This window comes from Salvia splendens, chromosome 12 (genome assembly GCF_004379255.2).
Source record: "Salvia splendens isolate huo1 chromosome 12, SspV2, whole genome shotgun sequence".
In the NCBI taxonomy this organism is placed as follows: domain Eukaryota; kingdom Viridiplantae; phylum Streptophyta; class Magnoliopsida; order Lamiales; family Lamiaceae; genus Salvia; species Salvia splendens.
In genome coordinates, this window is record NC_056043.1 from 1,534,081 (window position 1) to 1,598,651 (window position 64,571).

General features: G+C 39.1%; 6 protein-coding genes across 9 annotated transcripts in view; 2 read left to right on the forward strand and 4 right to left on the reverse strand.

Annotated features, from left to right (window-relative positions):
* Nucleotides 1–1,481, reverse strand: part of LOC121757253 (homeobox-DDT domain protein RLT2-like) — a 9,405-nt gene extending 7,924 nt beyond the window's left edge. The window contains exons 1-2 of the mRNA XM_042152779.1: nucleotides 629–1,481; nucleotides 1–477 (exon numbers count right to left, since the gene is read on the reverse strand). The exon at nucleotides 1–477 is cut by the window's left edge and continues 15 nt beyond it. Coding sequence (XP_042008713.1) covers nucleotides 1–477; nucleotides 629–779 — 628 coding nt within the window. The 5' untranslated portion in view covers nucleotides 780–1,481. The remainder of the gene's footprint in view (nucleotides 478–628) is intronic.
* An 8,503-nt stretch (nucleotides 1,482–9,984) lies between these two features.
* On the forward strand, nucleotides 9,985–14,170 carry LOC121757269. 2 transcript variants are annotated; one of them, XM_042152796.1, is made up of 4 exons: nucleotides 9,985–11,897; nucleotides 12,286–12,395; nucleotides 12,898–13,001; nucleotides 13,568–14,170. In XM_042152796.1, exons 1-4 carry the CDS (start codon nucleotides 11,510–11,512, stop codon nucleotides 13,647–13,649), a joined length of 684 nt encoding a protein of 227 aa, XP_042008730.1. In that variant the 5' UTR covers nucleotides 9,985–11,509; the 3' UTR covers nucleotides 13,650–14,170. The 2 variants fall into 2 exon arrangements, with proteins under 2 accessions (XP_042008730.1, XP_042008731.1); XM_042152797.1 differs by having other exon boundaries at nucleotides 9,985–11,813.
* Nucleotides 14,171–23,264: 9,094 nt separating this feature from the next.
* Nucleotides 23,265–23,588, forward strand: LOC121759133 (glutaredoxin-C9-like). Its single transcript, XM_042154630.1, has one exon. It carries the CDS (start codon nucleotides 23,265–23,267, stop codon nucleotides 23,586–23,588), a length of 324 nt encoding a protein of 107 aa, XP_042010564.1.
* An 8,552-nt stretch (nucleotides 23,589–32,140) lies between these two features.
* LOC121759494 (prohibitin-1, mitochondrial-like) lies at nucleotides 32,141–35,381 on the reverse strand. Of its 2 annotated transcripts, none has more exons than XM_042155093.1 (6): nucleotides 35,253–35,381; nucleotides 34,089–34,273; nucleotides 33,716–33,832; nucleotides 33,059–33,229; nucleotides 32,735–32,947; nucleotides 32,141–32,593 (listed from the first exon to the last, which is right to left on the reverse strand). In XM_042155093.1, the coding sequence occupies exons 2-6, from the start codon at nucleotides 34,263–34,265 to the stop codon at nucleotides 32,399–32,401; spliced, it is 873 nt and encodes a 290-aa protein (XP_042011027.1). In that variant the 5' UTR covers nucleotides 34,266–34,273; nucleotides 35,253–35,381; the 3' UTR covers nucleotides 32,141–32,398. The 2 variants fall into 2 exon arrangements, with proteins under 2 accessions (XP_042011027.1, XP_042011026.1); XM_042155092.1 differs by having other exon boundaries at nucleotides 34,089–34,276; nucleotides 35,253–35,370.
* An 8,591-nt stretch (nucleotides 35,382–43,972) lies between these two features.
* LOC121759598 (proteasome subunit alpha type-6) lies at nucleotides 43,973–46,722 on the reverse strand. Of its 2 annotated transcripts, XM_042155249.1 has the most exons (10): nucleotides 46,614–46,722; nucleotides 46,369–46,495; nucleotides 46,126–46,220; nucleotides 45,956–46,037; nucleotides 45,488–45,584; nucleotides 45,194–45,252; nucleotides 45,016–45,098; nucleotides 44,721–44,816; nucleotides 44,342–44,401; nucleotides 43,973–44,263 (listed from the first exon to the last, which is right to left on the reverse strand). In XM_042155249.1, exons 2-10 carry the CDS (start codon nucleotides 46,442–46,444, stop codon nucleotides 44,171–44,173), a joined length of 741 nt encoding a protein of 246 aa, XP_042011183.1. In that variant the 5' UTR covers nucleotides 46,445–46,495; nucleotides 46,614–46,722; the 3' UTR covers nucleotides 43,973–44,170. The 2 variants fall into 2 exon arrangements, with proteins under 2 accessions (XP_042011183.1, XP_042011182.1); XM_042155248.1 differs by lacking the exon at nucleotides 46,614–46,722 and having other exon boundaries at nucleotides 46,369–46,595.
* A 5,516-nt stretch (nucleotides 46,723–52,238) lies between these two features.
* On the reverse strand, nucleotides 52,239–56,415 carry LOC121758986 (acyl-coenzyme A oxidase 3, peroxisomal-like). Its single transcript, XM_042154467.1, has 12 exons — nucleotides 55,847–56,415; nucleotides 54,982–55,099; nucleotides 54,788–54,895; nucleotides 54,534–54,706; nucleotides 54,340–54,439; nucleotides 54,016–54,090; nucleotides 53,803–53,933; nucleotides 53,471–53,726; nucleotides 53,220–53,366; nucleotides 52,975–53,079; nucleotides 52,787–52,888; nucleotides 52,239–52,695 (listed from the first exon to the last, which is right to left on the reverse strand). Exons 1-12 carry the CDS (start codon nucleotides 56,305–56,307, stop codon nucleotides 52,447–52,449), a joined length of 2,025 nt encoding a protein of 674 aa, XP_042010401.1. The 5' UTR covers nucleotides 56,308–56,415; the 3' UTR covers nucleotides 52,239–52,446.
* Nucleotides 56,416–64,571: the final 8,156 nt, after the last annotated feature.

A 64,571-nucleotide genomic window follows, 5' to 3' on the forward strand; every position in this document is an offset into this window, starting at 1 on the left:
AGGCGCCAGGCGGCAAAGGATCAAACTCCATCCCAAGAATTGGCCCGTCGTCCCTAAGTGGCTCCCCTAACTGTGCTTCCACAAACTTAATCGCTCTTTGCTCAGAGATCGCCAGCGGCGGTTCATAGTATCTCCTCATGGATGGCAAATCTGTCGACATCCTCGGGACAGCAGTCCCAGCCTTATGAGCCACTCGTTGCTGCTGCAGCTGCTGGTCAACATTCCCAAAAAGACTCAAACCCGAGCGAGGCTCATGTGCCACATCAGCGCTGCTGCTAACCACCTTCTCGTGCACAATCCCACTAGTGAACTCCGCAACTGCAGGTGTGGTTACGCTGCCCTTTTTCTGCCTCTTCTCCGCGGATGGCTTCCGGTCTTTCAACCTCCGGTGGCAGAACCACATTTGCAGCTGCCGATCAGTCAGCCCCAATTCGACCGAGAGCTCCGCCCGCAATGCTTCGGATGGATACGTCTCAACTACACACACGGATCACAAAGCCATTTCACACAATTCAGTCCACAAACACACACAAAAAGGCATCTTAACTACACATAGCAACTCCATTTTTGGAAATTAACACTTGAATTATACATATATACACATAGAGAGAATCAAAACAAAACTCACTAGCATATGTTTTTTCAAGAACTTCCAACTGAGAAGGAGTCTTCATTTTGCGCTTCACCTTCACCTCCCCCTCTCCCTCCGGCGAGTTCTTCTTCGCCGCCCCCACACTTTCCCCACCACCACCACCTCCGCTTCCCTCATCAACCTCCATTCCACCAGAAAACGCAAAATCAGAGCTCAAAAAAGATCAGCAACTAACAAATCCCCCTCCATTCAACTAAAAAAATTAGGGCTTGCAAAAATCAGCTCAGAAAAGGGGCATTTTGATAGAATTGGAATCGGAACTTGTGAAAATTGGAATTTCCCCCAATTTTTTTCTCTCTCTCTCTAGACAACCTATCGATTAATGGTAGACAGCAGAAAAAAAAACTCGAGTTTGATAAAGATGTGCGGTGACGATTTGGAGAATACCGATTAATAAAATACACCAATTAATTACTGCTGCTACTCATACGTATACAGTACTGAGCAACAAACAAAAAAAACTATAATAATTATTAAAGTTGCGATTTTTCTTGTTTGCTTTGGTCGTGGTGTAGGGATAAAGCAACAAAAAGAGTACGAGTTGGGAATTCAAAGAGGAAAATACAGGTGAAATAATAAACCCACGAACAATAATTCCCTTTCTCTTTCTAATTCTAATCCCACCCATCACAACTCTCTCTCTCTCTCTCTCTCTCTCTCTCTCTAGTTTGGAAAATTAAAATTCAGGTGATTTTATCGAATGTGATGCTGTAAAAAAATTAAATTGAAAAGTAGCTCGTGCTTGTGTGTGTGTGTGTTTTAGAGAGAGAGAGAGAGAAGGGATAATAAAGATTGTTGAATAAATAGTTGAAGTGAGAGGAGTTTGATTCACAAGTGGATTTTTGGATTTCTGGTTTTCTGGTTTTCTTCTCTCTGGATTTTCTCTCTTTCAGTACGGGTCAACTGTTTCGGTACGATGATTCGGGTCGGGTTGAAATGGTGACGCGGATTTTGGCGTTTGATTCCACGCGCTGGGGTTTTGTGGTGGTGAATTTGGTGTTTGGAATCCACGCGCTACTCCGGGAGGTGGAGGAGATTCTGAGTTGAATGTACTTTATTTAAGACATGAGAGAACGGTGGGGCCAGCTTATCCACAATTTATCGCTCTAAATTTTTGTGAGTCAATGAATATTGTGAAATAAAGAGATTAAGTTTATAGGTAAAATTAATTGAATGAGTGATATTTTAAATTTTGGAAATATGAATAAATATGTATTCAATTAATTTCGATATATATAATGATTGTGGTTTTTTTAATTTTTAAATTTAAGTTTAATAAAAATTTAACTAGCTTTTAATTTATTTAAAGTGAAAATAAATTAGATTTATTCAATAAAAATGCTTTGTGCGGACGGTTATAGTGTGAATGCGTATTGATGATAATAGTAACAATATCGTATTAAAAAAAGTAAACTAAAACGATAAATTTTGAGGTATTAAGAGGTAAAATGATAGAGTCGTAATTAATTTCGATACATATAATGATTGTTTTTTTATTTTTAAATTTAGGTTTAATAAAAAATTACTAACTAACTTTTAAAATATTTAAAGTTAAAATAAATTAGATTTAATTAATTAAAATGCTTTGCGTGGACGGTTACAGTGTGAATGCGTAGTATTATTGATGATAATAGTAATAATATCCTATTAATACAAGTAAACTAAAACGACAAATTTTGAGGTATTAAGAGGCAATAACTAATAAATGATATAGTAGTAGTAATTAATTTCAATACATATAGTGATTTTTTATTTTTATATTTAAATTTAAGTTTAATAAAAAAATTTAACTAACTTTTAATTTATTTAAAGTGAAAATAAATTAGATTTATTCAATAAAAATGCTTTGCGTGGATGGTTACAGTGTGAATACGTAGTATTATTGATGATAATAGTAATAATATCCTATTAAAAAAAGTAAACTAAAACGATAAATTTTGAGGTATTAAGAGGTACTAATAACTAATAAATGATATTACTCAATTCGTCCAATTGGAGTCATATTTAGTTATGACATCGGTTTTAAGAAATATAAAGAAAACTGGGTTGAATAAGTTAGTGGAATTTGGGTCTCACTTATAAAAAAAATGTGAGTGAAATAAGTTGGTGGAATGTGAGGTCTACTTACCATTTATGGTAAAAGTGAAGTATGACTCTTGTTGTGGGACGAACCGAAATGACAAAATATGACTTTTATTATAGGACGGAGGGAGTATATGACAAGGTTCCAGATTTTTTACTTAGCTGAGACTAAGGGCATCATCGACAATATTGTGAATCCATATACATTTTTAAATTAAAGAGATTAAAATTTTTGGGTCAAATTAATTGAATGAGTATTTCAAATTGCGAAAATACAAATGAATATGTATGATATGAGTATATCTACAAGATATTCTCATATCTCTATTATTTTATATATTATTGATTTAACATATCTTTCTTATTTCTTGATCACTAAGTTAGGTTATTAGGGAGTATTATAAATAGGAGTCTTTGTTATCTTTTAAATCATTCATTGAAGAAATACAATTTATCTTTTTTATCGTCTTTTATTTTAGTTATTTACTTTCTCTGCAAATTCATCTCGCCAACCCCTAATTGGCCGAGAAATCTAGGCTGCTCGACGGGGAGACCCCGCGAACGAACCTACCCCTTCGCCGGCAATCTCTCGTTGCCGGAACCGATACGAGTACCCTCGTATCATCTGGTGCTTTCATTGTGATCTCATCATCCGTATTTCCGCTATCATGCCATACACCTACACTGACTACGTCCATCGCCAGTTCAATAGACCGTTCCTCTCGCCACTTCCCATGCCGAGCCCCACATCGTGTTGGTACCTCCAGAGCCAGAACGTGCAATTAGGATACTCCTATCCAGACTCGCCATTGTTATATCCGCAGCCTCCCGATCAACCGAATTGGCAATGTCTCCCAACGACGAACGATGTCGGCCATATGGAGCCTCTCAACATGCCACGTGATCCAGTGACGCCGGAGTCTGAACCGAACCTAACGGTGGCTGCCTTGGCTTCACAGCTCGAGCGTTTAACTGCTACTATCAAGCAATTGACGTCTCGGATGGATGCAAACAAACGCTGCCTGGGCGATCCACACGCCGCGACACGACCTCCATCAGACCCTACAGCCAGTTTCATGTACACGGAGCCGGTATCATGTCCCCTACCACAGATGACAGCCGCCGCCCCAGCTGATCTCCATCACGATCCATCTAGAAGCTCGCTGCCTGTTGTCGTTGCTATCCCGCCTCCACCAGCCACAATATCTCTGTCGTGCGACTCCAATTTCGGGTATGACTCGATGGAATTAATTGTCGTTGATAATGATGAAGAGGAAGAAATTGTTATTCATTCTAGTGTTGATGTTAGTGGACCAATTTATGGTAGTAAAGATGGCATAGATGATCCATGTAAGGTTGTTTTTACTTGCCGAGAACATATACATGCGGTGGAGCATAACAGGTTGGATATTACAATGTTGAGCAACAAGATTGATTCTTTTTTGTTGAAAGATGACGAAGATGGTTCCATTAAGGATATGAAGAAGGTAATTGCAGGTGTATATGCGGTTTGGCATGTTGGTAATGTTACAAGTATTAATCATCGATCAACTTTCCTCGACGCTGATGCACGGTTGATTCCTCCGTGCAATGACGTGCAATGTTTGGGCATGCATGGATGCATTGACAAGCTCCCTAGTCACACGCACTATCTTCGGGTGAGGCATAAATCCAGTCAGCTAATGGATGACTTCTCAAATCTCGGCAGTACAAGAAGCATGGGAATAATATTGAAGTTGGCAAGAGTACTTGTATCCCTTCTTACAAAAGTTGCTCACCAACGAATTCACGGAAGATGTTCTCATGAGGGGAAGGAAGGAGATAAGTATTTTGTTGATGTTTTGCTTGATGTGCTGGGAAATGAGAGAGTTCGTGGGCGTATGTATACATTTGATCCAAGTGGGGATACCTCGCCAACGCTTTTGTTCGCCACACTCTTCGTTTTGTCGTGGTTTCCACTTTGAGGACAAGGTGAATTTTAACCGTGGGGGAGTTGATACGAGTATATCTACAAGATATTCTCATATCTCTATTATTTTATATATTATTGATTTAACATATCTTTCTTATTTCTTGATCAATAAGTTAGGTTATTAGGGAGTATTATAAATAGGAGCCTTTGTTATCTTTTAAATCATTCATTGAAGAAATACAATTTATCTTTTTTATCGTCTTTTATTTTAGTTATTTACTTTCTCTGCAAATTCATCTCGCCAACCCCCTAATTGGCCGAGAAATCTAGGCTGCTCGACAGGGAGACCCCGCGAACGAACCTACCCCTTCGCCAGCAATCTCTCGCTGCCGGAACCGATACGAGTACCCTCGTATCAATGTACTTCGTTTGAATCAATTTAGATACGTGCAACGATTGTGCTTTTTTCGTGCACATTTTAAAGTTTGAAATTATCAAAATAATTTAATTTAATTTATTTAAAGTTAAAGTATACTAGATTTATCTATTAAAATGATAGCAGTTACAATATGAATGCATAGTTTTATTGCTCATAATAACAATGTCCTATTGAAAATGTAAACTAAAACGACAAACAATGAGATATTACCAAGTAATACGTAATAACTAATATTGGACAAGGTTTCACGGTTATTACTTAACTGAGACCAAGGGCATTATCGACAACGTGTACGGTTTATTCAATAACTAATATTGGAATAAATTAGATTTATTCAATAAAAATGTTTTGCGTGGACGGTTACAGTGTGAATGCGGTATTATTGATGATAATATAATAATATCCTATTAAAAAATAAACTAAAAAGACAAATAATGAGGTAAGAGGGTAATAACTAATAAATGATAGTATTCGGCAAGGTTCAGGGTTTTTTACTTAGTTGAGACAAAGGTCATCATTAACAAGGTCATTAGTCTGTAAATATTTTTAAATTAAAGAGATTAAAATTTTTGGGTCAAATTAATTGAATGAGTATTTCAAATTGAGGAAATACAAATGAATATGTATTGACTTAAATTCGATACATATAATGATTGTGGTTTTTTATTTTTAAATTTAAGTTTAATAAAAAAATTTAACTAACTTTTAATTTATTTAAGGAGAAAATATATTGGATTTATTCAATAAAAATTCTTTGCGTGGACGGTTACAGTGTGAACGCGTAGTATTGTTGATGATAATAGTAATAATATCCTATTAAAAAACTAAACTAAAAAGACAAATAATGAGGTAAGAGGGTAATAACTAATAAATGATATTTGACAAGGTTCACGATTTTTTACTTAGTCTAGACAAAGGTCATCTTAAACAACGTTACGAGTATGTAAAAGAGATTAAATTTTTTGGGTCAAATTAATTGAATGAGTATTTCAAATTGAGGAAATACAAATGAATATGTATGAATTAAATTCGATACATACAATGATTGTGGTTTATTTTTATTTTTAAATTTAAGTTTAATAAAAAAAATAACTAACTTTTAATTTATTTAAGGGGAAAATATATTAGATTTATTCAATAAAAATTCTTTGCGCCAACTGTTACAGCGTGAATTCGTAGTATTATTGATGATAATATTAATAATATCCTATTAGAAAAAGTAAACTAAAACGACAAATGTTGAGGTATTAAGAGGCAATAACTAATAAATGATATTCGACAAGGTTCCAGATTTTTAACTTAGTTGAGATTAAGGGCATCATTGACAACGTTGTGAGTCCATATATTTTTTAAATTAAAGAGATTAAGATTTTTGGATCAAATTAATTGGATGAGTATTTCAAAGTGAGGAAATACAGATGAATATGTATTTCGTATTAATCAATTTAGATATGTGCGTTTTTTTCGTGCACATTTTGAAATTTGAAAATTAACAAAATAATTGAATTAAATTTTAATTTATTTAAAGTTAAAGTAGACTAGATTTATTTATTAAAGTGATCTTGTGTGGGCAGTTACCATGTGAGTGTTAAGGGCTTCCTCCCTCAACAGCCCCCGATCTCTCTCCCGGCGGCAAACAAACTTCCCGGCGTCCTGTTTCAGGGTCGGCGGCGACACGAACTGATTGTGTGCGAGAGGCTTCCCCGTCAGGCAATCAAATTCGTAGGTTATTTCACAAGATATCAACGAGATGTTGGGCAGTCAATATTTTCATTCATGATAGGTTATGATTTACGAACAAAATGGCCCTATTTATATTCCCGATGGTTCGACCTAATCCTAAACATCGGGAAAGAACCAACAAGAAAACCCGACGGAGCTTATAATTACGCTCGACTCAATTGCAAAAATAATTAATAAAATATTCCAAAATAAAAGACTAGTGTTCGACTCCTGCTTAAAATAAAATAAAGATATTTATGGAAGTAACTATTTGGCAACGAAGTTGCCGAATCTGCTCGGAGGCTTCGCGTTCCTTGTCGGCTTCGACTTCGCGATGCAAGCTTCCTCTCGAACTCCCTTTGTCCGCCTATCCTCGTCACTCTTTCTCCTCTGTTCCACTTTCGGTTCCTACTGTGCTTGTGGTTCAGTTGGGATCGTATCAGTGAGTGCATAGTTTTATTGATAATAATAATAACAATGTCCTATTGAAAAAAGTAAATTAAAAACGACAAACAATGAGATATTACGAGGCAATGCGTTATAACTAATATTGGACAAGGTTTTAGGTTTTTTACTTAATTGAGACCAAGGGCATTATCGACAACTTTGTGAATTCATTGAAATTAAACAGATTAAATTTATGGGTCAAAATCAATGAATGATTGGTATTGCTGTGAAAATGCAAATGAATATTTATTAAACATTTAGACACGTACAATAATTGTGCTTTTTTCGAGCACTTTATTAGTTTTCAAATTGAATAAAATAATTTAACTAACTTAATATATTTAAAGTTAAACTATACTAGATTTATCTATTAAAAAGGCATTGTGTGGGCATTTACAATGTGAATGCATAGTTTTATTATTATTAATAATAATAATAATAATAATAATAATAATCTATTCAAAAAAATTAAACTAAAGCGACGAACAATGAGATATTAAGAGGCGATAAGTAGTAAATGATATTGGATAAGGTTTCACGGATATTACTTGACTGAGACCAAGGGCATCATCAACAGTTATAAGTTCATGAATATTTTGAAATTAAAGAGATTAAATCTATGGGCCAAAATTAATTGAATGAGTGATATTCCAAATTGTGAAAATACAAATGAATATGAATGAATCAATTTAGACATGTACCACAATTGTGCTTTTTCCGTGCACTTTTTAAATTTAAATTTTATAAAATAATTCAGTTAATTTTTAATTTAAAGTATAGATTTATCTATTAAAAAGGCCTTGTGTGGACAGTTATAATGCGAATGCATAGTTTTATTGATAATAATAATAATAATGTCTTATTCAAAAAATGTAAACTAAAACGACAAACGATGAGATACTAAGAGGCAATAAGTAATAGTAGCCAGTGACGAAGCCACATTGGGGCCAGGGGTGCCCCTGGTCTCATCGCACCCCTAGCCCCCCATCAATTTTATTATTACCTATATATTATATATTCAATCAGCACTGTATATGTAATAAGCATGGCTCAGTTGGTTGGAGATGGTGTCTACATGCAGAAGTTTGAATCCTTGTGGCCACATATTGTGTTTCTCTTCCCTTTTTTTATGCTACATGTTTTTGTTCTCTTTTCTTACTACTTATATTCCAATTCTTTTAGCTTTTCTATTTGTTCCTCTTTTTCTTTCTATTTATACAAGATAATGTGTATATTTCAATTCTAATAGCTTTTCTATTTGTTCTTTTTTACATCAATAATTAGCTTAATTTTAATTTTTTGTCACTTCATAATTAAAAATTGTTTCCACCTATATTAAACTTAAATAAAAATTGAAAATATATTAAATATAAACTATTTCGAGCCTTCCGACGACACCAACATCGAATGAACCCTATAATTATTAATAGTGACTTGTGCCCCATCGAAATAATTCTGGCTTCGCCACTGGTATTAGCGGACAAGGTTTCACAGTTTTTACTTAATTGAGACCAAGGGCATCATTGACAACATTGCGAGTTCATGAATATTTTGAAAATAGAGAGATTAAATTTATGTGTAAAAATTAATTGAATGAGTGATATTCTAAATTGTGAAAATACAAATGAATATGAATTAATCAACACGTGCAATTATTGTGCTTTTTCTGTGCATTTTTTAAAATGTAAATTTAATAAAGTAATTTAATTAACTTTTAATTCATTTAAATTTAAAGTACACTACAAGCTTTTTCTATATTTCAGATCTCCTATTGCCCAGTGGAAAAACGCAACCACACATAATTGTTATCTCAAGTTCGACTCCATTCTCACTAGTGCATGATCTCCTTTTCTTTTCCCTTAATTAATTGTGTTCCTATTTTCTTAATTATTCTATTTATTTATATAATTATTTGAGTTCTTATTTTCTTTTCTAGATATTAGGGTGCTATTTTAATTGTTAGTATGATTTTTAATATTATTTTGTTTTTATTGTTGTATGTAATATCATTAGTCATTCAACACTTACCTTAATAATAATTTCTTACTACTTTTTTGTTGTTTTATTTTTAATGTCATTTTATTTTCATTGTTCAAAGTAATTATTTATCGTACAATTCGTATCCTAAATAAAAAATTTCAGATAGGCCCATGCCTAAGTGAGGGGGCTTGCACGTGAGGCACGAGACTCACAAGAGAGCTCAGTGTAAAGGGAAAAGTTGTGAGATATGCATATATGCTTTGTTTTTATTATTTTAGTTTTATTCTTTTATTATAGTAGTATATATTATGTTAACAATAACCAGGTTATATAATAGGAATAAACAATTTTTAATTATGTAATTATTATTTCAACTAGCATAAATTTTTAAAATTGGTAACAAAATCATAATTTTAATTTATTCACACAATAATTAATTACAATATAGTATAACGAATATATACTATGCCAAATTATATAAAATAAATAATGATTTTTGTTACTATGACAAACTATATAATTTAGGAAATAAATAATGAAAAGATATGAGAAGATAAGAGGTTTCGCTATTCATACATAAATAACAAAATCATGAAATTACACTCCACATAATGAAGAAATTCCACGATTTAATGTCACATTTCATGAATTTTGAGCTAAAATTTGTAAGCATACCTCTTACCTGAAAAGTATCAAATCTCCAGCCAACTCAATCGGGAACGGACAATGAAGCCCAACTCAATTGGCAAGACGAGAACATCTTCGCAGTACCCTGTTTCAATAACATCATTCATCAGCACAGACAACACCGAACATCAAAATCATGTTTCATTTCATCAAACAAAAAAGATGCATATGAATATCAAGACATGCTCTATCTCAGGCATCAATCTTAAATCCCTCTATCGAAATCCTACTAAATCTCGGGCCTGATGGAGATTGGCCATCGAAGGGGATCCATTCTTCCACGACGATGGTCTGATGCATGGCAGGTGGCATCAAGATCACTCCCAATCGCATTGTCGTTGGCATTTGTTTCAACTACAAACGCCTTGCTGATTTGGTAAACCAACACCTCATTGCTCACCATAGACTCTTCTATTCGTTAAAACCAATTCGACCACCATTTTTTCACTAGCTCTGACGAACTATGGTTTTTGATTGAAGCATCTTAAAAATTGTCCGGTTTCTAGCCTTCTGACTCAGATGCTCATCTTTAGCTCGACACGAAGATGCTGCAAGACCACTCTGAATCCCATTGTCGATGGCATTTGTTTCAACTACAAACCACTGCTGATTTGGTAAACCAACACTTAAATCCCGTTCAACTACCCTTTCGTCACTGGCTCTGTGTGATCAGATGAACTACGAATTTGATTCTCTCAATATTGACGCGCTGAGCATCTGAAAGCCTTTCCACATGCAGAACGCTGGATGACGAACCTCAAAGCTCAACACAAAAATGTGTCTTTTTCCCACTTTCTGACTCAGATGATCGATTTCAGCTCGAAACAAAGTAGCTGCAATGCCAAAATTGCCAAGCTATAGGTAACTCCAAGCCACATAAAGTTCTATCAGTCTTTCGCTGTATCATAGTACACGAAAACAGTATGTTCAGTTCACCACATTCCTCTCATCTTCTCCAAATCATCCAAATCAACAACCAAACCAGTGCCACAGAATCAGAGAATACAACAGGGTTATCATCTTGCATTAGCTCCAAACATCACATATCGAATTTAAGATAGTCGAAACAACAAATTAACATAAATCCTAATAATCACAATGCATCTTAGCAAGCTTTCTGTGCTTACTGTTTATGTTATTCAAAATATAATCAACAAGGAATCTCAATAAGATCACAAAATTTTGCTCAAAGTAATCAATGCAAATGTGTAATCGAAGTCTAAACACATTATTTTTTCAATTAAACCCTAACTTAATCAAACCGCACATTTTCTCATAAACCTAATCGTTGTTGCAGAGTAAAATCAAACGAAATCTCACCGGAATCTCGAATTCCCCAATTATGTTTTACAGAACAAGGCCCAATTACTCTTTACAGAACAAAGGCCCAATTATGCTTTATTCATTGCCCAACAAAGAAACCAATCTCTCTCACTCCCTCACTATTCACGCCTGAGAATTCGCCGGCGACGGCAGCAACAGCGGCGCCGAAGCATATTATGCTGTTTGTCTTCTCTTAGCCATGAACGATTGATGATTTACAATACTCTGCATCTGGACGCTATTTCTCACCTTAAATCAGAATAAAATGGATGCTAAAGCATTGGCGAAATCGAAAAGAGCTCATTCACTGCATCATAAGAAGAAGCATCATTCACAGCAAGGGTTAAAGGCGTCTTCACCTTCAGCTGGTTCAGATTTTAAGCAGGCTAGTGAACGACCTGCAAAATCCGAAGGTCAGCAAGCTAAGGAGAGAACTTCACAATTTCAAAGCTCGAGAGAAATTCCTTCGAATTGGAATCGCTATGGTGATGCTGATTTCGGTTTGGCATCTGAAAACGCTCGGGAAATCTCAAGTCAGCTGACTGAGTTTGTGATGCCGAAAAGTAAAGGTGCAGACTATGCTCACATGATTTCAGAGGCTCAATTGGATTATTCTTCAGATCTTGTGCCTTTGTTCGATGATTTTATCGGCGGTATATCATTGATGCTTGAATTTATTTTGGCAATTAGGCTTAGTGATTGAATTTAGTATGGTAAAAGTTCATCTGTTTGTTGTGTATTGGCTGTTTAGACTGATAACTGTGAAGTTTAATTGCATTCATAACCATATTTTGAATTGAAACTTCATACTTTAATCCCAAGGAAGCTTGGTAGCATCAATGTGGCAAGGAACCAGGGCTTTAGGCTATCTTTTCAAGGAAGAATTTCGTAGTACAATGCTGTGTCGTGTGTACGTTTCTAGAACGAGGCATCGTTGTGGACATAACTGTGTTTCATGAGTCTAGTGATAAACACTATAGCATCACAGATATGACTACTTTTTGAAGATATTAGCAGGTGATTGATAAAAACATATTTAAGACTTTATGCAGGACTTTGGTTCGATGCTTGCTGCCAAGGGGCAAAGCATGCTCTCGTGGATTGCTGATGATAGTTTCGAGTTTGAAGGCAATGCAAGCATCACTCCGCAGGTGATTTTCTTTTGACTCGAACTGGTGAGCTAGTAGGTTAATAGATGAGAGCATCGTTTCTTATATGGAGTAACCGTCAAATTTGTTCTTTTGCACCAGTTCAAGGCAGGATCGTAGAATTAAATCAACTAGCTGACACACAATATGAATTCTCATATGTAATCCATAGCAATAGTAGTTTTATAGTCGCCTTTGTCATGACCCCTTAAGATCTATCGCTTAGAAGCGTGTTTTTTTTCTTGTTTGTTCAAGAACACTTATTGGTTTAAGACTGATGAGAACATATCGGATTTGAGTAAACTATTCAGTATGTATGACATACTATATCTACCAAAAATAATGAATATCCCCTAATCCAGTTATCAGCCCGTGAAGATTCCCATTTGGCTATGAGAACATTTGATCTCAGTCTTCCATACAGATCATTTGTTTCTTTTCTTTGGTTGCTATACTTGTGGTGCTTTCATTGTATAGTTTTCTTACTGTTGTCTTAACTATGCAGGCACCGTTTCTTTCCCTTAATCTAGATGCCCTTGCCGAACAACTTGCAAAACAAAGCTGTCGGAGAGGTTATATCTACAATCAGACCTTTTACCCCTGGATCTGGTATCATGATTTCGTTTTTTTTTCCGTTCTCTGCTCATTCTTTGTTCCCCTTGTTTGCACATTTCGAAAATGCTACGATTGTATCATGAATGAGTTGCATGTGCGCAGTTTATATATCTTGTGAATCATAATAATTCTTGATAAACTCGGATTCCATGAACCACCACCATGCCTTGCCAATGAAATGTTTATCCATCTTCGTTGCAGTCCATGTTTCCATTCACCTTAGCAGCCTGGAAACAGAACTCTTCTTTCCTAGATCCTTATGAAACCAGTTCTCGTTATGGTGATCTAAATGCATTCAAGAGCATAGTTTGTCTTCAGTTGTCTGGTCGATTAACTTGCTCTTTCTCAGTTATCAAGACATTCACTTCTAAATTTGTACGGTATCTGATTGCATAATTCATCTACTGATCAACTTCGTGCAAATATAACACTCGCTAGACTGCATCGACATTCCTCGTTATATCTTGACCTGTCTGTATTGACTCTTTCTTTGTTACTGCTATAACTGGAAAGTTTCATGTTTGTATCTTTACCAAAGTTCATCAATACAATTTTTACAGTTGGACGAGGCACGTGGCGAAGACAAACAAGCTCCTCAAACTGCTACATCGACTTCATCCCTCAGTAACGATCATTCAGTAACCGCTACTGGAGATCTCCTCGTTCAAACCTCCAAAGAAGAACCGAATCCTTCAAAGAAAAACACGGATCAGATCTTGCAGCCGCAAGCAACTAACAGAAGTAATTCCACTTCTGGGAAGCCATCCAAATTCGAGGAAACTGCTGCAGAAGCAGAACTCGACGAGCTTCTGAATTCATTCAGTGATACTGCAGTTCCCAGGGAACAAAGAATCCCGTTGTCTGGAGATGCTGTTGATATTCTTCGGGAGGAAACATCGTGGATCGTATCATCAAATGCAAACATTGAATCTGTGTCATCAAGTAAGAATCCAATTTCTAAATCTGGAATTGTGGATGATTTTGGTTCATGGTTAGATACAATTTAAATTTACTTAAATTGCAATCAAGTAGGGCTGTCTTTGTTGTAACGATAAAGTCATAAAACTGTGCTACCACATTATGACTCGTCACACAAGGTTATTTTAGTAGTAATTTTTTGTAAAAATAGTAAATTATAGGAGTATTTAGTATCGATAAAGAAAAGCCACAAGAATAAAGATATAGAGATGAAAATCAGATATTTAATGCAGACACATACACTTATTTTGATCGATGAAGACATGTACACGTGAAAAGTCTGGAATTCTATTTTATTTAATTGAATATTCAAAAAATATAGTATTAGAGTATAGTTTTTTCAAGAAATAAAACACTGTCCAAAACGCTACAAAAGGACAATGACACAAGAAAACAGAAATAAAATGCAACAAAATGCTTCCTCCGTCCCTGAAAATTTATCACTTATTTCCATTTTCGTTCTTCTCTAAAATTGTCACATTTCACTTTTATCATTTTTGCTAGTGGATCTCACATTCCACTAACTCATTTTTATTCACATTTTATTATAAAACTAATATATAAAAGTAGGATCCACATGCCATTAACTTTTTCAACTCACTTTCTATTACATTTCTTAAAATCTGTGCCGTGTCAAATGGTGACAAATTATAAGCTATAATAAATTACCCATCAGTCAAACGAACTAAAAGAAAGAAAATGGCACAAAGATTGAACACATAAACAGGTAACTAGCGCAGGGTATTCGGTCGGTTCGGTTCTAACCGAACCGAATACCCGGTTAACCGAAATCAAAAGGAACCGAAATTGAAGCACCGAACCGAAACCGAATTTGCCTCGGTTCGGTTCGGTTCCTAACCGAACTAGGTCGGTTCGGTCCCGGTTAACCGAACTGGAACCGAAATTCAAAAAAAGGTGATATTTGTCGACCAGAAACATAAAAACAAACAAAATTACTCCATAAAAAAGGAATTAGCAGATGATACGTGCCCGCAGTTATTGGCGGATAAGATCCGTTGGTAAATTGTGCTGATTGTAAACACCAGAGTCCAGAAATGCACCGACTACTTTTTCCCATTTCCGCTGGTAAATCAACATTAGCAACAAAAATAGTTAAGCTATACAATGAGTAAAAGGAAAAACCTTTCTGCTTAACTCTACGTTCATCAAAACTTCTTTGTGTCACCATTTTCCAGATGATTTTTTATTTTTATTCTGCTGAGGTAGGACCAAAACAGCAAATCTAGTTAGATGCTTGTTGTAATAGTTTCTCCATTTCTTTTCTCAGTTTCTGGTTTGAAAGAATGAAATCTAAGTTATGATATTTTTTAATAATAAATAAAAGAATAATCATAATAGCTTTAAAGGAGTAATTCGGTTCAAATCGGTTAGAACCGATTGGAACCGACCCGAACCGATAACCGAGTAGACGCCTTAATTTTGGAACCGAACTGAACCGATAACCGAATTTGTCGGTTATCGGTTAACCGAGAAGTGTGTTATTCGGTTCGGTCATCGGTTAACCGACTAACCGATGACCGAATTACCTGCCCTACAGGTAACATATGAATAATAGGGTAATCACGAAAGCAAGAAACAGAAAATCGACAAAGATAAACAAGAACTAAATCAGTGACCTCGACTACATTAAATTTTTAAAAATATAATTAAATGCGTAATATATCTCGCAGCTACTAGCAAAATAAATGGGTATTACTGAGATTTAAATACATTAATTTTCAGTTATGATAGGGGCACTTTACTACTTAAATCACCATGTGACATTTTAATTTTAATTTTTTATAGACGAAGAAATACATAAGACATTTAATGCAATAGGGAAGTTGCATAAACATTTAATCACCCAAATATAGGACCACACTATCATATTTCCTCTGTGAAACGCATTTAACTTTACAAACCTACAATTGATATGAAATTGCTGATCACTGTAAATGTTAGTAGTACTATTTATTCAGCACAAAGTTTTTTTATTAATATTGATAATAATATATCATAATAATTTAAACCATTTATTCAGCATATTTTTAATATGTAAAATAGTTAAAACGTCACGGTTGATTTGGGTTTAACTATTTCAAGATTAGTCAAATAAATAAGAGGGAAAAATGAATAGTAATCTATCATTAGGCCATCCACAGTTGGGTAGACGATAGCACGCCAGATGCATCGGGCGCTATCGTCCGCCACTGTGGCTCCGCGGACGACGAACGATGCGTCGTCCGCGCCCGACGCTTAGTCCGCGGACGATAGGGCATCGTCCGCCCACTGTGGGTGACGCAGACGATGGCGCAGACGATGCAACGTGTTTTTATTTTTTTTAATTTTTTAAATTCAAAATTTGTCTATTTAAACCTCGATTGTCATTCCATTTTTCATACGAACATTTCTCGCATCAGTTCTCTCTTCTCTCACATCTCTCCAAATCTCACAAGCCAAAATGAACCACGACGACGACCGGAGTTCCTCGGAAGACGGTAGTCCGACCTTGACTCGAGCCTTAAATGCAGCCGTGCACGACGCAATGGCGGAATGCTTACCCATAATGCAACGCGAGGAGGCGGCGGCGGCGGAGCAGATCCCCACGCCTATTCGACGTCGGACGTATGCCCGACGCGAACACGCCGCAGCTCACGAACGTCTATTTGCAGACTATTTTTCCCCGTAACCGTTGTCGCTGAGTTTGCGTATTTTTTTGTAATCCGTATTGTAATGTATTAATTTTATAAATGAAATAAAAGTTTTTCCCAAATTTTGTAGTTATTTAAATATTCAAATAGAAGAAAATGCTTAGGGCGCGTCTTAGGGCGCCCCACTGCATGTGGAAGAGCAGGAGGATAAAATGCTGATGTGGCGGTGCATAAGGCGGGCTTTAGGGCGCGCCTTAGGATGCCCCAGTGTGGATAGCCTTATGAAACGTGACAGCTGATTTGGGTTTACATTAAATTTTTTGGGTGTAAAGTCTTAAGTACACAATAAATTCTTTCCAGTACGGCGTCGTATATTTAATTTACATTGATTAAAATCTTATCTATGTTAGGTAATTATCAATAGACCTACACGTATTCAATGATGTTGCTTGCAAATTTTAGGAATAAAGACAAATTTAGTATATGGCCTTTATTCACAATTTATATTTTGGTACTGCAATCTCTAACCACATTCTCATTGTTAACAAAATGAACCTTTTTGTTTGTGTGATGGTCATGACTCGTAGAGGGCACTGTATAGACACAGAAATCGAACCCAATCTATTATAAAAGGCAACATATTCATGTGTGAAGCAATCAAGCAATAGTGGTTTTGGTATAAATACTTTAATAAATTAATTGAGATGCTTATAAATGGGATTTTTTGGGATAATATTAATATGCAAGAATGGAAAAGACATATGTACATATTTCAAGTATCTGACATATATATACATATCTGCATGATTATGAAAAGAAACAAACAAAAGGAGGTAAGTAATAGGACTTCCTATATTTGGTTTGAATATTCAAACAAAATTAAGCAAATTTAATTATATACTGTATTATATATATGTGTAATATTTTATACACTAGTTAATTAAGAAACATAAAACTTAGACACTTATAGGGTATGAACTCATTTAAATTTGAATTGAAGTCTCAACAACTCAATAAAACTAAGTTATATTTTGAATTGAATTCTCAACAACTCAATAAAACTAAGTTATAATCGTGAAAGAGGAGTTGTGATAATGATATGATCCTTATTAAGCCGGAGACTATAAACAAGAAGTCTCGGAAGGCAGAATCCCGTCGACAACTCAAGCTTTAAACAAACTACTAAAATAAAACAGAAAGAAGCATAAATTCATATATTCATTTATTCGTTCAATGAAAGAAATAACAATGACACCTATTTATAATGCTAAATACCCTAACTTAAGGAAAAAGAAAATATCCTAAACATATATGGAAAACATATGAAAAATCACTAATTAACTAATTAATAAAGATATTGAGATCTTCATATAGATATACACGTATCAAGTTGTTAGAATGCATTGATCAATCACACCTTCACACCACATAATTCATCAGAAAACTGGTGCAGCATAAACAAAAGCTAATATCGTATCGTTGGTCCATGGATTTCGTCGTCAAACTCCATTAATCGGCCCAACAACCCATGTCAGTTCCACTTCAGACAGTTCCACCCGCCGCAACCCTTCTCGTTGTTAGTACTATTTATTTTTGGATCGGGAATGATGTTTCAACAACAAATCCGAGCTTGTTACTAAAGTTTCCATGTTTCGTTTATGGACACAAATAATGCAATTGTTTTATAAATTTACAAAATCATATTTAGTTTAATAGTCACATAGTTTTTCCCTACATAATTTTTCCCTTATGTAGGATTTGAATTTGTTGTATTTTGTGTAAAGACGAGGACATTTTTGCAAGGATAATAAATTTTAAAATTGTTAAAAATTGATGTCAAAAGGTTGAAGGTTGGTGCTAGCCTGAAACGAACTACTACATCGAAAATTTTTGATCACGAGTTCCGTTTTCTAGATCCGTTAGTTAACAATCATGGATAATCTACACATATGCAAGAAATAATTAATTAATCTATCCGTATAAGTATAACTATAGTAAATTTAGAAAGTTGAATATATAAATTTCCGTAATAAATTACTAATAAATTAAGTCATGTAAAGCGTGACCCTACTACCATCACTTCGTTTACTGACACACACAAATCGTGTTTATTCATAATTATTGACTCCAGAATTTTATACAATTCTTAATTTTCAAAATATAAATTTTTAAACTAAAATTAGATTGTCACGAATTTTTTTTTATTAAAATTTTGTCTAAAATGATTATTTTTGTTGATTATTCAAAAAACGTGGTATGTGATTTTTCAAAAATATATTTTTTGGCTTTAAATTAAATCATTTATGGTATTATAATTAATGCTGAGATACACCGTACACGTATATTATCCACGATCTTCAACATTTAATAAATGACCAACCTATTAAAAGACTTAGAAAGTGACTTTATATGACATTAATTTTGATAAATAAATGCATTTTTACCCTTTTTTTATAGGCCATTGTTTGTTGTAGTTGCATTTATAACCCACAAGTGGATAACTCATTGGAACTTACTTCTTTTGAGCTCTGTAAGACAACTCTTTTTTTTTTTTTTTTTAAGACAACTTTTTCAGTTGTAAATATAGTAAATACCATTGAACTAACATTGTGAATCGAATTTAAATGATACATAAATGCAACCATCCAATCAATCTAAATACCTACTTTTACAAAAGAAAATTAATTATATATACTCTCTTTATTCCGCTAAAAGTGTCTCAATTCTTTTGGACGTTGATATTCGAAAAAAAATTATTAGAGTATAAAATGCATTAGAGGAGTTAGATATGATAAGTCAAGATAGGATATGTTTTATGATTATATTTGGAGTATATAATTTTTTGATAGGTTGCCTGTTTTATAATTTTATTATTATAGTATGATAAATGTTTTGGGCTGATGTTGTTTCAAGGGTCCATCAGAAATTGTAACTTGTAAATTAAACATATGTAATTTATTTAAAAATTATTTTCTTGACCTAACTTGCAAAGTAAACAAGTCCTAAAATTAACTACAAAAATGGTCTCTAATTGTATATGATCTATATTTGTAGAACTTTATGAACATAAATTACATTCAAGGTATCTGAACATAACTTTTACTCCATCCTTGCCCCATTATGTCCCAATTTTCCATTTTGGTATGTCCTTTATTAATTGTCCCAATTTACTTTTACTACTTTTAGTAATGCACTTTACACTAAGCTAACTCAATTCCATTAAATTTTTTTAAAAACTAAAATATAAAAGTAGGACTCACATAACTTTTTCAACTCACTTTATTTTTTAAAACTCGCGCCGAGTCAAAGTGGGACACATACTGAGGGACGAAGGGTGAGGTACTTTTCCACTTTTTTATTCTCATTTTGCTCTTTTCTGCCTCAAGGACACAATTGACCTTTTCCCTTTAGGGTATCTACAATAGGGGCGGCGCGCCGTCCGCCCCGGAGTCGCCGCAGCCGCGCCTGCCTATTGTGCAGGAAATGTCCGCCCCGGCTTAGCCGGGTGAGAGGCCGCAGAAAGGCCATCGCCGAGTATTCGGCGAGGACGCAGCGGGGTGGGGAGCGGCGCGGCGCGGCGATCTACTGTGCGGCGATGACGCCGCGACGGTGGACAATTTATTTATTTTTTTTGTTTTTTTAAAATTTATTTTAATTGCTTATAAATACACCCCATTCCCCTCATTATTTTCATACAATTTCAACTATTTGTTCGTATTTTGTCTCTCTAAAATTTGTGAATTCCATTGCTATTAAAAAAATGGATGATTTGTGGAATGACGCGTGAGATTATCTGATTCAAGAGGTGCAGAGGGAAGCCGACGAGGAGGATGCGGCGGAGGCGGCGGAATTGGCAGCGGCGGTGCTCCCTCGTGCGATTCATCATCGTCGGATAATCCCACGAGACTATACCGGAGCGCACCAGCGGCTGATGGCAGACTACTTTGGCAATAACCCCCGTTACCCACCAGAGCTTTTCCGTCGGCGTTTCAGAATGTCGCAACAGCTCTTCACCCATATAGCGAAGACATTGGCGGTGCGGTACAGGTGCTTTACCCTCCGGAGTGATTGCATTGTCCGGATCGGGCTGTCTACTTTTCAGAAATGCACCGCTGCGATTAGGCAGCTTGCCTATGCCGGACCGACTGATATGTTCGACGAATACCTACAGATGGGTGAGACGACTAGCCTAGAGGTGCTCCGGTAGTTTTGTAAGGCCATCCGGGAAATCTTTGGTCTGGAGTTCCTACGAAAGCCAACCTCTGATGAGTGCCAGAGACTGCAAGATATGCACGGTTCGATGCACGGTTTCCCAGGGATGATAGGCAGCATCGATTGCATGCACTGGGAGTGGAAAAATTGCCCGGTGGCGTGGAAAGTCCAGTTCACTGCTGGTTTCAAAAGCAAAAGCAAACATCCATCGATGATTCTGGAAGCCGTTGCTAACTACCATTTGCGGATCTGGCATGCGTATTTTGGTGTTGCAGGTTCGAACAACGACATCAACGTTCTGCAGACATCGCCTCTCTTCAATGATGAGTGCCAGGATGGGGGTCCAGAAATCAGATTCGTAGCCAACGGCATGCAGTACCACAGGGGATACTATTTGACAGATGGAATATACCCTCGTTGGTCCGTATTCGTCAAGACAGTTCGCCAACCGGTTGGAGCGAAGAAACAATATTTTGCGCGAAAACAAGAGGCTGCTAGGAAGGATGTTGAGCGAGCTTTTGGTGTGCTCCAAGCGCGATGTACCATTATACGGTGCCCGGTACGAGTTTGACACGAATATGATGTCGCGAATATTATATTAGCATGTATCATATTGCACAATATGCTAATAGAAGATGAATGATTTGTTGCAGAGCGCTGGACACCGGAAGATGGTGCAAGTACAAGTCACGGTGTTGCCTCCGCGCCGATACAGATGAGTGTACCTCGTAGTAATGAATATCTGCTCCAACGTTTCACTGATATGTGCAGGAGCACAGTACATACCCAACTCCAGGCCGATTTGATTGAAGAGGTCTAGGCACGTAGGGGAGGGGGCGCAGCGTGAAGAACATGTGTGATTTTCCATAGATGAAATTTTCGTTGTATAATTTTCCCCTTACTTTAATACGATGAAAATTTAGTTTTCAATTTTAATTTATTTAATATGCCGTTTTTTTTTCTGATTATGTATAGTCCGATAATTTTAATCTTCATTGAATTAAAATATACAAAGAATAAAATAAAGTGAAATGTGGCAAAAAAAAGTGTCCACTACTGCTGTGAAAACTTTTTTTTTGAATATGAACAAATCAAAAGTGGCTGATGACAAAAAAAAAAGTGGCTTGTCCAGGGAATGTGTCCTCTCTACTGTGAATACTCTTAGTCGCTGTTAGCTCATTTAATGCAGTAGCATGTCAATTTTTTGGAGATTTTATCCAACCTATCTAATTAATGATTTGCTGAAGTAACGAAATGTATTTGATGATTGTATTTTTTAACTTTTCATCTTCTCTTATCGTTATTATCTCTCTCTTTATTTAACTTTCTCCCTCTCTTATTTCGGGATTGAAGGTACAACGCATTGAGAAAGTCATAAAAAGAAAATTTTACTAGTGCCTTGAGACTGAAAAAACAAATTGGGGAAGAAAATATGAGAAGATACCTCAAATGAATTAAATTTTGTCCAACCACCTCGAATGCAATTTATTTTCACGAAATACCGTAAATATGCATCTTATATTGTTCATGGACCATTTTTCAATTTGCTATTATTATTATTATTAAAAAATATGTGGGAACTATCAAATAATGCCTCCAAAAGATGGATACTTATGACAATTTCGAAGTTTATTCATATTTATAAATGGTCCTAAGTTAGAATCATGAATTTATATTTCTAAATAGAGTTTATTCCAAAATGTTGGCAATTGAAATTAGAAAAATAACATATAACTGTCCCACATCGGTGTTAAAAGAAAACTGAAACTAGTATATAAATCCCATGGGCCACTCCTCCTATCACCAATTAGTTTTAGGATGGAACTCATGGATTTTTATCATGGTATCAGAGCGGGTCGCCGACTGTGAGTCAAATTTAACTGACCCAGCAGTATATCTGGCCAGTTGTCCAATCGATCAGAAAAAAAGTCCAACCACCTTGAAGGGTTTGAGGGAGGGGAAGGGTTTGAGGGAGGGGAAGAAGGGTTTGATCGATCAGAAAAAAAGTCCAACCACCTTGAAGGGTTTGAGGGAGGGTGTTGGCAATTGAAACTAGAAAAATAACATATAACTGTCCCACATCGGTGTTAAAAGAAAACTGAAACTAGTATATAAATCCCATGGGCCACTCCTCCTATCACCAATTGGTTTTAGGATGGAACTCATGGATTTTTATCACAAAATATAATTGTTATATAATAATTCATGCATGTTCGAATGGGTATTTGCGATAAATAAGACGAACCCTCTCATTAAACGAGTTATAAGGTGGGACAAATAATACTAAAATTTAATGTTATGATATAATGTATGGGACCATTTATCAAATTTATTATAGTTGTAGTATATAACAAAACAAGAAATAACACCGATCTAAATCATCCTCAATTTGAAATCTCACGAAATTCAAGAAAAAATGCGAAAGCGTCTCTCCACGGCGGAGCTCAGGACCATGGTGGAGGAGAAGGCGGTGGTGGTGGTCACGCGCCGCGGCTGCTGCATGACCTTCGTCGTGAGGCGCCTCCTCCAGTGCGTGGGGGCGGACCCCGCCGTGCGCGAGCTGGAGGAGGCGCACGTCGACGACCTAGGGCACCACCTGGCCGAGTCCGGGGTGATGCTCCAGTTGCCGGCGGTGTTCGTCGGAGGGCGGTGGTTTGGCGGGACGGAGAGGGTCATCGCGACCCTCGTCGCGGAGGAGCTCCGGCCCTTGCTCAAGAAAGCCGGAGCCCTGTGGTTGTGAGATAGAATTATAATTTAACGGGATATTGGTCTCTAATGTCATCGAATTTTCAATAAATTTATTTTTTCCACGAACTTTTAACTTGACAAATAATATCACGAACTTTATTCGTGGTTGTTATTTCCCACCGCGACAGATTCCATCTATGTTAAAATGACATGGATGCTGAGTTGGGTTCGCGATTTAGGATTCAGGATTTTGTCGTTATAGATGTATACGAACTCAACATCCATGTCATGTTAATGTAACATGAATCTGTTGCGGTGATAAATAACAGCCACGGATAAAGTTCGTGATATTATTTGCCAAGTTGAAAGTTCGTGGGAAAAAATAATATTTTAAAAAAGCTCATAATATTAGGGGTCAATATCCCTAATTTAATTTGCTTTCGTGTACTTAATAATTGGTAGGGGCTTAAGTCCAACGTTATTTACTGCGTCCGCCCTTGATTACAGGGTCTTGCATGCAAAATCATATTAAATTTTCAGTGTGGTTTACTCGTTTTTTCAGTGTGATATATCTGCATTTTTGAAGTGTGGTATATTCGTTTTTTCAGTGTGATATATCTGCTCTATGATTTGCACAAAAACCGAGTTATCGACAATAGTAGCAGTTGCATATTCTCATGACTACAATGGAAAATTCAATATTATCTTATTTTGGGATCAACAAATTTATCACTACTTGTTACTACATGGTACACGGTTATAATTAAAATAGTCATTGAAAATTAAAATAGTTAATTATTACGGTTATAATAAATTCATCGAGTTTTGAAAGATTAAGATATGATAGTACACGGTTGGAGGAATGTATTTATCTTAGATTCATTAATTAATATATATAGCTCCCACCATCCCATTGCATATTTAAATGTTAGGTTTGAAAGCGCAATGATAAAATAAAAAAATTGCCAAATATACAATTAAAATTAATATAAATAACCTATTACGTACATACACAAAAATAAAATATGTGATTTATTTGATGTTTTACTACGAGTATGTTAAGGATTCAATTCCTCAACGGTAATCGTCAGCTCGATGGCTCGGCGATCAAAGTCCTCCCGGCGTCCTGCACAGGATCGGCGGGGGTTTCTAGTGGCGGCTGTGCGCGGAGGTTCTCCGTCGGGCAGCGGCAAACTAGGGATTGTAGTAATGACGCCTTCTTGGCGGGCAAAATACGTAAGTTTTTATTGATATTTGAATTAATGAACATAGCCCTATTTATAGACTAAGGACCCTAGGGTTGGTTCGACTCCTAATCCTAACGCATCTCGGGAAATAACCAACAAAGAAAACCCGAAATAAATAAATAACTAAAATAAACTATTATCCAAAAATAAGAAATAAATAAAAGGAAATAAATACTCCTATCACTACTTGGAAACGTAATCGCCGAACAAGTCGGGTGGCCTTCGGTTTCTTCTTCCTTTCGTCGTCGCAATGGACGGATGTACGGTCTTCTCGATCAGCACCGGCGACTCCTCCCTCTCTTCCGCCTCGCTTGCCGACTCCTCGCTTGGCTGATGCGGTTCTTGCATGGGGACCGTATCAACTCCCCCCTCCATAGCAACCTCCTTGTCCTCAAGGAGCACATTAGGGAACTTGCGCTGAACCAATTCAAGAGGTTCCCATGATGGTGACTCCGTACCATCGGACCATCGAACCAGAACATGCTCCAAGGGTCGATCCTCGTGCCACAATACCCGCCTGTCCAACACCCGCACTGGATAAACCACCGGTCTGTCTCCCAAGAACTCCGATGGCAGCTCCATGCTCGTATCCTCATCGCCGCCTGCCGTGAACTTGCGTAGGAGGCTAACATGGAAGACGTTGTGAATTCTGCTCCCCTCCGGTAAGCGTAATCGATACGCGACTGGCCCGATACGCTCCAATACCTCAAACGGACCATAGTATCGACGCGCCAGCTTGGTAGCCAGAGGACGGGCTACCGAATGTTGCCGATATGGCTGGAGCTTCAGTAAGACTAAGTCGCCCACCTCAAACTCCAAATCGCGACGGTGTTTGTTGGCCGACTCGCGCATTTGCTGCTGGGCGCGCTCCAAATTTCTTCGTAACTTCACCAATAACTCCCCTCGTTGCCTTATCACTTCTGACGGGGGCGTGGACCTAGATGGTGCCGCAAAAATCAAACTTGGTGGCTCACGTCCATAAAGGGCTTTAAATGGAGACATGCCCAACCCTGCATGATGGAAGCAATTTAATGCTAGCTCCGCCCATGGAAGGAAATTCGCCCATTTGGCTGGTCGATCGGCTGTGAACGCCCGCAGATACTGTTCCAAGCCTCTATTCCGGACCTCCGTTTGATCGTCTGATTGTGGGTGGTAAGCGGTCGAAAAATTCAGCTTCGTGCCACTAAGGCGCATCAAATCCTCCCAACACTGGTTTAAGAATACTGAGTCCCTGTCGGAGATCAATGTCTTCGGAAAACCGTGGTGGCGAACAACCGTATTAATGAACAAATGGGCCACTCTTAACGCATCAAACCTCGTTGGTAATGGGGCAAAATGCGCATACTTCGACAAATGGTCTACGACCACCATGATCACCGTGTAGCCACGGGATTGTGGCAAGCCGGTAATAAAGTCCATGGAAACGTCCTCCCAAACTTGGGATGGAATTGGAAGTGGCTGTAATAACCCGCCGATTGCGAGCTGTGATATTCTGTCAATATAGGCGTCCGTGCCGAAGAACGTGAGCTTACAAATAAACGGCGGTTGTAATATACTAGGCCGTTCACCCAGGATAAGTGAGGCGGGGCCCGTCCTTCCTTTATTTTGGCCGTGATTTCCCGCATCTCCGGGGATGACGCGGTTTCTCGGTGAAGCAATTCCAGCAGCTGTGGGATAGGATGTGCCGCTGCTCTCGGCATCGAGGCCCTCCTCGATTTCCGGTGGCGCTACCCCACGCGCTTCGGTTGGATCGTCATCGTCGCGCCTTGACAGCGCGTCGGCTGCCTTGTTCGTGATCCCCTTCTTATACTCGATAACGAACTTATACCCCAAGAGTTTATGGACATAGAGCTGCTGCTCCGGCGTCTGCACTATCTGTTGGAGCAATTCCTTCAAGCTTTTCTGATCACTCCTAATGATGAACTCCCTTCCAAGTAAGTATTGACGCCATTTCTGCACAGCCTCAACGATCGCGTATAACTCCTTGTGATAAGTGGATGCGACTCGGCGACGAGGGCCAAGCTTCTTGCTAAAGAATGCGATCGGATGAGTGTCTTGAAGTAACACTGCGCCAATGCCCGTATCAGAAGCGTCCGTCTCGATGCAGAAAGTCTTCTCAAAGTCTGGTAGACGAAGCACTGGGGCCGTTGTCATGGCTCCTTTAAGATCCAAGAAGCTAGAGTCTGCCTCCGGGGTCCACAGAAACGCATCCTTTTTCAATAAATCTGTCAAGGGGGACGCGATAAGGGCGTAGCCAGCTATGAAACGACGATAATAGCCGGTTAGTCCCAAAAACCCGCGGAGCTGCCTAACATTCTTCGGCTTTGGCCAAGCTGTCATAGCGCTAATTTTGTTGGGGTCGGCCATAAGGGAGCCATTGCTGATCAAGTGCCCCAGATATTCTACGGTGGAACTGCAGAATGAACATTTTGATAACTTGACGAAGAAACTATGTCGTTGTAAAACCTGCAATACCGCGGACAAGTGCGCACCATGCTCCTCAAGAGTCGGGCTGTAAACTAGTATGTCGTCGAAGAACACAATGACGAACCTCCTTAACATAGGCTGAAAAATTTCGTTCATTGTCGCTTGGAATGTCGACGGTGCATTCGTCAACCCAAAAGGCATCACCAAGAATTCGAAATGCCCGTCATGGGTTCGAAAAGCAGTTTTAAATACATCTTCCTCATGCATCCTGAGCTGATGGTAACCCGACCGTAAATCAAGCTTCGTGAACACCCTAGCCTTCCCCAATTCGTCAAAAAGCTCGTCCGCCGTGGGTATAGGAAAGTGGTCCGGTACCGTGGCGGAATTCAGCGCACGATAATCAATGCAGCAACGAAACGATCCATCTTTCTTACGAATCAGTAGTACTGGTGACGAGAATGGGTTGTTGCTTCTCTGAATAATTCCCTGGTCCATCATGTCTTTGACCTGCCGCTCGATCTCGTTCTTTTGAAAATAGGGGTAGCGGTACGGTCTGACGTTGATCGGTTTCGTGCCCGGCAATAGATGTATGCGGTGATCATAAGGGCGTGATGGTGGCATCCCGGACGGTATGCTGAAAACCGGTCTGAAAGCCTCCAAAACCTCCGTTATGGCCGGCGTTAGATCTGCTGGAAATTCTTCCCGTCCATCGGTTGTGGTAATGGTTGTTTCAGGTTCCAAGAGCATGATCATAAAAACCTCTAAACCTCCGGAAGGTGACATTAAAGCTGCCAGCGAGGGACCGTCTATCAGACGGGTCGGTGGCACCACCCCCTTCAAAGTGATACGTGAATATGCGACACATCTGTCGTCAAAGCCTCATCCGCCGGGGATTCTTCTGACTCATCATCATTCCCCTCGTCCTCTTCTGCGTAGCATAGAAGCCTCTGTTTGCACACGTGCCCTACAATCCACTTTTCGGGGCAATAATAACACAAACCCAGGCGGGCTCGTTCCGCTTTCTCAGCTTGGGATACCCGAATCGTGCCGGCCCGCGGCCGGTCCCCACCGCGACCCCCTAAACTCGCGGTCTGTCCCGCGGGAGTTGTGACCGTCGCCGATGTCGGTGCTATAGGAGTATTCGGCTGCCCTCTGGCGTCGCGGTTCTGCCAAGGGCGGCGCGATACGGCTGAAAAGGCGGGTTGCGGTCCTCGATCATGCGTATCTTCCGTCCATTCCAAAATCAAGGCCATCGCGGCTGCCAATGACTCAGGTCTGTGCAACTTGACGCGCTCCTGAATGTCCGGCTTGAGACCCGCTACAAATAACGTGAACAACTCCGATTCCGGAACCCCTTGGACCCGATTCAAATATTTTTCAAACGTATTGTAGTACTCCAATAGCGGCCCTGTTTGCGTGAGCTTGGCCAACATGCCAAAATAGTTCTGAAAGCTCTTCCTATCGAAACGATGGCGGACATCCCCCAGGAACTCGTTCCAAGTAACGAACTCGTTATTTGCGCAGTAATTAAAGACCCATTCCGCTGCAGGTTGATCAAATAGCATCACTGCATAATGTAGTCGTTGGGCCTCGGGCATCATAAGATGATTGAAATAAAATTGGATTCTAGAAATCCAATTTGCCGCGTCTGCACCTACTGTGTGCTGGAGACGTTGCGAGTGACTGATATTTTAGAGCTGGAAGGAGATGAGGAAGTTCTATTTGGCCTAGGTATGGAGCTCCGTGTGAAGGGCTGTGGATTGGATCTGGAAGCTAGTTTGAGATATGAAGGTAGAACTAAGAACTGGACAGTTAAGTGCAAGTGTGGGGCAAGAGATAACGATGGATCATCTGCTTGATATCAACCCATGAATTAACAAAACTGAAATCATCAATTACTCGAGCAAACGACCCGTTGAATCGCGGTGGGTCCATCTTCACCCCCGGATGTCTGTCGAAACCCGTTGCGGAACCCTGATATTTCTGAGGTGGGTCCCAACACGTCGTCGGACGATCAAAAGGCTGATCGAACCCCCCATACGGATGCCCTTGGTTCCCGAGACCTTGCGTGGTCCAGCCGGGTCCGTTACGACCCCAGCCCTCTCGTCGGGGCCTCGGCTCCTGTTACGGCCCGCGAAAACCCCCATTAGGGTTTCTCCCGCGCCATGGTCGCTCTCCGGACCTCAGCCGACGGGCCTCCTCGTACTCCCATTCGTCGCTATCATCTAAACCCGTAGGAGGCTCTTGTTCCCGCGACCAAGAATGGTCACGATATTCAAAGCGGCGGTCGTCGTCGTCTCTCCCTGTCCCTAATTTCTCCAATCTGTCTAACCTCTCCAACACGCGATCCAGAGTCGTGGGACCGGTGTCCTCCCGGCGGGGCTCCTCCGGTTGGCGTGTCTCCCCCTCGCCATCGGTTAAATGGTGTCTGTGGAAACCTCCCCGTCGCGGCGGTCCCCCCTCGGCGGGCGACCCCCGAACCTGTACGGCGGGTAGGCGTCGTGGCGTCTGGCGGCCCAAACGGCCTTGCCGTTATTGTCGAAACGCTTCATGAGTACTGGATGAAAGCACCAGATGTTAAGGATTCAATTCCTCAACGGTAATCGTCGGCTCGATGGCTCGGCGATCAAAGTCCTCCCGGCGTCCTGCACAGGATCGGCGGGGGTTTCTAGTGGCGGCTGTGCGCGGAGGTTCTCCGTCGGGCAGCGGCAAACTAGGGATTGTAGTAATAACGCCTTCTTGGCGGGCAAAATACGTAAGTTTTTATTGATATTTGAATTAATGAACATAGCCCTATTTATAGACTAAGGACCCTAGGGTTGGTTCGACTCCTAATCCTAACGCATCTCGGGAAATAACCAACAAAGAAAACCCGAAATAAATAAATAACTAAAATAAACTATTATCCAAAAATAAGAAATAAATAAAAGGAAATAAATACTCCTATCACTACTTGGAAACGTAATCGCCGAACAAGTCGGGTGGCCTTCGGTTTCTTCTTCCTTTCGTCGTCGCAATGGACGGTTGTACGGTCTTCTCGATCAGCACCGGCGACTCCTCCCTCTCTTCGGCCTCGCTTGCCGACTCCTCGCTTGGCTGATGCGGTTCTTGCATGGGGACCGTATCAGAGTATGAGTATTTATTGATGTGGAAATGTATGAAAATGTCGTTCATGAATTGGGGGACTTTTTGTCCATTGCATCGTTTACATGATCACATTCTATTTTCGAAATTTTATAAAAAAATTATATTTATATCATCCACGAAAAATAGTCATATTTATAGATAATACATATTTAATTATTCAATTAGTAAAATGGGAAAGATAAAGAAAAAAAATGATGAAACAGAAAAAAGGAGTAAAAAAAGGATGATGAAATTTCCGTAAATATTTTTTAATTACCAAGGGTAACCACCGGCAGGTCTAGTGATTATTTCCCGCATTGATTTGTAGGCACCTCGATAGGTGGGACAACTGACCCAAGGATTTAAGGCTACTCCATATCCAAAGGCAGGGATGATCCTCTGACCATTTTGATTAAGGACAGACGATTCGCGTACCACTCGACCACACCCTTGAGTTAAATTTCCATAAATATAAATTGAGAGTAATTTTTGTAACCCAACCAAAATGAAAATTTTGGATTGTTTTTCAAAAACAGAGAGAGTATCGAATTTGGGCTTGTTCAATTTTCAAAATAGATTTATTGCATTAGACTGAATTCCACAGATACACATTATTGAATCAAAGAAAAGAGAAAAAAATAGGTTAAATTTTTACTTATCGTTTCAATTTATACCTTTGCAGGTAGAAAATTTAATATAATTTCTGAAGAGTGTGAATGTGATTTAAACTGATACTTAAGTTCGAACAACTCTTCTAAATTTACTTATTCCAGTAAATAAATTTTTAACTTGATTGATTCATCTTAAAGTTGGTGGGAATTTGAATTTGGCACTGAGAAGTAGTAACACCCTGAGCCCCTGCTGTTCCTAATACAAAAATAAAAAATGAATAAATTTATAAATAAATAAGTAAATTGGAAGAAATAATGAAAATACTTTAGGAACAACAGGACTGCTGTGCAAAAATACTGAGCTGAGGATCACAGCCCGAAATATACATCTACATATTTGATCAATAGAGAAGTACTATAACTCATACTAGTATTTATTAATAAATGAATAAATTTTTTAATCTATATATATTATATGAATATAATATAATTATGTTTTTAGTGATTATTGTGAATGTATATATTCATAAATAAATTACATTTACAAGTTAGAGTTAATATACCGAACCGACAAAAAAATTTAGTCAAATATAGCATTAATTTCTTTTCAACCATTGCATTAATTAAAATACAACTTTTAATTATTTCCAACAGTTGCTCAGGAAAAACTTTTATGAAAGTCAAGAATTGCTCAAATTTAAGAATGCTATTATATTCAGTCGATAAAACGGAAAAAAAATCGGCAGCATATAGAAATATACAAAAATATCCAAAAATGTATATATAGACAACAAATTTTGATTCAGTTCGAATTGATTTAAATCAAAAATATCCAAAATTATATATATAAAATCTCATTTAAGTATCATATCCAATAAAATATTTATAGAAATAATATTTCATTAAATGTTTCTAACATAATATATATATACAACCGATTATAAAACTATTTCTTATTTTCAAATTTGTTTTGGAACCGTTCCTTTTGTCTGTTCAGATTTAGTTGTAAAGATTTTTAATTTTAGGTTCAAAATTCCGATCCAAAATGCAAGTTAAAAATGTCATATCCTTAGTTAAAAAACTGAAGAAGCTATTCCAAATGCAAGCTAAGAAAACACGATTATCTGAAAAGCAAAACATAAAAATGAATTTAACACATTGGCAAAAACTGGAAAGACGAAAGATATACACGATTTTAGGCATCAAAACAACAAATATACCATCAAACGGAGAAATGTCGACGATTTTACTTTGCCCTGAACACGCTCAATCAATTCATGCAGCAATTATTATGTATCCGAAACATTGCAGGACTCTCGGGAAACTTGCAATCACCGATGTAGCATATATCCAAAATCCGCTATTTGCAGAGTACAAGAAAAGTACATCCCATTGTACTACGACTTGACCTGGTGGGGACGCACATGAAGCTCAATCATCTCGAGGGCTGTCTACTTCCTAGCGCTTTGATCTTTGTTGAGATCGTGAAGGTTCAGCAACAGCTCATCGGAGTTCAGGTACACCTTGTTGGTTGAAGTGGCGACAGTGTGTGAGATATCCTTGGATGCTTCAATTCTCCTGAGTGTGATAAAAGCCGGATTGTTGGCAATAGCTTGACCAATCAATTGAGCACTCTTAGCTTCTCCCTGGAGACAAGAATGAGGTAAAGTTCAAATGAATCCCACAGAAGCTCGACCGTATGTTGAGAGTGTGGTATACTGAACCAACAAGATTTCCGGAAAATAAGTATGATTGCTCAGAAATATCAGTTAGAATGAGGCATTTACCTGTGCTCTAATTATAGCACTTTGTTTGTCTTGCTCAGCCTTTTCAACCACAAATTTGGCCCTCTCGGCTTCTTGTGCAGCTACCTGTTTAGCTTCAATGGCAGCAGTGAATTCCCTTCCAAAGGTTAGGCTAGTGATTGACACATCATCCAGTGCCATGTTGAAGTTGGCAGCTCTCTCTGTTAAGATTTTCCGAATTTCCCTACTTACATTCTACACCGAGTAAATTACTATCAGTACAGCACAAAAGGGCTGATATAGCATACAGAATACATAATATATAAACAAAGAACTATTCCTCAATTTAAGATCGCCTAACTCTACCTCTCTCTGGGTTATAAGTTGGCTAGCATTGTATTGGGCAACCACAGCTTTCAGAGTCTCATGAATAATTGAAGGCAGGACCCTTTCATTGTAATTCTCACCAAGGGTCCGGTAAATGGTTGGCAATTGATCAGCCACCGGACGGGTGAGAACTCGAAGACCAATCTTGACCTGTAGCAAGCATATAGAGAGCCAATTGGATGTTCAATTCTCTCATAGTGCAAGAAATTAAACGACATTCTAAGCACACCACGGTTATCGCAACAAACACCTCAGCGGGTAATGAGGAACAGGACGAAAGTAAGAAGAGCAACTAGAAATTTGGAACCAAACATGCGGCAAGGGCATAATAACATGCTACAAAATTCATCAATCACTTGCACTCCATCCTTTCAACAAAAGAAGGTGGTTGCCGAGTGACGGGGATATTAAGTGATGGTGGCTTATAGCTAAATATTGTCTATAGTTTGTTCTTTGAATGGTACCAAGGTAGATAGAGAAAATGACACTTTCTCTAGCTTCAGAAAAGTGATGAGGGGCAGAGCCACAATAGATTATATGAGTACATGCAGGCAGAGAAGAAGGGCTAGGGTGGGTGGTGTCAATAAAAAATGAGAGTTAACACGCACACACCACAAAAGAAAGAATAAGGATTACCATCTGAAGATCACGACTGCCAGATGTGCTCTCCACTAGATGAGGTCGTGCCCTGACATCATAGATCACTGGCCTTTCAAACCATGGGGCCAGTATGTGTGTCCCTTCAGGATAGACCTATAAGTCATTTATTAAAAACAAAAACATAATCAGAAATATTCCTATTTGGTTGGAGGAGACATAGCTGACCACACCATTACAAAGCCAAATATATTTAAGAGCACAAGGGTTAAAACCAAATCCAGATTAAAAGAAATGAGACAGCAAGTACACCAAGGCATCATTTCCTAGCGTTGAAAAATTAAATACGGAGCATAATCTTATAAAAAAGAGCATTTAGAGTCAAGTCTGACATAGATTAAGGCAACAATACCTTATCCTTCACCCCCAAGATGCGGTTGAAAACAATGGCACGGTGCCCTCCCTCAACATTGTAGAGACTGTTACTAAGTCCGTATATAGCAAGCCCAGCAATAGCCCCAAACGAAATTAGCTTGGAGGCCCCACTCCCACTAGGCATCTTGGGTACATTGACATTTTTGAAATTCATCTTTTAATCTGCTGCATATTAGAGAGAGACACGTCATCAATTCATTTTCCATGTAATAAGCGAAGGTCAAATCCAGGCAAAAAAGTCATATCCGACCAAACCATCAGTTTTGCCGACTGTGTTACATATAAGCTGCATAACAATGATTAATTAATTGTCATAATTGATACCACATCACTTTAAGGAACATTATTCAAGGTTCCAGTTAAGAATCAAAGATCTTTCAACGCTACTACTAAAAACCGAGTACTACTAGTTTAGACGTCGCGTAAAGCAAATGGATTAGCCACTGGAAGAAACGAGTGAGCTGCTCCCGGAGAAGAGAACAACCCAGGAGAGAGTTATGAGAAATATATGGTAAATCCAAAAACTATACTTAAGAAGTGTTATCCTCAGCTACAAAAGCTGTATGACAACATAAATGAGTAATAACAACTCAACATAATGGGCCAAATTTCACATTACATGCTTGTTATTAAGTTCAACCGAAAAACATTCCAACTTAAACAAAGAAAAACACTGAAATAGGGTTCTTGGCCAGTGGAAGAGAGATCAGAAGAATGTGTAATGAGTTCAAACGGCTCATCATTCGAATGGACAAGTGAATCGTGCATTAACCACCAAAAAATACGAAACCATAATAAAAATCCAGGAAACAAATAACTCAATTTCGAGCTACAAAATGGAAGCAAACAACGCTCAGAGGCTAGTTCACCAGGAGCCAGATGAGTAACAATACTAAAATACAAGAGAGGGGAGCACACGCACACACACACCTCACAAATGAAATTACACCAGAAATTCCTCCTCTAATATGTTGAAATTCGAAAATGAAGTAGCAGAGATTACTCATTCAATGCCAGAGCAATTCAAACGAGTAAATTCATACGCAAACCATGAGGAAACAAATCAACCGTTTAATACACAGAAAAGTACGAATTAGAGTGTGGAATTGTGGATAGAAGAAGTAGCGGTAGATCTACATACCTTGATCAAGAAAACGAAATGGAAAATTACAATGCGCGGAGAGAATCGAGAAATGAAGAAAATGTGAGCAAGGTTTTAGAGTGAGAGAGAGGGCTTGGAGAAGGGGTTAGGGTTTTTATACTCTATTTTCTATTTCTGGTAATTTTCATTTTTCATTTTTCTTAGTCTGTTCCTATCCTTTTTTTTTGTTTTTTGTTTTGGGCTGAAGCCCATTTAATATCCTCAGAGATAAATTGGGACGACTATAATTTAACCAAACTTTATAGTTTATCCCACATTTTACTCTATCTCCAACATGTTTCTTCAATGAGTTATGATCTATGACATCTTCAAGATAAAAAAAACCTCAATCTTGTTGAATTATCAACAAATCCATAAATTTCTCTCAAAATTAGATGATACTAAGTATACTCATATACTCCCTCCGTCTCACTACAAGTGAGGCGGTTCAATTCGGACGTTGTTTTGCAAAAATTATAATAAATAGTTAGAATGGAGAGAAAGTAAAGTAAGTAAGAGAATAATGTAGTTACAACTATTTTCTATATTATTCTCTCTCTTACTTTACTTTATCTCCACTCTAACTATTTATTATTATCTTCGCAAAATAACGGTCGAAAGAAACGTCTCACTTGTGGTGGAACAGAGGGAGTACTATTTGGTAGTCATGTTTCGCTAGGATAAACGTAACATACCAAATTGATGAGTTATTTTATCCGCATTGAACCTTAGAGCATCCACAGCGGCGGATGTCCCGGCGTGCCGGACGTCCGCCATTAGGCGTAAACCCGGCGGTCGCAGACGTCGCTTGCGGACACCGGAGTTTCGCGGCTTTCCGACGACGTCCGTGCCACGACGGACGTCCTGATTTTTAAATTTTAAAAAAAAACTCTATATATACGGCTAGTTGAACTTCATTTCATTCGCACCACTTGTTTTAACGAGTTTCTCTCTCTACTTTCATTTCTTTTGAAGATAAATGGAGCACCACGATAGTGATTCCTCCGCCACGAGCGAGTCACAAACGCCGAATTTTCCGTTAGAGTCGGGAGAAATGCCGGTGGAAGTGCACCGATGTCCGGGATGATGGCCGGAATGGCGCTGATGATGCCCCAACCCCAAACGGCGGGGATGATGCCCGGGTACTACAATATGTACCCCCTTGGTGTGCAGGGATGTGTGGGATGATGCCCTAGATGCCCCAAGTAGCCGGGATGAGTACCGCGATAACGATGATGATGCCCCAAATGCCTGGGATGATGATGCTCGGGATGATGCAGGGCATGCCTGCCGCTGTGGGGGGGCAGGCAAGGGTTCCCCAATCACCTGGGGACAATTTCTATCGCCCCTACATGGATTTATTGTCCAGTGATTTCTCCACAGAGTACTCCTCTGGAGACTTAGTTCACCGGCATTGAGACTTTCTCTTTTGAGGAGTTGGGACTATCTCTGGTCAGGGAGTCTCCCACAGAGATGCCACCGGCGGCAGGGAGGACGCGGAAGAAAGGGAGAGGGAAGGGCAAGGGCACTACCTGGAGAAAGAGGACCATCTGGAGCATAGGGGAGTGCGTCGCGCTGGCGAAGGCCTGGATCAGTGTAGTCGAGGATCCCTACGTCGGGGCTAACCAACATATCGACAGAATGTGGTGGCACATTAGCCAAAGCTACATCGAATTCAAACTGCCAGGTGGGAAGCCTCACGATGGAGAGCAATTCCGGAAACAATGGGAACGGCAGAGGAGGCAGCTCAGCCGATTTGCCGGCATCTACCAAAACAACCTCCGCACGGCAACCAGCGACATATCCGCCGATGATGTGAAGCTTCTGTCTCACCAGCACTTCCCCGACAGTGAATTGGGTTTCGAGGAATTCAAATATTGGGAGGTCTATCTTGTGGTGCAAACTTCCACTAAGTTTAGTGCGGGTGTTGAAGCTGGCTGGCCGAAGCGGACGAAGATCAACTCCTCTGGCGCGTACAACAGCAGTGCCGGTTCCCACGAACTCCCCGACGCCTAGGCAGAGTTTCCGACCCTCAATCATCTTCACGCCCCATCGCCCGGTTGGGCAAAAGACCGCGATGCGGACGGCTAGGGAAAGCGTCAGCGGGTCCCACGAGGTCCAATCGGAAGCTCCTTCTCTGGTCACTCCCGAACTCAACCATCTCGCCCGCATGCAGGTAACGCAGAGCATGCTCGACATCATGGACAAGTGGCATGCAACGACTGATCCCTTATACAAGATGATATTGAAGGATGCCATCGACACTATGAGGCGCGATTTGGGGATAACACCTCTGCTCGGGAGTGGCACCGGGACTTGTGACGGGGACGACGAGGAGTGAGACGGGGGCCGCATTTGTCGAAGCTTGAGATTGTTTTTTTTTAACTTTGTATTTTTTTAAAAATAATTATGTATTTTTAAAAAAATAAAGTGGTTGCATTTTCTCCGTATTCGTGTCGAAATTTTAATTCCGTAAATTGTTTAATTTGGTGAATTTGTGAATTTTTATTATTGTGGATGTCCGTCGGGATGTCATTGAGGATGTCCGCCATTGTGCAGTGGGATGTCCTTATGATGCGGCAGTGCAGTGGGAGGTCCTTATGACGTGGCAGCAGATGTTTTTGGGAAGTCCGCCGGGATGTCCAAGACATCCGTCCCACTGCAGATGCTCTTAAGTACTAGACAATTTGCGAAATATAATAACTTTTAGGGTTTAGGGTTTAGGGTTTAGGGTCCATGAGCCACTTTTCCGATTCGACATGCCTCCTCCTCGCAATAAGATTTCCTGTATAATTGGTACGGTTAATGGTTTGCTTTTGGTGCAGGATATATGCAATAATATTCTTTTTACATTCGATCCAATTACTCGTGATTATATCGAGCTTGATCCTTTGCCTGACCAAGGTAGTTCAGGTAGATGCGTTTATGGATTTGGAGTGAGCAAATTAAGAGGACAATATAAGATTTTATATGTTAACCGAAATATATCATATTTTGTGTATACTCATCTAGGAGGAGGAGGGTGGAGAAGTATCTCCGCTCACCACGGTGGAGCCCTTACGAGATTAATTATCATTATGATGATAATGCTGCATTTTTTAAAGAAAATCTTCATTGGTTAGTATTTAATTTCTTTAAGGATCCCTTATTATGCTTTGATCTTGAAATGGAGCTCTTCACTAGTTTTTCTCTTCCAAGTCATGATTTTGAGGGTATTAAGCTGAAGGTATGTGTTTTGGAGGGTCGGCTATGTGTATGTCATGTTTCACAGTGTGAGCGTGTTGTTATTTGGTTGATGAAGGACTATGGAGATGGGAATTCTTGGGTAAAAGAATATACCTTCACTTATGATCTACGCGAAAATCGTGTTTGTCCGCTCAAAATTTTGGTAAATGGCGACTTGGTGTCCGCTCAAAATCGTGTTTATCTACTCCAAAAGCACGGATAGGACTGTGGGACATTCGATTCTTCGACGACCCTACTATTATCATAATATGTATTCCAGCTTCGTTATTTACACCCCCAGCTTTAATCTTCTTAAGCTTCACCCAAAGCTTACTTTGGCAACATAGTTCATTTACTTTCATTGTTTTTTGTGTTGTTTTTCGTATTAATAGAACATTATTGTTTTTAATCGACAATTACCAGTGTTTTTTCCTTCAATTTATCATCATTAAGGTGTGTTTGGCTTGCTTGATAAATCTTTTAGTAGTTAAATTAATTTAATTTAATTTGATTAAAGGAAATAGGGTTTAATTAAGATATGGACACAAATAGCTTTTTAATATATATATATATAGGGGTGCATTATAATGATAACCCCAATTTCCGTAATAACCCTATAATTAAATCTGGACCACACATTTTTAAAATCACGTGGTCTAGATTCAAACTTAGCTTTCCTTCATAAAAAAGGCGCAGAGGGTAAATATGCCATTTCACTTATTTAATTTTTGAATTTCGCTCATGATAAAATTTACGTATCCAAATTTCACTCATTTAAATACGTAAAATCTTATTTCCCATGATATACAGATGTATGAGGTTCAGTTACACGTATGTATGAGGTTCAGTTATACGTAAAATCTTATTTCCCATGATATACAAATTTCGCTCATTTAAATACGTAAAATCTTATTTAATTATCATTTTATCAGTCAAAAGTATCATTTTATCAACTCAGAGTATCATTCTATCCAGCAAAACTATCATTCTATACAATAAACCTAACATATATCATTTTATCAGTCAGTCAAAAGTATCATTTTATCAACTCAGGGTATCATTCTTTCCGGCAAAACTATCATTCTATGAAATAAACCTAACATATATCATTTTATCATTTTATCAGTCAGTCAAAGGTATCATTTTATCAACTCAGAGTATCATTCTATCCGGCAAAACTATCATTCTATGCAATAAACCTAACATATATCATTTTATCAGTCAATCAAAAGTATCATTTTATCAGTGAGTCAAAAGTATCATTTTATCAACTCAGAGTATCATTTTATCCGGCAAAACTATCATTCTATGCAATAAACCTAACGTATATCATTTTATCATTTTATCAGTCAGTCAAAAGTATCATTTTATCAACTCAGGGTATCATTCTATTCGGCAAAACTATCATTCTATGCAATAAACCTAACATATATTATTTTATCAGTGAGTCAAAAGTATCATTTTATCAACTCAGAGTATCATTCTATCCTGCCAAACTACCATTCTATGCAATAAACCTAACATATATCATTTTACTCCCTCCGTCCCGCTTTAGCAGTCCCGGTTGATCAATTTCGGGTGTCCCATTTTAGGAGTCCCGGTTGAACTCGGTGCATAAAAATTGATGTCCACTACATCAATTTATTTATTACATCATTTAAAAGTGGGATCCAACTTCCACTACATCATTTATTTATTACACACTTAAAAGCAAAAAAGTAAAAAAGTTGTTTAAAAGTGGGACCCAACCTCCACTACATCATTTATTTATTACACACTTAAATACCCCTTAAAACATGTGTCCGACTCAACCGGGACTGCTAAAGCGGGACGGAGGGAGTATCATTTTATCAGTCAGTCAAAAGTATCATTTTATCAACTCAGAGTATCATTCTATCCGGCAAAACTATCATTCTATGCAATAAACCTAACATATATCATTTTATCATTTTATCAGTCAAAAGTATCATTTTATCAACTCAGAGTATCATTATATCCGGCAAAACTATCATTCTATGCAATAAACCTAACATATATCATTTTATCATTTTATCAGTCAGTCAAAAGTATCATTTTATCAACTCAGAGTATCATTCTATCCGACAAAACTATCATTCTATGCAATAAACCTAACACATATCATTTTATCAGTCAAAAATATCATTTTATCAACTAAGAGTATCATTCTATCCGACAAAACTATCATTCTATGCAATAAACCTAACATATATCATTTTATCATTTTATCAGTCAGTCAAAAGTATCATTTTATCAACTCAGAGTATCATTCTATCCGACAAAACTATCATTCTATGCAATAAACCTAACACATATCATTTTATCAGTCAAAAATATCATTTTATCAACTAAGAGTATCATTCTATCCGACAAAACTATCATTCTATGCAATAAACCTAACATATATCATTTTATCATTTTATCAGTCAGTCAAAAGTATCATTTTATCAACTCAGAGTATCATTCTATCCGGCAAAACTATCATTCTATGCAATAAACCTAACATATATCATTTTATCATTTTATCAGTCAGTCAAAAAGTATCATTTTATTAACTCAGAGTATCATTCTATCCGGCAAAACTATCATTCTATGCAATAAACCTAACATATATCATTTTATCAGTCAGTCAAAAGTATCATTTTATCAACTCAGAGTATCATTCTATCCGGCAAAACTATCATTCTATGCAATAAACCTAACATATATCATTTTATCATTTTACGTGATATTTGGCGAAATTCAGAAATTAAATGAGGGAAATGACATATTTACCCCCGCGCTTTTTTTTATGAAGTAAATCTAAGTTTGAATCTCAACCACAAGATTAAAAAATATGTGTGGTTCAGATTTGGTTATAGGGTTATTACGTGATTTAGGGGTTATCATATGATCACCACTATATATATATATATATATATATATATAGTCTCATTATTCACAAATCCACTCTTAAAGACCGAACCATACCAAATTGGGGTTTTTAGATCTAGTTTTTTATGGATGAGAGACACAAATTTATCAATTATTTTCGCGTTCATCACGTGCCTATTTTAATTCATCCGAAATATATATATATATATAGTCTCATTATTCACAAATCCACTCTTAAAGACCGAACCATACCAAATTGGGGTTTTTAGATCTAGTTTTTTATGGATGAGAGACACAAATTTATCAATTATTTTCGCGTTCATCACGTGCCTATTTTAATTCATCCGAAGGTAAATAAGTCATACTAACATGTTACGAAGATTTAACTTCATTCCAGTAGGTTTTTACTTCATTCCAGTAGGATTATTACTTCATTCCAGTATGTAAATGCGGTTTCGCCGTCGCGTGCCGTTCTTTCTCTCTACAATATCTATCACCACCGCCACAACGATGATATGGTGTAATAAACACATGAAATGATGTAATAAATTATTGGAATGAAGTGTGTATAGAAGCATTTGAAGTCCTACTGGAATGAAGTAATAACATTTTTGAATGAAGTAATAAACGCACTTGAATAAATTACATTTTTTAATGTAAATAAAGTAAAAAGTCAGGTCAATGAATTCAAATGAAACATATGTTGAATCATTTCAAAACCTACTGGAAGAAGGTAAAAACATGTTGTAGTTTCAAGGTATTACGTACGGAATGAAGTAATAAACCTATACAATGAAGCAAAATGAGCTTGTAATGAAGACCGAAAAATTTACACAGCAGCACATCTCATCAAAAAAACTAGATCTAATGGCCCATATTTGGTCTATAGTTCGGTCTTTAAAATTGGTTCGACATTGATCACAACTATATATATATATATGGGAGCGTTATTCTCCTATTCATCCCTTAGATCCTTTATTCTTCTTAATATGGGCCGTTAGATTTTATTCACCAACGGTCCAGATGATCTGCATTATTACACTATAATGGTGCATTATTAGTCGGTGTGCATTATTCAACTGAAAATCTGCATTATTAAATGACACGTGGCACTAATCTAACCGTCGGATGACAAAATCGTGGGGCTGAGATTAAAAAGAACAAAGAACAAAAGATACAAAAAGGAAATGAATACATCCCTATATAGGGTTAGACTAGGGTGCTAACTATTTACAGTATATCATAATACCGAAACAATTTTTTGTTTTTTCTTCTTTTTAAAAACTAACCATTATCAATATACTCAATTATATTTTTTCTCTTTTCATTATTTCTCTGATTATATTTATTACACTAAAGCTCTTTCTAAAATTTAATTGACTATTGATTATCTTCTTTGATACTATTACGTTAGAAAATGGTAAGACTTCCCTTTAAATAATGATGTTCCACAAAATTTGCCTACACAATCACATGAATCTCTTGGCTGTATACCTTAATCATTTGAAAACACGTTTCTTGCCAATAAGATTCCATCGGATTTAGTTTGTTCATTTTTTTCCGCATAATCAAAATAAGAGGAAAATGTCTTTTATATTGTCATAAGAAAATTTGAAGAAAAAAAGGGAAGGGAAACTAAAATAGAATAAAGAGAAGGAAAAGAAGAAAACCAATAGCTCCTAGACTTCAGCCGGTTGGACTTCAAGGCTTTGTGTCATTGTAATTATTTGTCGAACCTCGAAATGGGAATTGTGGATTCACCAACATCTGCACTACTAGAGCTACCTCCTTCCCGCCAATTACTCTTGAACTTAGAGGCTTTGTGTCGATGTAATTATTTGTCAAATCCAAAATCGAAAATTGTTGACGATCCAAAATCGAAAATTGTGGATCCGTCAACGTCTACTATACTAGAACTACTAATCTAGGCTACCTAGCAATATGCATAATGTATTGGGCAAGAAAACAAGAAGTAAATCGTGTATCTCGTTGGTGCATGCTATTAATGATTCTAAATTAACCACACTATTTATGATACTATATCTATTAGAAATAAATAAAAAACTAGTCTCAAATGGATGGGCTTTTTGATGCCCATGCTCATATTTGGAACTATACCTTCAAATTCATAAACACCATGTCACTAAAATGCGCAATCGACCTAGGCATACCAGATATCATCCACAACCATGGCAAGCCTATGACAATTTCTCATCTATCTGAGGCCCTCTCCATCAAGCCGGCCAAATCTAGGGCTCTCTGTCGCCTCATGCGCGCGCTCGTCCGTTCAGAGTTTTTCACCGAAGTCGGCATCTCAGACGACGACGACGGGGCTATTGGCTCACCCCGGCCTCGCGTCTCCTCCTTAGTCACAACCCCTTCTGCGCGACGCCATTCTGTCGCGTGGTGGCAGATCGCCTGATGCAGGAGCCGAGGCACTATCTGAGCCCCGTGGCTCAAGATGGCATAATGGGAAAGAACGGGCCGAGAGAGAATGGGCAGCAGTGTTCACCAGTGCCGGATTTAGTAGATACAAGATTACTCATAGCATTGGTGTGAGGTCTCTCATAGAGGTTTATCCATGACAAGGGAATGTCAAGAAATATTAAAACTATGATTTTTGACATTTCATAATTATAAGCACGAGGTGGAACAATAATGTCATTGAGACTGAAATAGACTGTTAATTATAAAGCTGAAACACTGCCAATAAAATGATATGAATAAAGGTCAACTACTGGCAATCATCAGACATAGTTTATGAAATCTGACCACCTCACAGTTTGCCAAACTCGATCAGATTAGTCGCGCTCACTGATTGCGGTCAGGTGCTCATCGATTTCGTCAGTTGAGAGAACTTTGAAAATTTGATCCTCTTTCCTCACAACACCAACCTGCAAAAGTTGCATTGCGCAGTGTTAAAAAATCATTTCCAATAATTCAAACGACAAACCACACAACTACAAGATTACCTCGATCTCACTGGCCTTGAAATCCTCCTGTAGTACAGATTGTAGAGCGGAAATAGCAGTCTGAAATGGAAAAGTTGAGAATGCATTTAGTCTCAACCTTGGCATAGTTAGGATAGTTATGAGAGCAAAATAAAACTCTTTGTTAACATTCAAATAAAGCTAACATCAAATCAAATGATGTCAATGTCATACATGCAATGTAATTACCATTCCACTGTTATGTAGGTCGGATGTGAAAAACCATTGTTATACCAGCACAACAATTCTATACTTTCAAACCAACATTTACGTTAAGTCACTTCTCAAATTTCTGCAAATTTGTTTTTCAATGTATTTTACCAAAAATTACATAGATTGCTATATATGCATTATTTTTTACCTGCACAGTTTCCTCATAAGTGAACTCCGGGTCATTTTTCATCTTCTTCTCTAAGAAGTTAATAGCCTCTTGCTCTTTACCTCCAGCACTTGTTGCCTATCAGAAAATAAATTACAGTAATTTATCTTAATACAAACTTCTCATTAATGTGCGTCAAAGATATAAAAGGGAAGGAAACACAACAAAACATATGAATTTGAGACTGAAATATGAGCAATCAGGAAATGACATTAGAATCAGATTGTGAAGATATAAAAGTTGAGAATAGATACAGGGACAGGAACTTCCTAACTACCTTATGGCCAAAAAAGTGACCAGCAGGATCACACTTGAATAGCTGAGGACCTTTCTCTTCATCGATACCCAATATCATGGCAACTTTATACAAAAAAGAAGCGAATTAGTGAAGAGAAACATATAATATGAAGAACAAACACTAGAGATGCCCATTGATGATGAGACAAGCAACAGACCTACACCAAGTGGTCTCATGTAGGCATGCTGGGTGTATACCTGAGACTTGTCCGCAATCCTGAATTGCATCGGCTAACTAATATTACTACTGAGACTTGAAATTAGCAAGTAATCAAACAATCTTGAAAGCAAAAGGAATATTGTGGTTTTCAAACAGCTACACACTTTACATTCATAAAACGAATTCCAAAAAAAACATGTTTGGTGGCAGAAGTAACTAGACTATAATGGAAATAAAGGGCAGACAAGAAACCACAGATACTTTGAGTAACACAAATTGTAAACTACCATACCAGCGTGCCAATACATCAACTGGCATTTCATAACCATATCTAAAGCGAAACTCGGCAGCCTCATTCCTCGCTTGTTGCACCAAAGTCCTTGCATCAGCTATACACAATAGGAACAAAATGAAATCAATTATCAATAAAGACATGTCGAGGAAAGTAAATATGCATTCTTCCACACATTAAATATCGCTTTCACCACAAGCTGTAAATTTATGCTTAATCAAAGACTTCACTAACACACGAAAAACTATTCTCAACCGCCGAATTTCAATTAATCCAATACATTGCATATGTATAAGGTATCACCTAGAGCCTAAAGAAAACAGACGCTCAAACCTTTTGAACTGCATCAGAAAATCAAAGCTTCTTCACCAGAAAAATTACTAATAACAGCTCAACTTACACAGAAAATTCTCATTTCTTAGCAAATATAATCAATACATACACCATCGCAGCCAATGAAACAATTACCTGTAATTCCAGTAGCCAATAAACCAAGGTACTTAGTAATAGGAAACAAAAGCGTGACGCTAGTCTGATCTAAGAGCTTGTCCTGTTCACAAAAATTTCAATATCAAAAAACTCCACAACAAAAATAATCTAAACACAAAAACAAATCATCACAGACTAAAAATCCCCACCGGCACTTTCTTCTGAGTAACAACACACACTGAGTCCTTCCCGCGGACGCCAATCGAGGTGACTCCGGCGGCCTTAACGGCCTTGAAGGCATATTCTGCACAAATTAGGGTAACAGAAGCTCATAAACCCGAAATTATAAGAATCCGCCGAGAAATCGAACCACAGCCACAGCTGAGCTAAAATTAGGGCCCCCGATTGGGGGAGATTAGAGAAAACACATTTCATTGAAGTGGAATGCTTACCGACTTGATAAAGCCGGCCTTCCGGAGAGAAGATCGTAATATGCCGATCGTATCCGCCTCCACTTCCGCGGCTCATTCTTCAAATTTTTCACGAAATCGGAAGATTTTGTTTAAATTTGTTCGTTTCCTGGAATGAATTACTGGATTGATTAGATTGAATTTGCAATTTGGAGTGTTTGTGATGCGGTTTATACTTCATACATGTAGAAAAAAGCTTTGGGCACAAGGCATGAAGAAAGAAATACCAGTACTAGCTTCTGGCCCGATCGGCAGATCGTAAAGGTCTCGGGTACGAATCCGCCGTGTCACGACTTAAAATTTCTGTGATGCTACTATTGAATAGTTAAGCGTAAATAACTTAATATATTTAGATTAATTTATGTTTGTATAATGATGAAACATAAATAGTTTGCTAAAAATCATTAGGAGTATTTTTTAGACAATTTTGTTATAGGTAGGAAAAAAGGATGAGGGATAGACATAATTTTACTAAGAGAATCAGTGGGACGGATGTCCCGGCGGACATCTCGACGGACTTCCCAAAAACACATCATGCCACGTCATAAGGACCTCCCACTGCACTGCCACGTCATAAGGACATCCCACTGCACAATGATGGACATCCCGACGGACATCCACAATAATAAAAATTCACAAATTCACCAAATTAAACAATTTACAGAATTAAACAATTTACGAAATTAAAATTTTGACACGAATACCGAGAAAATGCAACCACTTTATTTTTAAAAAACATACATAATTTTTTTTTAAAAAATGCGTAGTTAAAAAAACAACCTCAAGCTTCGACAAATGCGACCCCCGTCTCACTCCTCGTCGTCCCCGTCGCTGGCCCCGGGCAGAGGTGTCATCCCAAAATCGCGCCTCATAGTGTTGATGGCATCCTTCAACATCATCTTGTATAAGAGATCAGTCGCTGCATGCCACTTGTCCATGGTGTCGAGCATGCTCTGCGTTAGCTGCATACGGGCGAGATGGTTGAGCTCGGGAGTGACTAGGGAGGGAGCTTCCGATTGGACCTCGTGGGACCCGCCGCGGATGCTCTAAAGAGTCAAGAAAGTAGTCTTTGAAACACTTACTTTAATTTAGTCTAAGAGCATCGGAACTTACTTTAATTTAGTCTAAGAGCATCTCCAATGGCGGACGTCCTGTCGGACATCCGCGAAGGGCGACCGGGACGTCCGCCATTGAGGCGTGGGTCGGACGTCCGAGTTTAATTTTTTTTAAACTCTATATATACGGCTAGTTGAACTTCATTTCATTCGCAATTTCCCGTATTCCGTGTCAAAATTATAATTCCGTTACGTAATTAAATAATTGTGATTTTTTTTATTGCGGGAAGTCCTAGTGGGAAGGGCGATGGGAAGGGCGGATTGTGTAGGGGAAGTCCTAGTGACGTGGCAGTGGGATGAGAAGTCCTAGTGACGTGGCAGGAGGTGTTTTTGAGAAGTCCTAGTGGATGTCCGAGTGAGACATCCGTGCATTGGAGATGCTCTAATTAATAGTTTTACACACAGACATAGAGTCTCGACGTAAATCGCGAGCCTAACCTAGTGTTCAGACGCTGACCAAGCAATAGCTGCAACCCAGTCGAACTCAATAGGGCTCAGAATCCACCAAGGCGAGGGCGTGTGGCTGGATTCCCTGCAAAGGTTTGCGACTTCTTTTCTCACAATCGCAGCATTCTCCGTTGTCAAGTAGCCATACTGGAGAAACGCAGGATCCTCAGAAATTTAAATGCGTATTCTTTGATTTAGAAAATTATCCAAAACGAATTTGAATTGAGCGTATACTTATAATTTTATCAATAAATAAATAACAATATAAAAATAATACTACTAGGATTAATTATTAATTATTTTGTTTGAAAATGAACGGGTTTAGGAGTTGGGGGTTTTAGCGCTTTGATGAGCGTCATTTTCGCGAAAGCTGAACCTAAGTAACCGTCGCTTGTGTCATCGGATCATCGCATCGCCAGAGCCCGCGCCGCCGATCTCATCGTCGGACCACCACAACCGCAGACTCACCGTGGTAACGATTTTATATTCCTTGATTCGGTGCTCTTTTGCAATGTGAATCTTGAATTAGTTAGAATGTATGTGGTGTTTTGACGGTTAAACCATTATATATGTCTTCTGTACTCTACATTGGCATTTCAAGTTATGACATGGAGGAGGGAACAAAAACAATCCATTCGCGATCTTAAAGAGATCTATTTCTGCACGGAGGGGACAAAACAATCCCTTCTCAAACCTGAATTTGTGTATAAACCTGATATGTTGATGGCTTTCGAGACTGAACCGGATGGAATGAGTGATGACCTATCTGAATATCTGGTTAAGGAATGCACTTTAGATTGTCCGATCTTTATGATCACAGAGGATCTTAATGTATTCCCGCATTCAGTTTCATTGGATTATATGGTTACTATTCTTGGAAAAGAAACAAAGAATGCCACTGTACAGGTTGTGAAAGTCACGGTGAGTGTTGTACAATTACAAGCTTCGTCATGGTTTTCAGTTGTATTAATATGTTATTGTTGTTTGCAGATCATGGATCTTTTCGTTGCAAGTCTATCTTCCCAGACACCTTTGACGGATATCTTTTCCAAGAAAAAGGGGGAGAGTTCTAGCAAAAAAGAATTTAAGTTTGATACTTCAAAAGTGAAGGACATAGATAAAAAGTCGGTAGGTGGAGTACTAGAACTGAAGGTGATAATTCAAAAGTCGACCCAAAACTTCTTGTATGCACGGGCTAAAAAAGAATTTGTGAATTTCTTGTTTAGTTTTGTTGCTATTCCGTTGGGAGTAGTGGATGTGGGGGGAAGGGCTCTCCATTAAAAGGAATTGCAAACTTGTGGAATAGTTTGACTGAGTCCGAGTACTCCACCCTGTTCAGCTGTAATGATATGAAAAAAAAGCTGATGGAAGCAACCTATGCTAACGGATATCTGACTAAAAATCATCTCCTACTCGAAAAAGATTTTTCTCGAGAATTGGTGAGCGATTCTGCTCATTTTCCCGATGGACCCGGAATCTTTCTCAAGGATAGACCCGGAATGTTCCTAATATTGGATGATTTGACAGTTAAACCATTATATATGTCTTCTGTACTTTGCAATGGCATTTCAAGTTATGACATGGAGGAGGGAACAAAACAATCCCTTCGCGATCTTAAAGAGATCTATTTCTGCACGGAGGGAACAAAACAATCCCTTCTCAAACCTGAATTTGTGTATAAACCTGATATGTTGATGGCTTTCGAGACTGAGCCGGATGGAATGAGTGATGACCTATCTGAATATCTGGTTAAGGAATGCACTTTAGATTGTCCGATCTTTATGATCACAGAGGATCTTAATGTATTCCCGCATTCAGTTTCATTGGATTATATGGTTACTATTCTTGGAAAAGAAACAAAGAATGCCACCGTACAGGTTGTGAAAGTCACGGTGAATAAGGTGAGTGTTGTACAATTACAAGCTTCGTCATGGTTTTCAGTTGTATTAATCTGTTATTGTTGTTTGCAGATCATGGATCTTTTCATTGCAAGTCTATCTTCCCAGACACATTTGACGGATATCTTTTCCAAGAAAAAGGGGGAGAGTTCTAGCAAAAAAGAATTTAAGTTTGATACTTCAAAAGTGAAGGTCATAGATAAAAAGTCGGTAGGTGGAGTACTGGAACTGAAGGTGATAATTCAAAAGTCGACCCAAAACTTCTTGTATGCACGGGCTAAAAAAGAATTTGTGAATTTCTTGTTTAGTTTTGTTGCTATTCCGTTGGGAGTAGTGTATGTGGGGGGGGGCTCTCCATTAAAAGGAATTGCAAACTTGTGGAATAGTTTGACTGAGTCCGAGTACTCCACCCTGTTCAGCTGTAATGATATGAAAAAAAAAGCTGATGGAAGCAACCTATGCTAACGGATATCTGACTAAAAATCATCTCCTACTCGAAAAAGGTTTTTCTCGAGAATTGGTGAGCGATTCTGCTCATTTTCCCGATGGACCCGGAATCTTTCTCAAGGATAGACCCGGAATGTTCCTAATATTGGATGATTTGACGGTTAAACCATTATATATGTCTTCTGTACTCTGCAATGGCATTTCAAGTTATGACATGGATGATCCGACCGGCCGGTTCCACCGGTTCACGGCGGTTCAATGCAGTGGTGGTTTAAAGGGATGAACCGGACCGGACTACCTACCGGTTCGCGGTCCGACCGGTCGAACTGGCCGGTTCGGTCCTGTTTTTAAAACATTGGTCTTATTAATGGTGCAACATAAATTAAACCTCTTGGATTAAAATACTTAATTGTATTAAATTGACAAAAGTCTAATTTAATTATTTATTGGTCAAAGTATTGAATTGACTAAGATTTTTCATAGCCCAAAGGAATTAAATTCCATGGCCCCAAATTTATCAAGGGAAGTGGCCCAAAAGAATTAATTTGATGGCCCGAACGAAATTAAAACCAAGCCTAAGTTCATCATTTTTTGTGGCCCAATTTTAAAAATATACTCCCATCCGTCGACTGCCTCTCTCTCTTCTCTTCTCCACAATCCATTCCTCCCCCAAAATTGAGGATCGGCGAAAGCCTAGCTCCATCGCCACAGCCATTTCCCGTCACCATCGCCGACCACCACCGTGCCGGATTCCGTCTCTCCTCTCTCGCCTCGCCTTCAAATTTTCCAGCTTAGGTAGGAACCTTAGCTTGACGTGAAACCGGAATCCCCCCCCCTTCGCCGCCAGTCGACCACCGCTCTGGGCGGCACCGACGCCTTGGCGGAAGCCACCGCCCATCGATCATCAGTGCCATGCACCCACTGTCCGCCGTCTCCTCTCGTCACTCCACGGCGACTTGCCGCCGCCAGCCTTGGTGTCGCCGTCGTCCAACCTCGGTAGATGGAAAAAGAGCATCGATCCCCCCCTCCGAGCTCCGGTTCCGATCGAGTGCCCAGCCACCCGTCGGCCAGTAGCTAAGCCCCCCCCCCCCTCTTTTTTTAGTCCTCGATGCACTCTTTCTTCTTCTCATCCTTCTCTCTCTGCGTTTCATTTTGCAGATTCAATGTTGCTTTTTAATTGTTTCAAAGTTTACTAGGGAAGTTATCATTTTATTGGACCAATTTTCCTCCAATGTTGCCATTTTTTAAATGATCAAAAGGATAAACATAATAGCTTTGCATTTTCCCGCCAAAAAGGATAAATTTGTCTTTTTAGTAAACTGACACTTTAGAATTTATGAAAAATATAGGGGACCAAAATTGGACTTTAGTCCTCGATTATAATTAAGTTATCAAATTGGTCAAACATTTTTACTGTTAATTTTAACATAAAATGGTTATTTTGGACTAAAACAATATGATTGGGACCAAAAGGTACCAAAACAATATGTTAGAGACCAAAAAGAATTTTAAAGCAAATGTAAGGGACCAAAATTAAACTTTAGTCTATTCTAAAACTCAAAATGAAGTAGCAATTAGCTTTAATAATGCCCCAAAATTAATCATATTATTAGTTTTTGAGTAAAATATACTTAAATTTTGTAAGTAAAAATAAATAGTAAATAGCGAATATTCTTTATTTCTAAATTTAGTGTAAATAATAAAAGAAAAACAACTTTTGATGTGACATTACATTAAAATGATTTGATTTTAATGGTAGAGTGATTAATATTTAGGCCTCTGGTTTGAGCCCATCACAATACAATCTTTAAATTTCTCTGTGGTTGCCCATTCAAAGTAAAAAGAATAGGTTAAGCTAGAAGAAGAAAAAGTGAACAGATAAGATTTGATGAAACAATATAGGGCTAGAAATGTGTATGTATGCCAATATTTTGGAACATCACTATTTAAATTTTAAAGGAGATCTAACCATTTTCTGACACAATATAGTTTTTATATTTTACAAATTGTGTTTAAAGAGTCGAGATAAAAGTCTTTGAAACACTTCCTTTAAAGAGTCAAGATAATAGTCTCTTGAATATTTTTCCACACACAAACATGGAGTCTCGACTCGTGCAGTAAAGCTTCGTAGACGAGTAAATCGCGAGCCTAACCTAGTCTTGAGACGCCGACCAAGCATTAGCTGCAACCCAGTCGAACGCGATAGGGCTCAGAAAAGCGTCAGGAATGCCGAAAGAATCCACCAAGGCGAGTGCGTGTGGCCGGATTTCGCTGCAAAGGTTCGCAACTTCTTTCCTCACAATCGCAGCATTCCCCGTTGTTAAGTAGCCATACCGGAGAAACGCAGGATCCTCATCCAACGTGACCAGAACGTACATCGACCTCACTAGACTCAACACATTCTGCATTGTTTACGAACGCTTCAGGATTCATGCAGATTGACACGAACATGAAGTTCTATAGTCGGGTTAATGTTAAACTTAGATGACGTACCTTCAAGGATGCGTCTGTCACGCTGTTCTCAGCTTCCACGAAAGTCTGCAAGATTGCAAGGTCGGTGAAGGCTCTGCCCAGATCTTCAGCGAGCTGATAACTCTGCAGAAGAAAGGTAAGTGCAACGGGTTAGAAATAGGATCAGAGCTCGAGATGATGCAATTCGTGTTAGCTGAATCAATCATTACCGCGTTAAATGCAGACTCTTTGCTTTCTCCCTGAGCTAGGTATTTAGAGACTTCTGCAGCAAAGCGGTTTAATAGGTCTCTTTCTCTCAAGCAGAAGATATCATTCTGTTATAGATGAAAAGTTAAACTCTGAAATGCTTCAAAATAAAGGAAACAGCTCAACTACAATGAGATTACCAAAAAAGGAAAACGACTCAACTACGGTGGGACGAGGAAGTAATCTATTAAAAGCAAGATCTCTATACCTGAAACTGTGAGCTATGAACTGTGGAAGACGAAAGTTGAGAGGGAATTGTAGGGCTAGGTTTGTTCATGTGTTCGAGACCTAACTCTTTGAACGGTTTGTTTTTCCTTTTAGTTGCAATGTACTCTGCTAACAGTGCCTTGCTAACCTGCGCGAAGTGATATATACCTTTCCTCAGTTGTCTGAACTTCGTTGACAAGTTTCATCCGTACAAATCATAAACACTATCACTAACGAGTGAACTACGCATACCTGCTGCATTAGGACATTGTTGTCACCCTCGAAAGTAGATTGCACGTCATATTCAGCTTTCAGCTGACCAATACGGTTTTCTGTCTTCAACCCTTGCCCTCCACACGCCTCCCGACACTCCTGAAGAGTTCGCATGTTGTGCCACGTGAGCGCTGCCTTGAGGCCACTTGAAACTACATGGAGTGTTTTGATCAACTGAGGAGTCCTCCGAACATAGAGCAGTTTCAAGTAGTTGCCAGCAAAGCTCATGGCATATCTGCAGCACATGAAACACAGAGATTGTGTTGGAAACCATATATTGGTTCGGAAGAGGCAGTGTATGCAACACTTACGTTTTTGCCAGAAGAGGCAGAAGGCGGCGCTGATGACTAGGGTAGTCGAGCAAAAGAACTTCAGCACCATTCGGTGTAATTGAAAATGCTCTCCTTGTCAATGAATATCTTATGGCAATAGCTAAACTCATCTGTTGAAAGAAATCCAAGTCATCAAATTACTGAAGAAATAGGTGCAAACTGGACAAAAAACGAACTCCTTATAGAAGTCACCTTTGCCATGTAAACGGCACTGACTGCTATTGTAACACGTCCGGATGTCAAAGGGGCCATGAATGCACCAAACCTCTGCATGTATTAATGAGCGTCAATATAGCACTTTCGTTTCACGTGTTACTCAAAAAAAAATATCCAGATCGCCACAGCACACTACTAAAAGAAAAGTGAAACAATTACAAAGAAGAGGTTCGATGAGGACACCAATGGTCCTTTTAAAGAAGATCAAGATCACGCTCTCATTTAAACGTTCAAAGCAGTAAACATTAGCTTATGGTATTTAGACTTAAGCTGACATAAAACGGACTTATCGACCCTAACCTGGTCAGCGTCCTTTATCGCGCTCAGATATTTTCCATCAGAAGAAACATCAGCAACTGAGTTCAATATATTCTCTCTGGGTATGCGAACGTTATCAAACCTGAAGATACAGAACACCAAGGTCTGAGACAAAAATAACTTGGGGACGAGAAAGGGAACATATATCCAACAAAATCAGAAGGGGCTTCTCTTACCATATTCGACCATTGTCAACACCATTCAAACCAATCTTATGTCCACAATCAGTGATCCTGATATTGGGACAGATATTGCCATCTGCATCTCTAATCTGGGTGATAAACGCATGGACACCCTCATTCTTGTCCTCAATGTTGAGCTGCGAGAAGACCACTGTGTGCGTTGCGTGCTGTAAAATCATCCAACGAAGACCTTGTTAGGCATAAACAGAGGTATGTTAAAAAGTCTAAGTGATAGCTCGAATTAGTACGTTAGCAGCTCCACCGATCCAGTATTTCTGAGCTGATTCGCAGGGAGTGTTGATGATAAACTCTTCGGTTCTAGGATCATATGTGGTTATCGTCTCTATGCCTCGAACCTAAGCACATGGAATCCAAACGCCTCAAGATTTCAAGATTAACAATTCAAATCAATAAGCTGCAAATCAATATTCTACAGACATACATTACTTCCATGTCCCAACTCCGTCATTGCAAAGCATCCCTTCATCAAGTAAGTTTCTGTGGCGCGCAGCCACTTATCGTGGTGCCTTTTTGTACCGAAAAACTGGATAGCACCACCCCTGGACCAACAACACTTGCATATATCTCAAATAATTTTCTCTATTGAATGAACAGATCAATCACAGTAGAATAAAAGAGACATTTAATACACAAAATGAACCACAAAAACATTCCGACACAAGTTCACCATTGCAACACTAGTTCCCATTTTTTTCTTAAAAATAGCACTACCAATGTGTCAAGAACAATCAAATCCAGAAAATCTTGAAATTCATTCCCTTTTTCGTTTCCGGTTTATAAACCAAGGGTTAATCGCCAGTAAAATCACAACTATAAGACATTTTTTTCCAGAAAAATACGATATTGAGTTGTCTGCACCTACGCACCTTTTTCACAACTGCCCAAAGACGATTTTTTCCAGACAAATACGATGCTAAGTTGGTGCACACATGTAAAACTTTGATGATGTAGATGAATAGTGGCACAAAGGTATATTGCCAAGGACTAAAACGACGCCGTTTTGAAGCTCATAAACTAAAAAAATAAATTAGGTCGGATAGAACAATTGAGAACTTTTGAAATGACCTATTCTTCTTAATTCTACAAGCAATTAACCGATAAACTAAGATTACTTAATTTGGATTCACCATTTCACCCAATGCAACTTCAAACAAGCAGCTTAACTTTCCTATTTTTCCACCTAATCAGATCAAAACCAAAAGTCTCATAGATATATACTCATTCACCACAAATGCTAAACCTCATAAATTTCACCAAAACCAAATCGGAAAAGCAAACAAACATACCACAGAAAGAAGTGAACACCAATTTTAATCGCGAGCGAGTGATCGAAGATCGTGATCACCTCCAGCAGAGCCAGCTTCCGCATCTCCGCCTCAGATCCCTTCCCCGTCATCCACCCCTCGAACACGCCGCGATCGAGCAGGTACTGAATCCTCTTCATCGTCATCTCCCGCTGCTGCTCCATCGACTGATTGTAATCGGGCGCCACGAAGACCTTCCCGCCCCTCAGCTTCGGGTTGAACAGCTTGCTCTGCACCATCAAATTGAACAGCCAGTCGCGCTCCCCCAAATTGTGGCTGTCCATCAATTTCCGCATCGAGCTCACATCGAACGACGCCGAGGCCTCCGGCGGCGCGTAGCTGAGGCACGGCGCGCGCGATACGGCGGCGCCGGAGGATGATTCGGCGGCGTGATTTTGAAGGTGTCTGGTTAGAATTTGGGTTCTGAAATTAGCTTTTTCCATGGCGGTGATGATGATTGTGATCGGATTGAATTGAAGATTTTGAAGCAAGGAGATTTATAGTTTTATTAGTCGTTTTGTTTCTTAGTTCAATATTGAATATTCCAAATTGGTGGATTTATGTAGTCTTCAAAATTTCTTGAAATGTGTAAAAATAATGCATCTAGTTAATTAGTTCTATTTTAAGGCCTTCAACAACCTAAACACAAATCATACTTCCATATTATTCCACAGTTGTGTTTCATTTTAAAAATTAAAATAACTAACTTAAATTTACATTAGCTAAATAATTGTATAATTAAATATCGAAGTTTCATCATTAAAACCGATTAAATATCCGGTCCCACATCTCGCAATGCAACCGAATTCGTGGCCCGATTGTACCTCATGCCCGATCTCTGTCTAGAGACGTATTTCCGGACTGATCCTGATATTGTTCGATCCTACATGTGGCCTGAATTACTATAGCCGTTATCATTTCTTTGAAAGTATTTTTGTATTTCTGTATTTTAGTTATTAATTTCAAAAAATATTATCCTTGAGATAGTTATATCTTGGAATTTGGAAATTTACCTTGGCGATGATTTAGTGAAAATAAATTTACTTAATTATAAATAAATAAACTATTTACAAATTTTTTAGCTAATTACACTATTTTGATTAAAAATATGGAGTATTATTTTTTTATAGAATTTTTTACATGGTTCACTTTTTGTTTGCTAACAACGTGAATCTTCGAAGTAGTATAATTTAAAATCCAACGGTATTGTACTATTGTTGAAAAGTAGTTATGATAGATTTTTATATAGGTTTTGGTCATTGAAAAAGATTAACTGGCTTCAAAATTTTAAAACTCTATATTTTTCATTTTTTTAGTTAAAACTTTAATTTATGCACGTATTGTCAAGCTTTCTATTGTTCGACTCACATTAAGTATATAATTATAGAGAAATATAGAGATTAGAATTGTCTAAGCTAACGATAATGGTGTCTCCACATCGTGAGAATATAAAACAAGAAGCAGGTTTTGGGATTTGATTTAATTTCATTAAATTGAACATCCTTTAGCATGGCCTATCCTACTAATTTCAATTACTATTAATCTTCTTAAGAGTGTTTAATTTTTTGTTGCGTGGCGTAGAGGCAATAGTTATCTACAAATATAAAAAATGTGTATTTTTTTACTAGTCAAGGCTTTTAACTTTAAATTTTAGTAGTACTGTATTATTTTTAAGCATAACGTTGTAAGAAAAATTGGAGTATTAAAATTGTTTAGGGATGCGTGCTAGAACATACCGTTGAATGGAACATAAGATCCTATTCTTATCCACTTCCATTTTGACATTTTAAATGAGCAAATTGCACCGACAAACTTTTACCTCTTCCTTGCTGATGATTTAGCGAATTTTTGATGGGAATAAATGCAAGTAATAAATGAAGATCGCAACACTGAAAATTACGTGGTTCGATTTACTGAGGTAAATCTACGTCCACGGGAAGAATAGAGGGCAAATTTGTATTGCTTGATCTAGCTTACAGATTACAATACTGATTTGCTATATGAGATTCAGGATCTAGAGAACTTAACCCTGGTCTATCTGATCTAAGTTCTATTTATACATTCGAACTAAGATCGTGGTTTGCAGCCCTGGTAGAGGGGTTGATAACTGCTTAATACCACTAAATAGATCGTGGGTGTAATGGAGGTCGTGGAGATCCTGCATGGGTCCACTATCTCCTTGTTCGGTCGAATACTGAGACCGAACTGCTGAACTTTGCCGATCAGCTTTTGCCGATCTGAGAGTTGAGCTCGATTGGTCGGCTTTTACCGAGCTATAGGCTGTGACCGAACTCTTTGGTTGTGCCGAACTGATACTCTTCCTTGGGTTACTATCTCCTTGTTCGGTCGAATACTGAGACCGAACAGCTGAACTTTGCCGATCAGCTTTTGCCGATCTGAGAGTTGAGCTCGATTGGTCGGCTTTTACCGAGCTATAGGCTGTGACCGAACTCTTTGGTTGTACCGAACTGATACTCTTCCTTGGGTTTTGGGCTGATGGGCCGTCACTGCTATTGGGCACGCAATTATTGTTTAGTTGTTTAGTTCGTATCCCATCACCACCCCCCCCGAAAAGCGAAGTGAATCACTTCGGCATTTTGGATGAGTGTAAGGGGGAGGCTGACGTCAGGGGACGTGCTCTGCACGTGTCTGCATTAAATGTGACAGCAAATCCGGCCAGAGAATCCAGAAAAAGTGGGATTTGAAACGGTGCGACGAATTTGAAAAATATTTCCTTTCTTCATCATTGGAACACTTTTGCGATTATTTCTTCTGCATTCTCTCTCTTTTTCGTAAAATTTTCTTCCGCTTCTTCAAGAATTTCTTCAGAGACTTTCGACCATCAAAGAGTAAGAATCATGTCTTCTTCTTCTGAAACTGTTTCTGAATCAGGTAGTGGTAGGAAGGGGGGTAAGGGATCTTCTGGCCGGAAAAAGTCCGAGGAGAAGACGGTAGAATATTTTCACAGCATTTTGAGTAAGGATACTGTGATATCCTTACACAGAAAATATTTTCTTCCTGGGGGGTTAGTGGTGATTCCCGACGACACTCATAGGGCTAACTCGCCGCCGGAGGGTTATGCCACCGTTTACGAAGCCTGCTTAGAATGCGGGCTTCGTTTCCCTCTTCCCCCCGCCTTTGTAGAGCTTCTTGATTTTTTCCAACTTCCTTTAGGTCAGGTGACTCCAAATTCTTGGAGGCACTTATCGGCCTTTGCTGCCGAGCTGCGTAGACTCGAAAATGATCTGTCTCTGAGGGCAATCCTTAATTTCTTTCAGTTTAAGAGAAAGGGATCCTGGTTTTACTTGATCCCTTTACAGCCCTTTAGAGCCTTCTGTAAAACCAAATGGCCGATGTGGAAAAATCGCTTCTTTTTTTACAATAGGACAGCGGCTCCGGACTTTTCCTGGAGAGGGCCGAAGTCCGTAATTCCTCATCCTCGGGTAGAACCGTTGGACGAGCTCGAGGGCGGGCTCAATAAGATTCCCATGATTAGGAAACAGTATTTGGAATCTGAGCTCGTCAAGGGTGACTTCGTGTTCGACTCCTCGTCTTCGGACGAAGAGACTGAGGGTGAGGATTTCTTTTTTATGCTTTACTGCTTTAGCGGCGAAAACTAACTTTGTTTTCTTGTTTTTTGGCAGTGAACATGCTAAGCAGGCTTGGTCGCAAATCCTCCGAATCAAAGGAGCCGGAGAAACAGAAAAACACCAGCTCGGCGTCTGATGCCGAGAAGAATCCGAAGAGGCAGAAGACCTCTTCGAGTCAGTCTTCGGATCCAAAAAAGCCGGGATCGACCTCGGCAAGGGGGAAGGCGAAGACTCAGAAACCCCCAAAAGCGCCAGAGAGAGACATTGTCCAGGGGGTTATGGATCAGGAGTGGTTACGGCCACTTCGGAACATATCTCTGAGCCCTTTTTATGGCCAAAGGACTTTGTAGAGGTGAATTTTCTTCTTGATTTTCTGGCTTTGCTTCTTTCCTATATTTTTTTGTGGCCCCTCTGTTGACTTTTTCCTTTTTCCATTTTCAGAGGAACAATATGCTCTGCAAACTCGTCACAGTTGAACTCTCTAAAGCGTCCAGCGATTATGATGAGATGCAGAGGAATTTGAATGCTGCTCGTCACCAGGCCGAACAGGCTCGGGCAGACTTTGAGGGGGCAAGGGCCGCTATGATCTCGGCTCAGGATGAAGCCCAGCGTGCCAAAGACCAGCTCGTCATCCAGAGAGAGCGGTCGAAACAGAGGGAGACGGCTGCCGTGGTTGCTCAGGGGGAGGCTCTCCGTGTTTACACGGAGAAACTCTTTTTGAGCAATCAATTTTCGGCCCTTATCGGTGATCTGCTGAAATTGATGACCGATAATGTTGAGCAGGAACCCGAAGTCGTCTTGCCGCTGTATGGCCGAGAGATTGCAGCGCGTCTCCAGAGTCTGCCGCTCCTTGAGGAGCTTGCGTCTTCATCGGTCCTGCTTTCTGCTGAACGAGTCCGTAATTGCCGTGCTGACCGTGACGAGAACATGGAGGCCATCTTTGCCTCCTTGGGGCCTGTTTCACCCGCTTCAATTTTCAAAGAAGAGGGTGAGCAGGAAAATGAGGCCGGCAAGGAGACCGAGCAGAAGGATCAGCAGACCGGCGACGGGCACGCCGAGCAAGAGGTGCAGCAGATCAGCGATGGGGGCGCCGAGCAGGAGGGAGGGAGGAGGGAGGCCGAGGCTGAGACCGAGGTCGACAAGGAGAAAGAAGCTGAAACCCACAGGGAAGCCGGAGACGAAACTGGCGGAGTATGATTTCGTCTCCCTTCTCTTAGTTTAGTTTCTTTCTTTCTATTTGTAAAATGGCCTTGAAGCCCTCCTTGTGTAAATTTTTTCTTGTGAATGAAAAAAATTCTTCTTTCTACACTCGTGTCTTCCTTATAGCTTTTCTTAATTCCTTTTACTCCTATTGTGGTTTACTGCCTGCTCGGTAAACTGAAATGCCGAACTGACATAGCTGCTTCGTATTCTTAACTCTAAGGAGCTGGAGGTACTTCACTGGAAGCGGCTATACTCTTTGGCTTTAAATGAAGCTGAGAAAAAAGCTATAGATGACCAGATGAAGTATGATGAACTCTTGGCTCGTTTAGTGGAGCTGGAGTCCAACAATAAGGACTTAGAGTCCATAAAGAAAGATCTGGAGGCCGAGCTGAATACTGTCATCGCTGAGAGGACTGCATATGAAGATTTCATCTGCGGGCGCGGGGGAATGACTATATCTGAAGTTCAGAATCAAGTTGATGAACTGTGGGAGAAGCTTCATGTACTCCGGAAGAACAATGTGCTGGAGAGCTCGGCTTGCCAACAAGTTGTGAAATCATTGCGGCGCTTGGCTTCTCTGTACGACATCATTCTTTCCCGGCGTCCCTCAATCGAGAGATTCCTTAGCCGTTTCCCGCTAACAGATGCTCACACTCCAACTCAAACCTCTAATCCACTTACTCAAAATTCTACTCCAAATCAGCAACGGACTCAGGAGCAACCGGAAACGTCCAGACAAGAACGCCCTGAAGTTCGTAGAGGAGTTGTGAATATGAGTGAGCAAGATCAGCGAATGCTTCATGAAGAGACTCTTCGCCGCCGAGGTGCTAGAACTTCCCGGACTCAGGGAAGAGGCGGTAGGTCGATCAGAGCATCTCGTCCACCTACTTATTCTTCAACTGCTCGGAACGCCCGAACTCAGCATCATGAGGATTTTTCGGATAGGTGGCTCAACTTTAGCAATCGTAGACAGTAGAATAGTCCTTTGTAATGGTGTAACACATTCTCGTAGGGCAGCGGAATTGTATGCCCAACAAGACTTAGTAAATGAAATTTTTTCATTTCGCTTCTATCACTGCGTATTTACAGTTCAGCGATTTTTTATTTCATTTATTGTACTCGTCCTCGGTCTTATGAAGTAAACTCTTCTTTGACCGGACTTAGTTAGTGTCCTTATTTGGCGAGTTTTATCGCTTGGATTGGACTTTCCCTAGTTAACCGGAGTGGTTTTCGGCTTATTGCAGTTCGTTTCAGACGAATTGCTTGTTTCTTAAGCTGAATTGTGGAATCTTGTATCTTCCTTAGAAGCTTGGACTCACAATTGTCTTTAATACATGCTCTAAAAAAGGGGATCAGCCTTTAAGGAGCAATATACCTCAGTAACATTTATAAGAGACAAAACGCACATAGAGAGACAAATAAAAAGGACGAAAAAGATTTTAAACTTTTAAAAAACGACAAGTATAAAGAACAATAAAAATATGAAAGCACATAACCCTAGGACCGAACTAGACACAAGACTGACCGGACCTTGTCTCTTACAAATAGAACTTCTTGAGGTTGGAAATATGCCATGTTCGGGGTACTTGTTCTCCTGACATGTGAGTCAATTTATAAGACCCTTTTCCCAGGACTTCTGACACCCGATACGGACCTTCCCATGTGGGTTCAAGTTTGCCCAGCTTTTCTGCTCGGCTTATTTCATTGTTTCTCAATACGAGATCTCCCACTTGAAACTGCAGCTTTTTCACCCTTTGGTTATAATACCGGGTTACTTGCTCCTTGTACTTGGCTTCTTTTATGAAGGCCAATTCTCTTCTTTCTTCGGCAAGATCTAGTTCGGCTCTCAGTCCGTCGTCATTCAGTTCTGTTGAGAAATTAAGAGTTCGGGGGCTGGGTATGCCGATCTCAACCGGAATTACGGCTTCAGTGCCGTACACTAGACTGTACGGAGTTTCACCGTTGGAGGTTTTTGGTGTAGTTCGGTAAGACCATAGGACTTGAGGAAGATTTTCTACCCATTGTCCTTTGGCTTGTTCTAACCGAGTTTTTAATCCTTTCACCAAAGTACGGTTTGTTACTTCCGTTTGTCCGTTTGCTTGTGGGTGAGAGACTGAAGTGAACCGCTGTTGAATATTCAACTCTTGGCACCAATTCTTGAATGTTTTGTCAGTAAACTGAGTCCCATTATCTGAAATGAGGATATGGGGTATGCCAAATCGGCAAACTATGTTCTTCCAGACAAAATCTAATGCCTTTGAGCTTGTTATCGTAGCTAATGGTTCAGCCTCCACCCACTTTGTGAAGTAATCCACGGCAACGATCAAGAATTTCATTTGCCGGGGAGCTTGTGGTAGTGGTCCTACTATGTCTATGCCCCATTGCATAAAAGGCCAAGGGCTTTGCATAGCACATAGATCAGTCTGCGGCGTCCTTGGGATATTTGCATGGATTTGGCATTTCGTACATTTCTTAACTAGCTGTACTGCTTCTTGTACCAAAGTTGGCCAATAATATCCCCATCTCAGAACTTTTTTAGCTAATGCTCTAGCTCCGATGTGGCTACCGCAAGATCCTTCATGAACTTCTCTAAGGATGTAATCCGTCTCTTCTAGTCCTACACATCGCAATAACGGTTGAAGGTAGGACTTTCTATATAGGACTCCTTCCTGAAGTTCATACCGACGTGCTCGGCATGTGATTTTCCTTGCTTCTCTCTTATCCTCGGGCAGTTGTCCTTGATCTAGATACTTTAATATTGGCGTCATCCAGTTTGGTGAACTGGTTACTGAGTGTACTTCAGCTTCATCAATGCTTCTGTGCGGTAATTCCTCCACCTTTGAGCTCGGATATGAGGCCAACTTACTTAAAGTATCTGCTCGGCTATTTCCCGCTCTGGGAATGCGGATTATCCAAAAATAAGAGAAATTTCGGCTAATACTTTGCGCTTTGTCCAAGTATTTTTTCATCCTTTCACCACGGGCTTCACTTGTACCCAGCATGTGATTCACTATGACTTGTGAATCACAATGGATTTTGAGAGATTTGACAAGTAGACGTTGCGCTAACTGAAGTCCGGCAAGAAGGGCTTCGTATTCGGCTTCGTTATTAGTGGTTGGGAATAAGAACCGAAGTGAATAAGTTACTTCGTGTCCGTCGGGAGCGATAAGTAGAATACCAGCTCCACTTCCTGTCTTATTCGAAGCTCCATCTACGAATCCAATCCAACAGTCCGGCGGCTCTACTTCGGGTTTCTGGGGCTGTGTTAGTTCATCATTGGTAGGATTTTTCTGTTCGGCAATAATAGGGATTGCCTGATCGAACTTTGCCTCTACAAGAAAATCTGCCAAGGCTTGTCCCTTGATGGCTTTTCGAGGTAGATATTCTATTGAATGTTCTCCCAACTCTATGGCCCACTTGGCAATTCTGCCTGATGCTTCTGGCTTAGTCAAAACTTGCCGAAGTGGAAGATCGGTTAAGACGCATACTTTGTGAGCATAGAAATATGGCCGCAGTCTCCTTGCTGCATTTACTAATGCCAGAGCAATTTTTTCCAGAGGTTGATACCTTGTTTCGGGACCTCTTAATGCTCGGCTTGTAAAGTAGATAGGACGCTGTTTTAGGCCTTCTTCTCGTACAAGCACCGCGCTAATGGGTTGATCTGATGCTGCTAAATATAAGAATATCACTTCGGCATCTGTTGGAGCAGAGAGAGTAGGAAGTTCGGTTAAATAACTTTTGAGTTCGTCAAAAGCCTTTTTCTGTTCGGCTCCCCACTCAAACTTTGGTGCCTTCTTCAAAACATTGAAGAACGGCATTTGCTTTTCGGCTGCTTGGGAAAGGAATCTATTCAGTGCGGCTAGACATCCAGTTAGCCTTTGCACATCATGTATGGACTTCGGCATTGCCATGTT

Excerpts from the sequence above, each read along its gene's own strand:
- LOC121757269 (XM_042152796.1), top strand. The coding sequence starts at position 11,510 with ATGGATGCTAAAGCATTGGCGAAATCGAAAAGAGCTCATTCACTGCAT. Across the intron at positions 11,898-12,285 it reads GTTCGATGATTTTATCGGCG|ACTTTATGCAGGACTTTGGT; the intron begins GTATATCATTGA and ends AACATATTTAAG. Across the intron at positions 13,002-13,567 it reads ACCTTTTACCCCTGGATCTG|TTGGACGAGGCACGTGGCGA; the intron begins GTATCATGATTT and ends CAATTTTTACAG.
- LOC121759133 (XM_042154630.1), top strand. The coding sequence starts at position 23,265 with ATGCGAAAGCGTCTCTCCACGGCGGAGCTCAGGACCATGGTGGAGGAG.
- LOC121759494 (XM_042155093.1), bottom strand. The coding sequence starts at position 34,265 with ATGAATTTCAAAAATGTCAATGTACCCAAGATGCCTAGTGGGAGTGGG. Across the intron at positions 33,230-33,715 it reads GCAGTCGTGATCTTCAGATG|GTCAAGATTGGTCTTCGAGT; the intron begins GTAATCCTTATT and ends TGCTTGCTACAG. Across the intron at positions 32,594-32,734 it reads GTGCTATAATTAGAGCACAG|GGAGAAGCTAAGAGTGCTCA; the intron begins GTAAATGCCTCA and ends TCTTGTCTCCAG.
- LOC121759598 (XM_042155249.1), bottom strand. The coding sequence starts at position 46,444 with ATGAGCCGCGGAAGTGGAGGCGGATACGATCGGCATATTACGATCTTC. Across the intron at positions 46,221-46,368 it reads AGGCCGGCTTTATCAAGTCG|AATATGCCTTCAAGGCCGTT; the intron begins GTAAGCATTCCA and ends TAATTTGTGCAG. Across the intron at positions 45,253-45,487 it reads GTTGATGTATTGGCACGCTG|GATTGCGGACAAGTCTCAGG; the intron begins GTATGGTAGTTT and ends GATGCAATTCAG.
- LOC121758986 (XM_042154467.1), bottom strand. The coding sequence starts at position 56,307 with ATGGAAAAAGCTAATTTCAGAACCCAAATTCTAACCAGACACCTTCAA. Across the intron at positions 54,707-54,787 it reads GGATCGGTGGAGCTGCTAAC|CACGCAACGCACACAGTGGT; the intron begins GTACTAATTCGA and ends ATGATTTTACAG. Across the intron at positions 53,080-53,219 it reads TTCATAGCTCACAGTTTCAG|AATGATATCTTCTGCTTGAG; the intron begins GTATAGAGATCT and ends CATCTATAACAG.